We start from the raw sequence: 72,089 nt of genomic DNA, 5'->3' as shown, positions 1-72,089 counted from the left end.
TACCTACTACATGTTCTAGTACCAATGTGTCATACTGGGGGGTTGGGGGGAGAGGGGGCACAGGCAGGGGCAACTCCACTCCCCCTAAAATTCCAACCCACTAACCTTGAGGGTTTACTTTGACTGTTACTTACCATTTACTAAACAGTTATTGATAAGCTATGTCATGATCATGGTTGTGGGTTGTGTGCTGGATTTAAACCAAGCGCCAACCAACAGGGCTGGATGTTGAAGTCAATGTGGAAGAGCCTTAAAGGGACAGGTCACCCCAAAATCAAAAATACATGTTTTTCCTCTAACCCAGCGGTCGGGAACCTATGGCTCGCGAGCCATATATGGCTCTTCCGGTGACGGCATATGGCTCCCAGACAATTTTGAGTTGAAAAAAAAAATCCGTTTGAAACTGATTTTAAAATACTTGTGATATTTCTTAATAATACTGTGTCATTTTAAAGTAAACAGAAATTAGTTTTGAAGATAAATTTCACGGGTCACGGGTCACGTCAGGAACCAATGGCTCGCGAGCATGTCCGGGTCATTGTAAAGGTGAAGAAATCAATTTTATCAGATAGCCAACTAGTTTATCCGCTTCAACCCTTGTAATGGAAAAGATGGCGAAAAGAAAAAAAGACGATGATTACCGTGTATTGCAGGCTGCGTGCACAGAGGAATTTGCATTTGTGGAGAGTGCAGGATCTGCGGTATGTCTAATATGCAATGATAAAATTACATCGATGAAACGGTCAAATATAAAGCGGCACTTCGATACGCACCATGCTTCATTTGCATGGAAATCTCCAGCGGGGGCCAGCAGGAAAAGGGCACGCGAGGAGCTACAGCGGAGAGTGCAGACGAGTCAGCAGCAACTACGTGTGTGGACCAAGCAAGGTGACGGGAATTCCGCTAGCTTTGCGGGTGCTTTGGCAATAGTAAGGAATGGAAAGTCATTCACAGATGGCGAGTATGCCAAAACATTCATGCTTGATGTGGCCAATGAACTGTTTGATGACTTCCCAAATAAAGACAAGATAATATAAACGAATAAAAGACATGCCCCTATCAGCAAGAACTGTGCACGATCGTAGCATCATGATGGCAAATCAAGTCGAGGAAACACAAATTAAGGACATAAACGCCGGGACATACTTTTCTCTCGCGTTAGATGAGTCAACAGACGTTAGCCATCTATCTCAGTGCAGTATCATTGCCAGGTGTGCTGCAGGTGACACACTGCGTGAGGAAAGCTTGGCTGTTTTGCCAATGAAAGGGACAACAAGAGGAGAGGATTTATTCGCGTCTTTCATGGAGTTTGCTAAAGAAAAAAAACTACCGATGGATAAACTTATTTCTGTCTGTACTGATGGTGCACCCTGTATGTTGGGGAAGAACAAAGGATTTGTAGCGCTTCTCCGTGAACATGAAAAGAGAGCCATCCTAAGTTTTCATTGCATCCTGCACCAGGAGGCGCTTTGCGCTCAGACGTGTGGCCAGGAGCTTGGCGAGGTGATGTCGCTGGTCATTCGAGTGGTCAACTTTATTGTTGCCCGAGCTTTAAATGATCGCCAGTTTAAAGCTCTGTTAGAAGAAGTTGGGAATCATTATCCCGGTCTGCTTTTACACAGCAACGTGCGTTGGTTGTCAAGGGGGAAGGTGCTCAGCCGTTTTGCAGCTTGCCTGAGTGAAATCCGGACTTTTCTTGAAATGAAAGGCATCAAGCATCCTGAGCTAGACAACACTGACTGGCTCCTCCAGTTTCACTATCTCGTGGACATAACTGGCCATCTGAACCAGCTCAATGTGAAAATGCAAGGTATTGGAAACACAATCTCATCCCTTCAACAAGCAGTGTTTGCATTTGAAAGCAAGCTGGAAGTCTTTCTCAGGGACATTGAAACAGGTCGTCTTTTGCACTTTGAAAGACTGCAACAATTTAGAGATGCATGCTTAGCAAGTGACTCCACTCAACATCTGGATCTCCAGCAACTAGCTGGCTTTACGTCCAATCTCCTGCAGTCATTTAAAGCACGTTTTGGAGAATTTCGTGCGCGCACTGGTCTTTTCAACTTCATCACTCATCCACATGAGTGTGCAGTGGACAAAATCGACCTGACATGCATCCCCGGGGTCTCTATCCGAGACTTTGAGCTGGAAGTTGCTGACCTGAAGGCATCAGACATGTGGATGAGTAAGTTCAAGTCACTTAATGGAGAGTTGGAAAGTCTTGCGCGACAGCGAGCAGAGCTGGCGAGGGAACACAAGTGGACAGAAATGAAAAATCTTCAACCTGAAGACCAGCTGATTCTTAAAACTTGGAACGAGCTTCCTGTGACATACCGCACAATGCAGCGTGTGAGTATTGCCGTATTGACCATGTTTGGCTCTACATATGCATGTGAGCAGTCATTCTCGCATATGAGGAACATTAAGACCAACCTACGCTCACGTTTAACTGATGGAAGCCTCAACGCCTGCATGAAGCTCAACCTCACCACGTATGAACCAGACTACAAGGCCATCAGCAAAACCATGCAGCACCAGAAGTCGCATTAAAAGTAAGACATATTTAATTTATTATACGTTAAAAATACTATATGGCTCTCAATGAAATATATTTAGAAATATTTGGCTTTTATGGCTCTCCCAGTCAAAAAGGTTCCTGACCCCTGCTCTAACCTGTAGAACTGTTTATCCATCCAGATTATTTTGGTGTGAGTTGCCGAGTTTTGGAGATATCGGCATTCACGGACCTTGTTGTGAGCAGTTTCATGTAGGTGTAGTTTGGTCTAAGAAAATAGTTCCTTCATGAAACTGCTCACAAGGTCTGTGGATGATCTTGAGTTAACCAGGTTATGATTTCTGGAAAGAGACATTGCTGTTGAGGTTTTCAAATGTATTTTTTGGTGCTTTGAGCAACACAAATCGAGTGCCATGCAGTTCCATTGTATTCAAGAGAAGAAAGGCATCTTTATGTCTGATATTGCCAAAATTCAGCAACTCACACCTAAACGATCTAGATGGATAAATAGCTCTATCGGTAAGAGGAAAAACGTGTATTTTTGATTTAGGGGCGAACTGTCCCTTTAAGTTGCAGTTCTACCGTGGCCACTAGGGGGTTGGCTCAAAAAAATGGCCGACTCAAATATGTCAATAAAAAAAAATCTAAGTCAATTAAGGAATTCCAAACTTCTACCTACAAATATAAGTCAATAAATTTTGATCCTAATTGACAGGTCTGTCAGCCTGTCTGCCATCGGCTCACCCCAACTTGGCACATGGTCCACCCTGTTACCCAAATTTAGGTTCTCTGGCTCCAACAGCTGACAAGATGGCGGTGAGCATGAAACCAAACTTTAGGCTTCAAAAGGCCCCTTGAAAAACCTATGGGTGACATCACAGGTGCTACATCCCTCTTTTTTATATAGTCTATTATTTAAACCCACACTGTTTTTTATTAGAACATGGTATCGCTATATTATCCTAAATTCCTAATTAAGTGCTTTGAATAAATTTCCTTAAACAGGTTACCAACTAACACAGGATGTCAAATCACAAGAATGAATAAACAAGTCACTTCATTTCAACAAGTGCGGCTTTGATTTGCTTGTTTTGATTGCACTGCTGTTTCCATTTTAGACTTGGCAGGGGTTCAGCAGCATATAGAGCGAGACTGTCACCATGATCTCCCATAGTCCAAAAAAGAGTATAGCACTGAATTCCTTCAGCTTAAAAATAAGCTATTTTTCTCGGCCATGACAGCTCTGTCTGTGTTATTGAACATTCTCTGCTATCTCCATGAATAAGAGATAAGAGGTTGGAAAGTTTTGCCAGTACCTAAGACTGCTTGAATATAAAGTTCAGTGTGATATATAGTGTGTGCATACATTGAAGGAGTTTTTCAAGTTGGTCAAGTCTTTATTGTTGATGGCTACTTTCCCCTCGCAGTGTCAAACTCACGACATTTGTAGTAGAGCAGTTTATAATGTCGTGATGAGTCAGACCAAGGCTGCAAGATAAACATGCGTAAGTACTGAATATTGTTTCCCTTCACGCTCAACACAATGACTTGTTGTAACCAATTATGGTTTTAGAAACTGTTTTCCCCCAACATTATCAGCAAGGCCCTTTCAAAACTCCACCAACCACTTTAAAATGCATGTTAGAAGTGTGTGTGTGTGTGTGTGTGTGTGTGGGGGGGGGGGTTTCCCTGCTTTTCTCTCCAGTTGTATCCGGCCTATTACCCCACTCTTCCGAGCTGTCCTGGTCACTGCTCCATCCCCTCTGCCGATCCAAGGAGGGTTGCAGACTACTACATGCCTCCTCTGATGTATGAGGAGTTGCCAGCTGCTTCTTTTCACCTGACAGTGAGGAGTTTCACTAGGGGGATGTAGCGCATGGAAGGATCATGCTATTCCCCCCAGTTCCCCCTCCCCCCCGAACAGATGCCCCGACCAACCAGAGCAGGTGTTAGTGCAGCGACCAGGACACACCCACATCCGGCTTCCCACCCGCAGACAGCCAATTGTGTCTGTAGGGATGCCCGACGAAGCCAGAGGTAACATGGAGATTTGAACCGGCGATCCCCATGTTGGTAGGCAATGGAATAGACCACTATGCTACCCAGATGCCTGAAATTTCATTTTTACAAATCGAATGCAGTGAGGTATGCTAGGATATACTGTACATGCTGGAATTCAACTTGATCGTTGACTCGTGTGTAATGACTACAGAAAGACTTAATCTTCTATTACCTAGAGATACTTCATTGAGATCTTATGTTTTACCTGATGATATTAAAATGAAATTTTAAAAAAAGCAAGCGAAAACAACTACATTCATTTTGATGTAAGAATTTGGTTAGCTCTCTAGGTGAACTAGCAAACATGCAAGCGGAATCATAGAAAAATAATTTTAAAAAAAGACTGCAATGCTTGTTAGGATAATAATATATGCATCCTCGTAAATGTTTAGCTATGGGTATGAAATAATGTTCATATGAAACTATGTCAATTTCAAAACAGATACCCTCCATTAAGGATGCAAAGTGTGAATACTGCAAGGCAATGTACTTGAATCACTGTTTCAATGTGGAGAAAGTAATTTGATGTCTATCCTTTGGCAAGGTTTGTCATCTCGTCAGACATTAGCAACCATATCCAAATACAGTCACAGGTGGCTGGCGTGACAGAGGAAGATGCAGAGGACAGGAAGAGATGGAAATGGATGATCCGTTGTGGCGTCCCCTAACGGGAGCAGCCAAAAGTAGTAGTAGTACTAGTAGTATCTCTCATTAAATCAGTAAGGCTTCTTTCTTCCCTGTTACCAGTTGATTGACACTGAATGGGTTGAAAATGAGAGGTGGGTGTCCTGGTTCCCTCTCTGCACGACAACAGCCCCGAGTTAATGCTTGGCACATGGAGGAGTCTGATCTTGGCTCTGTCTCAGAGGTCATACCTTCTGTCAGTTTCGGCCAGCCAGTTATTCAGTCAGTCAGACTATCTGTTCCTACACACACATGCCCCCCCCATCCACGGTCCCACACCCCAATCCACATCCCTAATGTCTGCCCTGTGCACTCAGGTGCACAAACATCAGCGTAATGAACTCCTAGGTAGACTTTGCCACTTCACTGGCTTCTCACAAGACAAAATGCCAAAACAAATCTTGTCATAATTAGGCGTAATCCAGCTCATTACCGTCTGCTTAATTATCCTATTAATAACACTTCCTGGGAGAGCTTGTTTGTGGCAGCAGCAGTGCGCTCGGGCAAATGTTTGTTCCTAAATGAGCAAACACAGGGAACACAACAGCATTGTTCAAACACGGGGGCTTTGACAATAGGAAAAAAAAAACAGGGCCAGGATTAATAGCCAAGCACAGGGCTTATCTCCTCTCTGAGGCCTTGCTTTGTAACAAGGGCTTTTAAATACAGGTAATAGCCCAGTCCAAGGGTTCAATTGAGACCAGGTATGTGTGCAACAGTGAGAAATGAAATTTCTTTCCTTTTAAAAAGCTGACGCAGAACTTTTCAGGTAAATCCACTATTGTTCTCACATTCTGGGGTTTTGTTTACTTATTGTTAGTTTTTTTCCAGTTCTGATGCCATTTTTTTCAAAGGTCTCCAATGCAGTTCTTGACCTCTGGTGGCACTATAGAGCACGTTGAAAATAGTGGGTCCTCATGTTGATTGTATCACGTTATCCTGCAGGCGTGAGAGGACACACATGCACACCATGAGTCACAGCAATGTATAATATTTCACATTTCTGCAGAAATAAAGCACAACATAGCAGAATAACAACAAAAAGATGAAGAAGAAGAAAACAATGTCGGCCGGAGGATGTTTTGTTTGAATTCACTTACAGGACAGAAATTCAAGCACACTGTTTTATTGAATCAGTTTAACTATTTTATCAACTAACTTCTTCATACATAAGTCCAAGTTTTCAAATAAAAAAAACAACTTTTTCCTCTCACGCAATACAGTTCCACTGCAGCTGAATGTAATAACAGAAAAGCTGATTTTGCAGCTAGAAAAGCACTATAAAAAATGCAACTTGATTGATTAATTGATTTTTACAAGGTCTTCATTTCATTTCACCCCTGGCATATTATTATTATAGGTTTGATTAATTCTATATACACTGTTTTTGGACTATTTATTTGTGACTTATTTTATACTTCTCGTCTTGTAGTAAATCAGAATCAGATTTGTTGCCAAGTAAAACATACAATGAATTTTTCCTGGTATGTTGGTACAAGAGGCAAAAATTAACAGTAAAGATAAAGTTAAAAAGAATAATAAATGAAATATCTATACAATATAAATTCAAAGAAAAAGGAAAGTAAGGTGCAATCAACACCGGATCAGAGCTGAACATGAGAAAATGTGGCAGCCCCTGATGCCTGGCACTGGGTTGCAGGAGCTGTATTTGCAAAAAGTTAAATGAAAATTTAAAGAGGTTATTAACAGAATAAGAGTTATTTACAGGGAAGTGCAGGTTTTATGCAGGGTGTTCATATACAGAGAGTACAGTAGGGAAGATAAAACAGGGTGGGTGGCAATGTCAAGATCTGTGTGTGTCTGGGGGCTTGTTAGAAAGGCCTACTGCTGTAGGGAAGAAGCTGTTCTTGTGGCACAAGGTTCTGGCTTTTATAGACCTTAGCATCTTGCCAGAGGGGAGTGTTTTGAAGAGACCATGGCCTGGGTGGGAAGGGTTGGCCATGATCTTTCCTGCTCGCTTCAGTGTACTGGAAGCGTACAGGTCATGAAGGGATGGCAGGTTGCAGCCAATTACCCTCTCAGCAGAGCGAATGATACGCTGCAGTCTGCCCTTGTCCTTGGCAGTGGCAGCAGCATACCAGATAGTGATGGAACAGGTGAGGATGGACTCAATGATGGCAGTGTAAAAATGCACCATCATTGGTTTTGGCAGGTTGATTTTTTTTCAGCTGCTGTAGGAAGTACATTCTCTTCTGTGCCTTCTTGGTGAGGGAGCTAATGTTCAGCTCCCACTTGAGGTCCTGGGTGATAATGGTGACCAGGGAGCGGAAGCATTCCACAGTGTTGACTGGGGAGCCACACATGGTTATGGGGATGGATGGGGCTGGGTACTTTCTGACGTCTGCACCCATCTCCACTTTCTGTAGAGCATTGTGCTCCAAGTTGTTTTGGCTGCACCAGGACACCAGATGGTCAATATCCCTCCTGTAGGCAGATTCATCCCCGCCAGAGATGAGCCTAATAAGGGTGGTGTCATCAGCCAACTTCAGGAGCTTGACTGACTGCTGACTGGAGGTGCAGCTGTTTGTATACAGGGAGAATAGTAGAGGGGGAAGGACACAGCCTTGTGGGGAACCGGTGCTGATGGTCTGGTAGTTAGAGATGTGTTTCCCCAGCTTCACATGCTTCTTCCTGTCAGATAGGTAGTTGGTGATCCACCTGCAGGTGGAGACAGGTAAGTGCAGCTGGGAGAGCTTGTCCTACAGCAGTTCCAAACAGAATCCTGGCATAGGTTCCTGCAGAGTCCAGGTGCTGAAGGATGAAGTGGAACGCCATGGTTACTGCATCCTCCACAGACCTGTTGGCTCTGTAGGTGAACTGCAGGGAGTCTAGATGTGGGTCAGTGGTAGTTTTAAGGTGGCGCAGAACAAGGTGCTAAAAAGACTTGATTAAAAAAAAAGGGACAGGGTGAAGGGTCTGTAGCTATTAAGTCCTGTGGTCCTTGGATTTTTGGGGACAGGGATGATGGTGGAGATCTTGAAGCAAGAAGGTTTGATTATAATCAAAGTCAATTGGAGGAAGCAAAGAAACTGCAATGAAAGCAGAGAAATCAAAGCTTGGTTGTAATATAGAACGAAGAAAACAAAAGAACAAATAAAGAGATCGCATAAACATTGAGACTCTACCTAAGTGGAGAAAGATGCAGTTTGAGAAGGGATTTTTTACCAACACAGAGGGGTGAGCATAGCTGAATGACGTTTTTTTTGCATCTGGAGGATTCCCAGCTGCATAATTAGCTGAATGTCAACTGCAGCTGTCAAGGTTGCTAGGCAACAGGAGCAGCATCTTGTTACGCGAGGGGAAGGGTGCTAACAGCTAGTGCAAGATTGTGTTAATCCTGTTTATCCTGCTATGCTAACCTAACATCAGAGTGTACCAAGACCAGCCTGGCATGTTTTTGACCTTTACATGGGTTTTAACCTGTAGATGTCAGCAAACTCACTAAAATGGTCGAGGGTTTAGTTAGTCTTTAATGGTTTAATTGTCATTGGAGCTAGCACCAACTTTGTATGTGCAAATTTATGCAATATGTCATTTGGTGTTATCGAATCAGTTGAGTGGCACGGTGGTGCAGTGGTTAGCGTGGTCACCTCACAACAAGAAGGTCCTGGGTTTGAGCCCTGTGGTAGTCCAACCTTGGTGCGTCATCCTGGGTCATCCTCTGTGTGGAGTTTGCATGTTCTCCCTGTGTCTGCGTGGGTTTCCTCTGGAGGGTCCAGTTTCCTCCCACAGTCCAAAGACATGTAAGTCAGGTGAATTGGCTGTACTAAATTGTCCCTAAGTATGAATGTGTGTGTGTGTGTGTGTGTGTGTGTGTGTGAGTGAAGAGGGGGAGGGGGAGGGGGGGCCTGTGATGGCCTAGCAGCCTGTCCAAGGTGTCTCTCCGCCTGCTGCCAATGACTGCTGGGATAGGCTCCAGCATCCCCGTGACCCTGAGAGCAGGATAAGCAGTTCAGATAATGGATGGCTGGATGGACGAATCAATTGAACAACAGATAAAGTCTGTTATTTATGGAAAGTCTTCATTATCTAACAATTGAAGAAGGTATATTGGATAGGTAGCACTATTTTCACATTAGTAAATAGTGTTGTTTTTTTCAGAGTCATTCAAGCACAACTGATGTGGTCTTTGAACTGGAAGGGGTTAATGGTTCTCTTTGTTTAGCTCTAATAAACAAACCCTTACAAGGGCAAATTTAAGGTACAGTCATTATTAAGATGACATTAGGCAGGGTTTGCTCTAAAATATAATGCGATAGACAACTCCTTCCTTCCTCCTCTTTTCTGTTTTTCCTTCTCTCTCCATTCTCATCCATGGTTAAAGTCAAGGTTGGTTCCTATTCTCCAGAGGTCTTTCTACAAGCAGGGATTAGAAGCGTTCTCTCTCTCTCTCTCTTTCCCTCTCTCACAATTTCTCTCTCATTCTTTCCACCTCTTCCTCTCTCATTAGCTCTGTCTATGTCTTTCTACCTTTTCCAATCAGCACCCCCCCCTCCCGCCTTCAACTGTGTTTTTTTTTCCTATCTCACTCGGATGTGGGTCAGCGGTTTGTGTACAAACAGTATCAATGAGGCAAGACATACGGCTAGAGGGAAAACAACAACTGCCAGTTGCTGTACAGCACATGTGGATAAAGCAACCCAGACCACATCCTACGTAGACAGGCAGGACAGGTTTGGTGTCTGCTCTGAAAGTCCATGTTAAAATGAAAGAATGCTTGGTGAGTACAGATAAGGGAGTCGAGACATAGATGGGCAGTATATTTTGGAACAGGCATGCTGACACGCGGGCTAAAACATCTACTCACATGCATATGCATACACATAGTATGCATATGTACACGATGCTGCAGGCTTATACAGTCAAAGTCACAATGGGTTTTACATGTACAGAAGTGTTACTTACTGTCTGTAGGTCTGCAGAACTTTCTCATCTTTCTCTCTAACATCATCTTCAGGGTCACGCCTCAGGCATCATCCTTGTCTGTGTGAAAAAGCATCGTTTGGCCTCGGGGACCAGAGAGCACAGACAAACCCGTGGCCCTACACACTGTCTTGTGTCTGCGTACATAATTACTCTTACGGCATAAATATTTCAGTCCACTTTTCTGTGCCGTGCAACCTGCACTCTGTGCAGTCTAAAATATCAATATGAAATATCAAACTTCCAGCATATGTCCTGCATGTTACGTTTGCTTTGCTGGAAACTTTTCTCCCTTAAATAGTGTATAGCACATCTGACTTTTTAAACTATAGGAGGTATTCTTTAATATTATTTGCCTCACGTTTGCTTTCTCATGTAAACAGAATAGGCAAACTATGCCAGAATTTTGTGTTGGTAAGACTGCCTTTATCTTTTCTTTCTCTGATATTTGGAAAGAGAGACATAAAGTATATAAGAGGAAAGAGTGAGAGAGGAGAGGAAACAACCCAATGGATGGAACAAAAGTGTGTGAGGGGAATGGCAGAGGTAGCGTATCAAAGGCATAAAGAGAATGAGTTATCAAGGCAAAATAGATCAATAGATTCTCCCCATGAAAAAAAAAATAACAGCAGACATTGAAACCCTATTATGGGGAAAAGTGAATAATTGATGGCATCTCTTTTTCACTCTAATTCAATGTTTCGAGTCTGTGTCAGATGGGATTACAAGCGAGTTAGATCATGGAACTGTATTAATGATTTATGTGTGAGCTGGAGTGCTGCTTGCTTACAAAAGGAGTAAATAATCTGCTTGCTGCGACTGTCACGTACTCTACAGGTTGTGTTTGTTGGCTGAATATGTATGTGGATGGGGGAAGACGTTGCACCAAAGACAAAGGAAGGTAAACAACAAGATGTAGTGTCTCTCACTTGGAGTTACTACACAAGGAGTTGTAGTCATGAACACCAAACATGGTGCTCAGTAATGGCTGACATCTCATTTATGGACCCACATGTAGCCCTGATGGCCAATGCTTTAATACTGCCACAAACTTCCCCTAACCCTGAACCTAACCCTGACCCACCTACTGTCTATCACCCCCTGCATGTCTCAGCAAAGATCCAATATGATAAGAGGTCTTGACGTGACAAAAAATCACAAAATAGTCTAATACTATTAAGTATAACTGAACTGAGGAAATTTTGAAGAAATTTCAACTATGTATGGCACTACAGCCACTACACAATAAATGCATGGTAGCAACAACCAAAGTGGGAATAAAGATGGCCCTTGTGAATAAAAGAATGAAAGAAAGAGGATGCATAAATGCAAAAATACTGACAGACTCTTTTCTTGGTATGACAGATGGGTAGAGACACACATGTACAGTCGACTGGACTAGCACTACTGGAGCATTTCAGACAGGTGCGACTTGGCCGGCTCTGCTGGAGTGGCAAGGTGCTCAGGGGAGGACACATCATGGAGAGGATGCCTGGTACCTCAGCCTCAAGGGGACCGGTTCTCTTTGAGTTGAACTGGGATGAGGACAGCGTCTTCACAGACAATCAGAACTACTGGTACTAGGAAAGACGTTTGCAGTGAGATTGTGAGTCCACTTGCAAATCCCCCCCCCCCCCAAAAAAAATCCTTGGTTGTGGACAGGACAATAAAAGCTTTGCCTGGCGAGGAACGCTGACATTACACACACACACACACACACACACACACATGCACAAACTTTTTTTACTGTGGAGATTTTCCTCCTCTGAATCGAGGGTCTAGCACAGGGGCCATGTCGTCCATGTTCCGTTTTCATCTGTTGGAGAACATAACGTGATCGTAAAGATCTCTTGCACTGAGTTGTAATGTAGAGCTATACAAATAAAATTGGACTTGACTTAAAGCACACACACACACACACACACACACACACACACACACACACACACACACACACACACACACACAAAGCTTGTGTCACTGCAGAAAAGTTCCATAATTAGTAATCATAATAGTGCAGCTAACTGAGTCCACTGGGTGACAATAATACATACAGTTATGGATGGACCCACCCAAGCAAAGCAAACAGTCACTGAGAGCTAATACTAGTAGCAAGACAATGCACATAATGACACGTAGTGCTTGACTGTACTGAGACGTGAGCTGGATAAAGCCAAGTAGTGAGCAGGCAGGAGCTAAGAGTTATGTAGCTATAGTAAATACTGGACTGAGAGGGATGAGGGCAAAATAGCCACCTGCATTTTGTTAGAGCAAGGAATGCATATAGCCTTTATAGGACGAGATTAGAAAGATTTATGCGCATGGTGCAAGAGTTTGTTTTAGGCTTTTTGGTATTTTGCCCATTTCTTCAATTTATTTCATCTTTTTTTGATCCTGTCAGTGAGGAGTTGAAAGGGAAGCTTTAAAGAGGTAAAGTGAGTGTTAAGGACTAGTCCATGGAAGTGAGAGGTCACTTGGTTTTGGGTTTGAAACAGTGCCTAACCCCATGTATGAGGGTCACACTTCCTCTGTATTCAATTTTCACTCTGTATAGAAAGACATAAAACATTAGTGGCCCCCTTTACTTGGCAACTGAGATATTCCTACATATTCTTAGATACTCTCTCACTTCATATCTGTCCACCGCACCTTTACTGCCTTTTGCTGATGATATTTTTGCACCTCGAAAGTTGTATTTTATCATTAGCTGTATTGCATTTTATATCTTATACTGCTTATATTTTGCACTTGTATTGTTAAGAGATAAGATATATACTTTATTAATCCCCGTAGTGAAATTCATCCTCTGCATTTAACCCATCCTATTGCATAGGAGCAGTGAGTAGCTGCAGCACCCAGGGACCAACTTCAGTTCTTATTTCCATTGCCTTGCTCAGGGACACAGACAGGAGTATTAACCCTAACATGCATGTCTTTTTGATGGTAGGAGGAAACTGAAGCACCCAGCAGACACGGGGAGAACAAGGGCCAAGGTGCTGCCAGAGTTAAGACTGTACTTTTTATTGCTGATATTTTATATTTATCACATCTCTTTTATGGATGCACCATTTTGAGGTTGACACAACTGCAATTTCGTTGGGTTTGCACCATGACAATAAAGTTCTTGAATCTTAAATCTTGAAGTGTTTATAGATACACCCACTGCAAGTTTAATGACATGTCTTAATACGCTGTCTTTATGTCTGTGTTATTGTTGTGCATCCCATCAGAACCAAATTCCTTGTATGTACAAATGTTCTGATTCTGATTCTTCAAGTTTCTAGTTTCTAGTTTATTTCATTTATGCAGCACTTTTAAAACAAAAACAAGCTTCATGCCAAAGTGCTTCAAAAACAGAACAAATGAACAAACAGAATAATAAGGAGAATAAAATAGAATAGCTGCCAATGGCATCTAATTATCCTAGTACATACAGGCACTACAAAGAGATGAGGTAAAAACCGAGTTTAGCAGGGGTAAAAAAACAACAAAACAAAACAAAAACAGTAGAAACAATTAAAAGATGAAAACAGGTTAAGAAAAGTTAAAAGCCAAGGAATAAAAATGGGTCTTAATAGACTCGGCCTGTCTGATGGTCTCTGACAGGTTATTCCAGAGAAAGCTCTATCTCCCTCCTTTATTAGCCGTGAATGGGGGATGAACAACAGTCTGCAGTGGGAGGACCTAAGGGACCTGATGGTGTTGCAGGGAGTGAGAAGCTCAGAGATATAGGGAGGGGCAAGACCATGGAGAGATTTTGAAATTGATTCTGAGATGAATGGGGGGCCGGTGAAGGGATGCAAGAACAGGGGTGATGTGATCTTGTGCTTTGGATCTTGTTAGTAAACTGGGCGGCAGCATTTTGAACTAATTGTAGACAGGCAGTCTGAGGAATGCCAAGGTAGAGTTAGAGTAATCCAGCCTGGATGAAATCAGTGCATGGATGACACTTTCTTGGTTGAAGAGTGGTAGGAAATGTCTGATTTTGGAAATATTTCTAAGTTGGAAAAAGCTGGACCTTACAATGGAATTTTCTTGCTTATCAAATTTTAAGTTGCTGTCAAATATCACACCCAGATTCTTGGCATATGGTTTGAAATAGATGGAAAGATGGTTGAGGTTCTTGGCAAGCAGTAAAAAACAAGGCATGTTAGAATGTGTTTCTACTAATATCCATATTACTATTATTATTGCTGTAATTGGCTGAAAGACTTTATTCACTCTCAAATAGAAATTTGGAATTTCTTTCTTTTTTTTTGCCCCCCCCCCTTTTCTCCCCAATTGTATCTGGCCAATTACCCCACTCTTCCGAGCTGTCCCGGTTGTTGCTCCACCCCCTCTGGCGATCCGGGGAGGGCTGCAGACTACCACAGCCTCCTCTGATACATGTGGAGTTGCCAGCCGCTTCTTTTCACCTGACAGTGAGGAGTTTCACCAGCGGGGATGTAGCACATGGGAGGATAACGCTATTCCCCCCAGTTCCCCCTCCCCCCTGAACAGGCACCCAGACTGACCAGAGGAGGCGCTAGTGCAGCGACCAGGACACATTCCCACATCTGGCTTCCCGCCGACAGACACGGGGAATTGTGTCTGTAGGGATGCCCGACCAAGCCAGGGGTAACATAGGGATTCAAACCGGTGATCCCTGTGTTCGTAGGTAATGGAATAGACCGCTACGCCACCCGGACGCCCTGAAGGAACAAGTTTTGACATTTCATTTTAACAATTCATATAGCGATAATAAATTATTGATGAACCACCACTAAGGCTGAGGTGGACCTAAAAAAATATATATTCAGTTTAAATCTGACAGGGACAAAAGGACATCATGGCTTGTTGAATGATGTTTTGCCGTTAAAGTTTAGAGAAAAGAAGGCCCATAGATTTAAGAAGCACTGTTAACACATCATCAATGGAGCTGTATAGGAGCAAAGCGTCCAGTGTAGAAAAAAAAAATTAAAGAAAATCCAAGATTTTTTTAGTCAGATTGTATTCCCCCTTGCAACATGTTTTCGGGACAAAAGATGTTGCCGTTTTTTGGAAGCTGTTGTCCCAAATGTCCTGGCGTGACTTGCACCTCGATTGCTTGTACTCCCTCACATTTCCCATTACAACTCATATCGTGTGTTTTTAGACTCCATCCTGCGCTGTACTTTCCTGCTACACTTTCATGGCAGCGTGGAGTTCCTGAACCACGCAGAAGTGTTAGGGTTGATGAAGAGGCATGGGCCCATCTCCCCCCTCCAAACAAATAGTTAGGTCCCACAATGCACTGGGCCTTGTCGGCAGGAAGCAGATGGGTTGGCTGCCCCTACCGGATAGCAGCCGCCCAATAGTGGCACCGGTTGTTGATTTTGATGAGCTATGCACATATGTGAAACAAGAACATCTGGTCTGACCATGTGGCAACTCCATTTGTCCAAAGGCCCCTCCAAGCAACCCCCCCCCCACACACACACACACAAACAAAAATCTTCCGCTACCAGCTGCATTCACACAAATGAATGATGCATGTTGTTGGTGGTGGTGGAGGTGGAGGTGGGAAGGCAGGTGGAGGGGGGAGGGGGCATCCCCACTGCCCCTCAACAGAGCCCCCTCATTTCCCTCATCCTTTTCTGTGACTTTGATTAAAAATCCCTCCATCCTCCCAAACTGCTCATGAATATGCAGGAGGGTAATAAGCCCTGGCTCAAAGCAACTGATTTGTCAATTGTCTGCATTTCATCAAGATTGAGTAACACCTCAAGGGTGCTATAATCGAAAGCCGTAAAAAGAAGAGGGAGGAAAGCGCCTGTTCGCCATTAGATTGCTGCGTTATCTTAATCATTAGGCTCTTCGGGAGTTTAATTAACAACCTGACAAGGGTTGGGTAGAGAATTTGGAGTTGATTGGTTGTCGGAGGTGTTGAGCGTATAAACTGAATGCTAAGTCAGAGGGGGAAATTCTTGGGAGAGAGAGAAAAGAGGCTGATTCACATTCAAAATCCAACTCAGCTGCATCCATTAGACTGTTTTAATTAAGCATAATTAGAGATGTGATTACAGTGATAGGCTTGATAACTGACATTAAATCATTCTTCCATAAATGTTATGTTGAAAATGATGAAAGGGAAAAAACAACACATGAACGAAGAGAGGGGGAACGTGCCTGTGTGTTAGAGAGAAAAATTGAAAGAGAAAAGGGAAAGGGAGGGCTGGCAGAATGCCACCAATTAGTTGGATGTGCTCAATTGCAGGAATCCTCTGGTGTCATGATTCATGCTGACAGGTGTTCAGGGTGAGTTATTTGTGTTTAGGGGAGAGAGTACACACACGAACACTCACTCATGCATACACACACACACACAGACACACACACACGCACACATCCTGCTCGTCCCATAACCCAACTCGGGTATAAATCCAGCATGTTTATTGCCCTGGTCAGCAGGAGAAGATGAGATCGGGCACTCCTTTTCCCCTCCTCTTTCCCCCCTCCCTCCTCCCCCTCCCATGCTCCGCTGACTGGTTGACTGGGTCATTTTTAAATACCTTGTAAATTTGTCAGCAATATTAAGTGCCCATTACGGGGCACCAAGCTGACGGAGGGAGCAGGAGAGAGATGCTCACATAGCAGACTCTGCCTGGCACTGCTCCCACATCTATCCAGCTTAATGGTGCCCGCCTATCATTGCACAGGGGGCGCTTCAACCATGATGTATTGAAAGCATGGCTTGGCACTGGCATAGAATGGGAGATTAGCCATGCCAAAGTGCTTTGAGCTGACCTGGCTTGGACTGTGTGCTCTGCAGCTGCCATAGTGCACAGGCATGGTGATCCATTCCCTCCGCTAGGCAGTCTACCACTGGGATATTACTGGAGATGACAAATGTTGACGACTGCTGATGTTGAGGCTCTGATCCAGACACATACTCTATGTTTACAAAATGCAGGTTATAAGGAGAAAACATTGCCTTTTACATTTTGTCAGCATTACCTCACTTTGAATTTGTTGTAATAAAAAAGTAGAAAACCAGCCTCAGTCAATACAACATTAGAATGGCCATCATTCAGCTGTGCACTGAACATGTCTTAACTCAGCCCCATATCTACACAACGGATGTCCATAAATCTTTAACCTTGTTCAGAGTCCAGCCTCGCACTGCAGTGATGGACACGATTTAAAGTCTCTCTCCCAGATCGATGCAGCAGGCAGAGATAACAACCCACCCAACCAGAAGGATCCTGGGAAAAAGAGACGAGGGGTCCTCATGTTGTTCAATCAGTTATCTGACCTTGATCTGTGTCACAAAAACTAAGGCTAGTTGCACCCGTTGATACAAGATGGACACAGTCAGCAAATGTGAAAATGATATAATCAGTTCGAAGGACGTTGTATTTTGATTTTTTGAAAAGATGGTGTCATACAGTTCATGGTGTAACATGGGATTTAAATGCATGTCATGCCTGCAGCAGTTGTACATTAATGCACAACTTTGTATGTGCTTAACTAAAAGGCATCGCTAACGCTAAGCCATGCTTTCCACACATATCCGTTCTAACAATTCTTATATATATATATATATATAATATATATATATATATATATATATATATATATATATATATATAAATACAGATGCAGGAAAAAAACTTTTAATACATAGCAGTACAAGCTTGTTTCGTGCGTCGCACACTCATCAGCTGCTAATTAACATTATTGATATATATATTTAATTATATATAAGAGGGGCCGTACAAGCCATAATTCATTCTGGCCATCTCCTACACATACATTCTCCTTTCACATATATTTTAATCTCTCTCTCTCTCTCTCTCTCTCTCTCTCTCTCTCTCTCTCTCTCTCTCACACACACACACACACCACACACACATACACACATGGCTTGTACGGCTCGTCAATAAAGCTACACGGGAAGCTTTATTGACAGCTGATGATCGCTTATGGCATGAAACAGGCTTGTACTGTCTATTAAAGAATTTACTTGAATCACTGGATTATTTTGCCCCTTATTTGTTGAGCACGTTCCCTACTGTTGAGTGTTTCTTTTAACGAAGTTTTTATATTATGTACGTATATATATATAGACACATACATACACACATACATACACACATTGGCAGCTGTTGAGTGCGTGATGCACGAAACAAGCTTGTACTGCTTTGTATTAAAAGTTTTTTCCTACATCTATCTTGATATATATATACATATATATATATAAATAAAACTTTCTCCATCCATCTCACATCCACACATCTCTTCCCTCCAGCTGTTATAATGAAGTTGTGGGGAGCAGCGTTCTCCCTATGGTGGGACTGCTTGTGAAAGAGAGCCCTCAGAGCCATGGCAGCGCAGGGCTCTCTCTCCCTCCTGCTAATGAGCTGAGCTTTCAGCTCGCCCACTAATTAGTTCATCTATAACTCTAAGCACTCAATTGCTCTGCACCACCACCACTACCACCACCACCACAGAGAGCTGAGAAAGGCGATAAGACTGACAAATGCCTTGGCACTACGTTCAAAAACTCTCTCTATCTCGCCCTCCCTCATGTATACACACACTCGCAGAAACACACACAGTCACATAAGCATGCAAACTCACACACAAGGTTGCAAAGCTTTAACATGCACATATACATGCGTATGCACACACACACACACACACACACACACACACACACACACACACACACACACATACACAACTTTAAGCTGGGAGACAAAAAAAGACTTTTTTTTTTTCGTAAACTTCCCACGCTCAAACATGCTGTTCAGGCAAAACACATTGGTCTTCAGTTTCACTGGCTTTCTCTCGTGTTTTTCAATCTCATGCTCTCCTACCTAGTAAGACAACTTGCAGGCTCTCAAACACATGTCCAGACACACTGAGCTGCAGCATTATCAGTTGGTAATGGCATGACACACATTCTCTCATATCTCCTATCGCTCTTATAAAAATTCTTCTGATAATAACAGTCCACTATAACATGTATTATGCAAGTTAAGAATAATAAAATCTTAATGAAAGTTAACGATTGTAAAAAAATTCTTTAATGATTACACGAATGTGTAAAGGATAACTTGTTATTGTAGAAATTGGTCATTCACTCATTTATATGATAGAATGAAAAATATAAGGGGACTGTTTTCCAATTGAAATAGTACATATTTAAAAACTTTTTTTATTTAGAGAAACTATTCCAACAACTAATTTGCCACTACCCAAAACTCACTACTTTTGTTGTGCATATGTTCTTAGACCTTCATTTTAGGCTCTCCATCCTCTTGGTCAACTACACCCATAATATCATCATCATCATTCACATTGCCACATGGGATGCAAAATATTTTAGAGGCAGACACATGCATCTCTGCACACAAAGAAGCCGTTTGTTATCTCTGAACTCCTCCTGACCAGCTGGAGAGAGTTGGTTGAGACTGTTCTGTCTTAGTAGAGACTAATGTGCCTCTGACTGGGTGAACAAATTTTAACTTTTTTTTTCCCTCATGACTATTTCCCAATCCTGACACTGTTTGCATCAGAGACTCTTTTTGCTTTTAGCGCATTGACGGTGTACAGTGGAAGCTATGGCTGAAGAGATAGGATAATGAAGAGGAAGTTGAACAGTATAGATACATACGTATGTCTCTCTGGATCAGGGTCAGCAAGCAGCGCAGAGGAGCATTTCCTTTGTTTTCATCTTTAATAATCTGTTTTGACCAATTACTTTTTTATTTCTTTATTCTATAAAATACTGGTCAGTAGAACCTCCCAGCAGAATTTCTCCCTCTTGGGCATCTACTAGAAGTTAACATTTATAAGGCTATCAATAAGTACCAGTTTAGTTCAGGTCCGCTATCATTAATCCAGCCTCCTATTTATTTATTTTTTACATTTTTTTCTTTGCTGCCTCTTGCGGCACCCTATTCATTTTCATGCCATCCCAATGCCATATCAGTTTAGCACAAATCATCATATCAGCTGGACTTCATATCATGTGTTCTAATCTCCCTTGCTTGAGATTTGTCTCTTATTGACAGGTATTTTTCTCCCATCTGAGATCATGTGTGTGTTAATGGATTAAGGAACATCTCCACAGTAAGTCCTGTTTGAAATTAAGTGGTTGGAGTTGGCCTGATATGCATCTAGTAAACACGCTGCAGAATCAGAGACAGCTTAAATTATAGTGGAGACAGTGCACGCTATCAGTTTAGAATAGGTCACTTTGAAATGCAAAGATGACAGCACTGACAATGCAAGACCAGATGGAGGCATGCTGTCAGCAAAACTAGCCAAATTGAAGCACCCTTGTCTGCATATCGTAAAGAAAATCTGCCAGTCACATTCATATTCTGTTATTTACGACAGATCACATGCACATTTCAATGATTCAGGAAGTGGTAAATAGTGTATGTATACAAACATCTGTAATGTGAAAATAAGACCTTTTTTGGGAAAAGCATCCTTGTGCCAAAGTCGTCAGTCCATGTTGTGTACTAAATATGTGTTAAGTGCTTCTAAATATGAAATGCAAACAATAATATGTGTCTCGGGAACTTGAGAAATAGACAACTTCCCATGGTCAAAGATAGGGGGCTAGTCTTGTTGGTCATGAACTCACTGCCCAGCAGCGTTTCCCAGAAGGCCCGCGTGAAACAACTTCTCCAAGACAGGCTTTACTCAGTGGTAGGCCAGTGGTAGGGTGACTGACTGAGTGAGCACCATCAGTATCTGGCACTCTCACTTTATGATAGTGTTACCGTTATGTTATCTTATCCTATTATCATCATCATTAATTGAATTAATCATCATTCATCATCGTTATCATGGCATGGCACACACACTACCTCCCTGCGCCCTCCCTGAGAGTCCTCTTTCCCTGCATGCTACTCCATGCTTACCGCTTCAACTACACTCTCCTCCTGCTCACTCTGTTCCTCAGCTTCCCTGTCACATGCTTGCTCCTCTGCCTGCTCCTCTGCCTGCTCCTCTGCCTGGCAGTGGCCATGGCCAGCCACCTCTCCTCCTTCCACCTGTTGCATCATAATCGTGGGTACTGCTGTCACTGTAGATGTTGAAGCTACTGCTGGAGCTCCTACAGCAGAATGTCTTGATGCATGCTTAATGCATGCTCAATGTCGAAACCGGTGATCAGTTTCATATTATTATTATTATTATTATGTTTTCTTTTATTATTAATGTACATTTTCCCTTCCCAAATAAACGTTTAACATTAAAATAGAAAAAAATATGCCAAAGTCACCTTCTTTCATCCACAGATGTTTTGCTCTGAGCCATGGCATCTGAGGTGAGGAACAGAGAGGACGGGGGGTGATTGGGCCAGTATAGTGTCATTATAGAAAATGAACCAATGGGCTGCTGCCCCTACTTTATGGGCTGGTCATTAGCGATAATCTTTTTTTTTAATATTAAAAATTTAAATTATATCGGCCCCAAGGTGTGTTGGCACACCAGGAAAATGCCCGATTACCAGTCCAGCCATGTCTATGGTTGAGTCCGATGGGGCAGCGATAGTGTCAAAACCAAAACATTAAGAATTTGGATGTGAATGTTGAAAGTAAACTAGAAGTTGATCATATTTTGGCGGCACGAGGGGGACCTACACAATATTAGGCAGGTGATTTTAATGTTTTGGCTGATCGGTGTATATTTTTATACATATATTGTTCAGTAAACCCATTCTTTTTGACACTGTCAACCCTGGCCTCTGTGGTTTCCTAAACACCCCCTTAAGATGCCTGATCCCATCTACCTTTGGTTAATTTTGAAGAACTCCCATATACCTTTGAACATATGTGATGGCACTTACAGCAAGCCAAACTCACTGTCAGGAAGGTGATTTTTTTTAAGCTATGAGTAAAGAAATTTGTTTAAAATGTTCTTGCAAGGATAAAGAATGTTTTTGAAGTACACCAACATTAATGCCTCCAAATCTGTGATTATTGCTCACAATTTTTGATCTCTGCAAGTAAGTAAATCTGATAGATTAGATCCTATGTAATAATGGCATTCAGAATAGAACATATTTAGTAACATTTAGAATAGAACCGAGACCCTGTGATGTATTGCTTAAATTGCTGTCCCTGTCAGATTTCTACTGTAGTTTCTTTACAAAATTAACCATATTATAACCTCTGGTTTACCTCCCTCCTACACATACCATCCATCCGTTATCCAAACTGCTTATCCTACCCAGGGTCACTGGAGCCTATCCCAGCAGTCATTGGGCGACAGGCAGGGAGAAAACCCTGGACAGGCCACCAGTCCATAACAGGGCTGACACACAGACACAGACACACACACACACACACACACACACACACACACACACACACACACACACACACACACCTAGGGACAATTTAGTATGACCGATTCACCTGACTTACATGTCTTTGGACTGTCGGAGAAATCCAGAGCCCCCAGAGGTAACCCACGCAGACACGGGGAGAACAAGCAAACTCCACACAGAGAACGACTCGGGACGATCCCCAGGGTTGGACTACCCCAGGGCTCGAACCCAGGACCTTCTTGCTGTGAGGCAACTGCGCTAACCACTGAGCCACCGTGCCGCCCATACCATACATACCACATACATACCACCCCACCCATGTGTCCCTACCAACTTTCAAGCCAAACCTATGCCCTTGCTGATGTCTGTTTGCACATGCTCCTCAATGTAGTTAGACCATGACCTATAAAATAAATTGTTGCTCTATCTGATGATAACTAGGGAAACAAAGATAATACAGATACTTTAGTGGACCACTTGTTTCCTATGTAGGTTCGAGGTACACTAAGTCAAATAAAACCAGCGATCAGGGGATCAAAGTAGAAGAGATGTGTTTTTAGCATAATTAAAACAGCAACAAAGTGTATGTCTGCACTAACAACCAACCTACGATGGAAGTCCTATAAACAAATTTGTAGTTTCGTTCCTACATGAACTTCTGCAAAATCAAGAATTTCCCTCCAAAATAGTTCAGTGAGTGGCAGATAAACACACAGAGATTGTGACTGAATGGTTCTTTGGCTCACAAAGTGTTATCAGTCATTTCAGTTCAAAGGTGAATAATCAAATTAATAGGACATATTGCCCTATAAAAGACACAATAAAATGTTTTTGTTTTTTGTTTTTTTTTGTTTTGTTTTTTTTGGGGAGGGGGGTTGATCATATCTGACAACGGACTGTACAGTTGCCTTAAGTGAACTGCATGGCCACATCCTCCTGTCTAGTTTCCTTAAACTTATGCAAATGACTAACAGGTAAACTGGCCACTTCATTTGCACACATCATTACACAGCCCACAACCTGTGTTTTCATTTGAATGTTCACATCAGTAACCCATATTTAAAATCTCTCTCTCTCTCTCTCTCTCTCTCTCTCTTACACACACACACACACACACACAACTGACTTTGTGCTGACATGCAAATCCCAGACGGATTCAGACTTATATCAGTTTAACCACCTACTAGCTTCTCAGCAGCATTCAAATATGAGGGGTAATACAGGGTAATGAACATGACAGCTAGTCCCGCTATCTGTGTCTTCATCTGTTTATTCAGGAAAATCATCTATATCTGTTTTCAGATTTGGATAAAGCTGGAGGTGGGCACAGTAACAAGGCCTATATTTTGTAAATATTGCTTGCCTATCTACAGTTACTGTTGACTGTAATATGTCATAAACATTTAAATTTCTTGTTCGTAATTGCATATGTAAAAATCCTACAATTATTCTACAACTGTTTTAAAAGTTGTCTTGTAACACATTTTAAGTAGTAACTTTTTCTCTTTTTTTTGTGGACTCGCCCCCCCCATTGTACTTGGCCAATTACCGCAGTCTTCTGAGCCATCCCGGTCGCTGCTCCACCCCTTCTCCCAATTCGGGGAGGGCTGCAGGCTACCACATGCCTCCTCTGATACACGTGGAGTCGCCAGCCACTTCTTTTCACCTGACAGTGAGGAGTTTCACCAGGGGGACATAGCGCATGGGAGGATCACGCTAGCCCCCCAGTTCTCCCTCCCCCCCGAACAGGTGCCCTGACTGACCAGAGGAGGCGCTATTGCAGCGACCAGGACACATACCCTCATCTGGCTCCCCACCCACTTCCCACCCGCAGACACGGCCAATTGAGTCGGTAGGGATGCCCGACCAAGCCAAAGGTAACATGGGGAGTCGAACCGACAATCGCCATGTTGGTAGGCAACGGAATAGACCGCCACGCCACCTCTGTAACTTTTGATGAACCATAAAAATCCTGACAATGGGACATTGAAGAATTTGAAAGTTGAAAATTCAAAAGTTACTGTATAAAGGGAAAACATTAGAAATTCAAAAACAATTTTGGAAAAGGCATTAAAACTACTTGGCCATCCGCACCCAATAAGGGTCACTTGTGTCAAAGTCTGCTCTACTCCCAGAAAGCCCACAGCTGCCAAGAGATGAAGTAGGTAATGCTGCAAATGTCACTGGATTAACAATGACTGCTGCTTGCTTGACTGTGCAATGAGTTTTAATTGTCAGAAAAGTGCAAGGACAGATTACAGAAAGAGAGCATGTGTGAGCAAGCTCATCTCAGAGCTGCAGTTCTCATTTGATGTCTGTGAAGGAAACCAAGGTTCTGCAGGCGGCTGCACCACTTGAACTCAAGTTTGATAGTACATTGGCATTTACACTAAACCCTACGCTGAGAGCTGTTAGCTTAAAACTAACGATGAGTAGAATTTTGGTTGCACCACATGCACATAAAAAAAAACATAAGTAGCGTAAAGAAGATAAAAAGAAATCAAAACATTGTCACACAGCGGGATGTATTCACCATGAACAGATAAGGATCACTGTCTGAGAGAAGACGAAAGCTAATAAAGCATTGTCCTGTTAGTGTTTGCAGTTTAGCTAATAGCTAATTCAAGTATGTAGGCTTCATTACAACACGACAGGAAGGAACCTTTTTCATATCTTGATCAGTAGCTAATATTATCAATGAATTGTAAATCTAACTCCTGTACCCTTGTGTATGGCCTTGCTGGCATATTTTCTTGTAAGCCTGACAGTCAGACATGCAAAATAGGCATACTTAATGAGCTTCAGCTATAATAAAGTGGTGGGCTTAAATTGTTCATTTCATGTTTCTTTTTACTATGGACTTGTGCAGACTTGTAAAGAAGGACTTGGGGTCCCATTTTGGTCTTTATCATGTTGCAAAAGATCTATTCTGTGAATTTCAGTATTTCAGCTCATCAAAAACAGAAGCATGAGTATGAATTAAAGTTATCATATTACTCAAAACAGTGTAGTCTGTCATGGAGAATTCGTTGCTGACACAAGCTGCAAAGTATTTTATTGTTTCGTAAGTTTTTCCATCACTCAAACCAGAAAGCCACGTTAACGGATGTTTTATTGTAGATAATACACGATAGGTAGGTGTACATTTTAAATTATAACTTGAAGTCTAGCTTGAAACTAAGTCACTTGGTGCAACCGGATAATTATTGGTATTTTGGAAAATTGAACGTAGGGACAATTTAGGTTCAAGCTAGACCAAATTGAATTCAACTCGAAATTAATTCAACCGGTGCAACTGTCAGCTGGCACTTGTTAACCTTGCTTAGCCTTAGGTTAGACATTGGCCAGCACATGCATACAAGGCACAGAAGAGCATATCAGCTAAAAGGAGGTTTAGAATCCTTCACTTGGTTGGTGAAGTGCACACTAATATTGCTTTGAGGAAATGTATGACCGTGTCCTTTTGCCTGCACTGCCAATAGCAGTTGTAAGCTGTGAACAACAGACAGCTACAACCTGGGTTCACGTGGTCATGGAAAACTTGGAAAAGTCAGTAAATTTGAAAATACAATTTCCAGGCCTTGGAAAAGTTGTTGAAAATTACGATTTTGAAAAAGTTGGGAAAAGTCATGGAAATCTGACCAAAGTAGCATTAATTCTGCTAAAGATTGATTAAACAATAAAAACAAAAGCAACTGTGGGTGTATCCTTTACGGTGGGGCTTTAGTGCATACATGCATACATGCAGTGGTTTGTCTCGGTATGCTTGCATGTGCCTCCGCTGCAGTGCGGGATTTACCTATAGGCTTGGGAGGCTGAAGGCTAAGTCCTCAAAATCTAGGGGGCCTCCGGCAAGGTATATAATATTTTTGACACTGTCATAGGCCTTTCTTACACATGCTGTCATAACGCACTGTAGTCTCTAAACAACCCTTCAGTAATTTTCCTTGCATTCAATTTCAGAATAATACAGCCTTAAGCTGATGACGTGACACTAGCATTGATTTCTATATTGATTTTGTCCTTCCAGCAAAGTAGTGAGATAGATAAGTTGAAAACACAGCTGTGTAAGTATCTGCAGAGGACGTTGCCGTTTTCATAAGTCAGGTTAGTAATAAAACTACGCTGATTTATAGTGTCCTTGTTTACGATAGGAAAAATTGGACTCGTTTTGTAAACGGTTTTTGGAAGCAGATTTGATTCAGATTTTGCAATATAATTGTCAATAAGGAACAATTCTTTAAGAAAACTTGCCCAAATATTATACAGAACATTTTTCATTTTTGGATTTTTTTCTTCACTGAAGTGGACCCATTTTGTCAGAGCACCCCTTCATGTTTCCTTTCTAATAACTGTTGAAGATTAATTTTACTTTTTATTTTCAGATTCTAATCTGAGCATGAGTAAAAGGGTTGAAAGTGGTGCTAGCAAGCGCAAGAGAAAGAGACTTAAAAATGATATGGTAAAGAAGTTAAGACCAATCACTGCTTTCTTGCATCAGCCCTGGCAGAAGCAACAAGTGCCAGTGGTGAAGCAGATATATTGATACTAACACAAGGAAATCAGTGTGGTGGAGCTATCCAACCAACTAATAACATTCAATCAGAAGAAAACCTCCCAAAAAGAGAAACAGCGAAGCAGGACACAGAACAGCAAGCTGATTATGAGGAAGCAGCCATGATGCCGGCTCAAAATGAAAATATAAAACTAATTCAAGAGTCATTTACTGGACAGGGAGAGGCTAAAGAGCTACAAGAAAATAGTGTGGATAGTCAGAATTTTCAGCTCACACCTCGTCAGGTAGGCCAAGTCCAATGTATTCCAGACTTAGATATAGATGATGCCAAACATATATCTACTGTAACAGATGCTGGTTTGTGGACAGAATTATCACATGAGGAAGTATCCTATTGGGTAGAAAGTATCCTATTGGGTAGAGAGGGGCCCCTCTCAAGTTCGGCATCGTTGTGGACCATTTTCAAATTCCACACAAGTGTACAAAAAACAGTCCATGTTTTGCACAAAAGCTCCTTTTCAGCAAAAGTCAATGGGGAAACATATAGCGGAGAGTGGCTTGTGTATTCTCCCTCAAAAGGCCGGCTTTATTGCTTTGTTTGTAAACTCTTTCCAAACCTTGCATCTTCTGCTACAGCTTGAGCTTCTGAAGAGTTTGATGATTGGCAACACTCCTATCTTATCCAAACTCATGAAGACTCAGAGAAGCACAGGAATGCCATGCTGATCCACCTAACATGGAAGAGAGGACGAACGTTAACGTCAAAGCTAGAGGAACAAATAAAAGCAGAACAGCAGTACTGGTGGCATGTCATGGAGAGAATTATCGCTGTAATATGCACTCTTGCAGAACGAGGCTTATCATTCAGAGGAGACACTGAACAATTTGGATCTCCAAATAACAGCAATCATCTTGGTCTTTTAGAACTAGTAGCAAAATTTGATCCATTTTTACTGGCTCATATCAATCGGTATGGAAATTCTGGATCAAGAAATCCCTCTTATTTGTCAAAAACTGTATGTGAGGAAATGATTTGACTCATGGCACAAAAAAAAGACAAAAAAGCTAAGGACACAATTTTGGCTGAGGTGAAAAAAGGATATTTCAGCTTGTCAGTAGATTCCACCCCTGACATTTCACATACTGATCCATCCATCCATTATCGAACCGCTTGTCCTGCTCTCATGGTCTTAAATGGCGACTCCAAAAAGTTTTTTTTCTCCCCAATTGTATCTGGCCAATTACCCCACTCTTCGGAGCCATCCCGTTCACTGTTCCACCCCCTCTTCCAATCCGGGGAGGGCTGCAGACTACCACATGCCTCCTCTGATAGATGTGAAGTCACCAGCCACTTCTTTTCACCTGACAGTGAGGATTTTCGCCAGGGGGACGTTGTGATGGGAGGATCATGCTATTCCCCCCAGTTCCCCCTCCCCCCTGAACATGCACCCCCAACTGACCAGAAGAGGCGCTAGTGCAGCAACCAGGACACATACCCACATCTGGCTTCCCACCGGCAAACATGGCCAATTGTGTCTGTAGAGATGCCCAACCAAGCCGGAGGTAACACGGGGATTCGATCTGGCAATCCCCGTGTTGGTAGGCAACGGAATAGACCTCTACGGTACCTGGACACCCCTCAACAATGTACATTTAATCTGTACCGATGGAGAAGCTGTGGCCACATGCTTAATCCAACACAATCTGTGTGCTGTCACTAGGGAGACACTACACAATATTACTCTTATGATGTGTCACTGTCACCAGTCTGATTAACGGGCCAGTTGCTGCATGAATTTGTCAGGGATTCATCAAAGTAGTTTACTCTTACAAACATAAGTTTATCAAACACCACACATGGTGGGCGGCACGGTGGCCCAGTGGTTAGCGCTGTTGCCTCACAGCAAGAAGGTCCTGGGTTCCAACCCCAGGGTTGTCCAACCTTGGGCGTCATCCCAGGTTGTCCTCTGTGTGGAGTTTGCATCCTCTCCCCATGTCTGCGGTGTGTTTTCTCCAGGTTCTCCGGTTTCCCCCACCATCAAAAAGACATGCATGTTAGGGTTAATACTGCTGTCTGTGCCCTTGACCCAGGCATGGCAAGACAAACTGGAGTTGGTCCCTGGGTGTTGCACAGTGGCTGCCCACTGCTCCTAGCTACACAGCTAGGATAGGTTAAATGCAGAGCGTAATTTCCCCATGGGGATCAATTAAGTATCTCAAATCAAATCTCAAACTACACTGAGTGAAATTTTGATCCAACTATTTACACTGCATCAAAATAAAGTGATTGACCAAAGCTGTTGTTGAAACAAATGTTCTTTTTTAAATGGTAAATAAAGAATAAATAGAACGTGTTTGCTAGAAGATGTTAAAAGCTGAGCTGCAGTGTGGATATGAATTCCCCCTGTGGATTTTCATTGCATCGCTAGTTTATTCCATCACTTGCTGCCTTGCTGATTACATTTTCTTTCCTCTCATTCTCTCCCAATCTTACTGTAGATAGAAAATTCCATAAATTGTATCTGTGTGTGTGTGTGTGTGTGTGTGTGTGTGTGTGTGTGTGTGTGTGTGTGTGTGTGTGTGTGTGTGTGTGCGTGCTCATATGTTTTTGGTGTATGAGGGCTATTTATTATGAGTATTTGTTCATGTGCATATACACACACTTGTCAGCCAGTAGTAGGCTATGGGGGTGTTGCTCATATTCTTAAGCAGAATAGATGTGAAATACACATTACACAACATGTTCCCATTCCAGAATAGTGATCCATCAAACCCTTGCACTAAGCATCTGTACATAAACCTCAATTATGCTAATGCTAATCCCTGGGACATTGATGTGAGTAGGCAAGGAGGCTAACAGCTAAAGGCTTTGATGTGTGCTGCCATTTGGCAGGGCCTCCTAAAAGACTAGCATTGGACCCCAATCTCCACCAGGGCTTAAGGAGTGAAAACCGGTCGGGTCTTGTCTGTTTTCCCACTGATTACAAGGGCTTAGGGGGCTTCTTTTTATTTGCCACTTTGGTATGGACCCAATAAGGGGTGTCAGGTCTCTCCATTGCTGCTTGGCAGTTATTCTGTGCTCAGTTTTTGGCTTTCTTTGTTCCACTTATGCCTACTCTGTGCCAAGCCTCTCCTGTTTTTTGTTTAATTTTTTCCTTCCCCTTTCATTTGGTTACCTTCTACATGCATATATTGATGGCACTTTCTCTTATTATTCAAGATAGAGCAATTAACAGTATGGGACTACACAGTGTCGGCACTATTTAATTAATATGGATTAGTGCTTTCCTGATTTCCGCAAGTGACTATGACTAAGAATCCTAAGGATCTTGATGATGTGTGATAATCCTGATTTACTCCTGCTCTCCTTGCTGAAAAATACCATGGCAAAAGTTGGTGTTATCCTTTTTGTATCATGTATTTAAGCCCCAGTCAAAGAGAAACCTTCTCCAGGGGTAAAAGCAATGGTATAAAGAGAGGAAACCCTGGCACAAAAACATTAAAGACACCAGGCCTCCATTTCCCCAAATCACATTACACATTACCACCTTCTTTGTCCTGTAGCATTATGGGAGAAGGATGATAATATCACTAAGATGCTTTCTGTAAACCCGGCACAGAGCACTAATTCCACTTCTATTGCTTACAAAAGGATGTCGGATTCTTTTTGCAGCAAATAGAAACATTGTTTGCAGTGATTCTGTCCTAATAACGGGGAGTGGTTTTAGTGTTTTGCTAGTACTTTGCCCTTTTTCTCATCTTGTGTTCTAATTTAGCAGGGCTTTTAGGAAAAATCCTACCACAAGGCCACAAGAGAGGGATTAAAGCTTATTTTCAATAAATGAGTCAACACGTGATAAAAAAGGAAAAAAACTGCAGACAGTTTGCGTAACAAAGGAGATTATGAATATTTAAGAAGGATTTGCAAAAATAACTGAGGTTTGTTCTGATTTCAGGGGCATGAACTATAAAACACAGGCGTAACCTCTCAGAAATGAACCAATAGAGACAGAGAACCATGAAGGTCCATACAGGAGGGGGCGTCCGGGTAGCGTAGTGGTCTTTTTTGTTACCTATCAACATGGGGAATCACCGGTTTGAATCCTCGTGTTACCTCCGGCTTGGTTGAGCGTTCCTACAGACACAACTGACTGTGTCTGCGGGTGGGAAGCTGGATGTGGGTATGTGTCCTGGTCTCTGCACTAGCGCCTCCTCTGGTCAGTCAGAGCGCTTGTTTGGGATGGGGGGGCTGGGGGGAATAGCATGATCCTCCCACACGCTATGTCCCCCCGGTGAAACTCCTCACTGTCAGGTGAAAAGAAGCGGCTGGAGACTCCACATGTGTTGGAGGAGACGTGGTAGTCTGCAGCCCTCCCCACATCGGCAGAGGGGGTGGAGCAGCGAGCGGGACGTCTTGGTAGAGTGGGGTAATTGGCTGGATACAACTGGGGAGGACAAGGAGGAAGAAAAAAAAAAGGTCCATACAGGAGAACCTTCCTTGCTTCTTTTTTTTTTTATTCCCAGCAAAGACCTATTGCAGTGGAAGTATGTTAAAGTTTATAATTGCCTTTGAGTTGAAATAACTGCTCGCAAAGGTCCTTAGTCAAGAGGTAATGCATTTTTTATGCATATTCATTTAGGGTTAATAAGCCTAGAGGTCTTTCTACATGGTTGGGGCAAATAAAAGAAACATAATAATGACATTTACCAAGGCATCCAAGATAACAACAGTGAAACATTGTTGTTTATGACGTTTAAAACCATTTTTGTGAAGCTATATAGAAATAATTATCCATTCAATCTTAAAAGGTGTAACAACCCTTGTGGTGAATTTGAACAAGGTGTTAGTTTTGTTTAAAATGTTTTTTTCCCAAGCTGATGTTCACCTTTTTGTGAATGCAAACAGGGTAATTTATGCTTTGTGGCTTTCTGGTATATGGAATAAAGACCACTTTGACACCGGGTTCCTAACAAAAGAGCCACAAACGCATATCTGCATGTGCACATACACACCATTTACACTCATGCCCAAACGCGCATGCACACACACACACACACACACACACACACACACACACACACACACACACACACACACACACAACCTCTTATTCCAGTTCCAGTTCACTGCTCTTACATTTGCTGATTTACATGATCTAAATAGCAGAAGGATTTTTAACAAAAAGCTATAACTCTCATCTTCCTGGGCTCCAGTATATAACCTACAATATAACCTGTGAGGAAGAGCAACAACCGACTGGGGGCTTTGCCAGACATACACTTAGATAGGCCTTCTATCAGGGGTGTAATCTCCAGGTATAATGGCAGATGATTGAATTTTAAGAAACTGCTCAAATTTTAGAACCAGTGCTTACAGCTTTAGTATACTGACCAAAAGTGAGTCCTGTCCCTTCCTACCTTTTTCTCTTGATCTATTTTCCACCTCTCTCCTCAAGGAAAAATATGCCATTTTATGTGTATTTCCTGGAAGTCAAATGTCTTATCTTGGTTGCCATTTTATATTTCAGTCACAGCAGATGGCTTTTTGATCACTCTTGGACCAAACTCCATGACCTCAGTATGCACTTCACTCTGCAATTGGACCCTGGATTTCCTGACCAACGGACGGCACAATCTGTCAGGTCAGATTGCTACACCTCCTCCACCCTGACACTGAACACTGGTGTCCCACAGGGCTGTGTGCTGAGCCCTCTCCTCTACTCCCTTTACACCTATGACTGCATTCCTGTGCATGGTTTCAATACCATAATCAAGTTCGCAGATGACACCACGGTGGTAGGCCTGATCAGCGACAACAACGAATCAGCCAACAGGAAGGGGGTTTAGCACTTGGCTGTGTGGTGTGCCAAAAATAACCTGACCCTCAACACTGGGAAGACCAAGAAGCTCATCATGGACTACAGGAGAGCTAAAGGCTGTGACCACACCCCAATATTTACATCAATGGGACTAAGGTAGAGCATGTGTCCAGCTTCAAGTTCCTGGGTGTCCACATCTCCGAGGACCTCTCTTGGAGTATCAACTCCTCCAACTGGATCAAAAAGGTACAGCAGCATCTTTTCTTCCTGAAGAGACTGAAGAAAGCTCACCTGTCTTCCATGATCCTGGTGAACTTTTACCGCTGTAACATTGAGAGTATCCTTACCAACTGCATCTCAGTGAGGTACAGCAGCTGCTCTGTGTCAGACCGGAAGACCTTGCAACAGGTGGTGAAAACTTCCCAGCACATCATTGGCACCTAGCTCCCCTCCATTGAGGACCTCCAACACACATGTTGTCGGTGGAGGGTACGATGCACCATGAAGGACACCTCTCACCCAAACCACAGTCTGTTTACCATCCTCCCATCCAGAAGGCGCTACAGGAGCCTTCACTTCTGCACCAGCAGACGTTACCCTGCTGAACTGTAGTCCACTGCATTAGCCCCCCACCCCACCCCCTTGGGCTGTTATATTTGTTAGGATTCTTGTTCTTGTTCTTGTTCTTTTTCTGCTCTTAAAGTATCTGAGTCTCAGAGACCGTAACAGCTACAGTTCCCAAACTTGGCATAGGTTGGAAATCGCACCCACTACCCAGACAAAAATAATTCTACCAATTGACCTCACACTTTGTGCTATTGCAACAAAATTTGGTGTACATATGTAGATATGATGTCTGAGTGACCATGACAAATTTGGTGCCATTTGGCCCATAGGTGGCGCTATGTAAATCTGATAACTTTGAATAAAAATTTAAAACCTTTTTATTTCTAGCTGTCATTCTGTGCAGTAAAAGCTCCATTCCAATTCAGAATGTTCCATGTTGCACACTGATCAAACACATATAGGAATGTGTTTGAAACGCATAGTTCAGTGGTGTCCAACTCTGCTCCTGGAGAGCTACCCTCTGCCGGTTTTCGCTCCAACCCTGATTTAACACATCTGATTCAATTAATGAAGGTCTTGGTCAGTAGGTAATTAGTAGAATCAGGTGTGTTAAATTAGGGTTGGAGTGAAAAATGGGAGAATGATTGCTCTCCAGGAGCAGAGTTGGGCACCACTATCATAGTTTATTACTTATGATTTATGGAAACACAAATACCTGCAATAACTTGTTTTTAAACTGAGCATTGTACTTAAAAAATATTTTCATTTGTCTTCTTCTTCCTCTTCTTCTTCTTCTTCTTCCACTCCTCCTGAGATTCATATTTGGCGTTATTCATCTTCGACCCTGCCCATTGCCAGATTTAAATACTGTATACATACTGTACATTATTCATTCCATACTGTATTCATATTCATTGGTATTCCATATTACCTCTTTACACTCATATACACTGCTCAAAAAAATAAAGGGAACACCTAAAAACACAATATAGACCTCGATGAATGAAATATTTCAGCTGAAAATCTTTATTTATTAGACAGAGGAATGTGTTTAGAGCAAAATAACCTAAGAATGATCAATGGAAATCAAAATCATTAGCCCATTAAGGTCTGGATTCAGAATCATACTCAAAATCAAAGTGGAAAATGAGAACATAGGCTGATCCAACTTCTGTGGAAATTCTTCAAGACGATTCAAAATGAGGCTCAGTAGTGTGCGTGGCCTCCACGTGCCTGTATGCACTCCCTACAACGTCTGGGCATGCTCCTGATGAGACGACGGATGGTCTCCTGAGGGATCTCCTCCCAGACCTGGATCAAGGCATCGGTCAACTCCTGGACAGTCTGTGGTGCGACATCGCGTTGGCGGATGGTACGAGACATGATGTCCCAGAGGTGCTCGATTGGATTCAGGTCTTGGGAACGTGCAGGCCAGTCCATAGCATCAATGCCCTCGACATACAGGAACTGCTGACACACTCTGGCCACATGAGGACGAGCATTGTCATGCATGAGCAGGAACCCAGGGCCCACTGCACCAGCATATGGTCTGACAATGGGTCTGAGGATCTCATCCCGGTACCTAATGGCAGTCATGGTACCTCTGGCTAGCACGTAGAGGTCTGTGCGGCCCTCCAAGGATATGCCTCCCCAGACCATCACTGACCCACCGCCAAACCGGTCATGCTGGAGGATGTTGCAGGCAGCAGAACGTTCTCCACAGCGTCTCCAGACTCTCTCACGTCTGTCACATGTGTTCAGTGTGAACCTGCTCTCATCTGTGAAGAGCACAGGGCACCAATGGCGAATCTGCCAACCAAGATGTTCTCTGGCAAAGGTCAATCGGGCTGCACGGTGTTGGGCTGTGAGCACAGGCCCCAATTGTGGATGTCGGGCCCTCATACCATCCTCATGCATTCTGTTTCTCACTGTTTGAGCAGAAACCTGCACATTAGTGGCCTGTTGAAGGTCATTTTGTAGGGCTCCGGCAGTGCTCCTCCTGTTCCTCCTTGCACAAAGGACCAGATAGCGGTCCTGCTGCGGGGTTGTTGTCCTCCTGCGGCCCCCTCCACGTCTCCTGGTGTACTGGCCTGTCTCCTGGTACCTCCTCCATGCTCTGGACACTGTGCTGGGAGACACATCAAATCTTCTTGCCACAGCACGCATTGATGTGCGATCCTGGATGAGCTGCACTACCTGAGCAACTTCTGTAGGTTGCAGATACCGCCTCATGCCACCTCTAGTGGTGAGGGCACTAGCAAAATGAAAAACTAACCAAAGATCGGCCAGAAAAGATGAGGACAGGCAAATGGTCTGTGGCCACCACCTGCAAATCCATTCCTTTTATAGGGGTTGTCTTGCAAATTGTCTAATTTCCACCTGGTGGAAATTAGACAATTTACCAACAGGTGAAATTGATTCACAAATCAGTGTTGCTTCCTAACTGGACAGGTTGATATCTCAAAAGTGTGATTGACTTGGAGCTACATTGCATTGCTTATGTGTTCCCTTTATTTTTTTTGGGGCAGTATACTTAAAACCTTGCACTTTGCTATTTTGCACTTTCTGGTTAGATGCCAACAGCATGGTGGTGCAATGGTTAGCGAGGTTGCCTCACAGCAAGAAGGTTCTGGGTTTGAGCCTCGGGGTAGTCCAACCTTGGGGGTTGTCCCAGGTCATCCTCTGTGTGGAGTTTGCATGTTCTCCCTGTGTCTGCATGGGTTTTCTCTGGGAGCTCTAGTTTCCTCCCACAGTCCAAAGACATGTAGGTTGGGGGGGAGCCCTGTGTGATGGCCTGGCGGCCTGTCCAGGGTGTCTCCCTGCCTGCCCCCCAGTGACTGCTGGGATAGGCTCCAGCATCCCCGCGACCCTGAGAGCAGGATAAGTATTTCGGATAATTGATGGATGGATGCCAAACTGTATTTCATTGTCTTAGTACTTGTACTCTGTGCAGTGACAATAAATTCGACTCTAATCTAATCTTTTGAAATATTTTAAGCATATAACACCCTGGATTTTGGAGTGATATAAAGCTATATCACCTCAAAATGCACAATGAATATTTTGTACGTCCTTTTTTTTAAGTTTGTTTGTTGTTATTATGGCTTCTGTTATACTTACATATGTAGCACCAGAGAGCCTACAACTACATTTTGTTGTGCAATCTTATATTGTATAATGGCAATAAAGGTGACATTGACTTTGACCTTTGCCTATAAGGTATTAAGTGGTAGTGTGCATTCTTGTGTCAATATGTGATGTATGTGCAAGCATTTATCACTTATATATTTTTATCTTGTCTTAATTTACCCAGGAAAAGTCCCCTCGGCACACATGCTCTTTTCCAACCCTGCGTCAATTTCACACAGAGAAAGTTACTCCTGGCAGCCCCTGCTGTAGTACTACAATCTTCTGTTTACCATTAAAACCAATCGTGGGGTTAATATGCCTTGCTCAAGGGTACAGTGGCAGTAAGATAGTTGCAAAGGAGGTGGAGAGGGTTTTTCATGTGTCTTCCCCTCCCAGATTATTCCAGCCAATTCAGGGATGTCAAATGGGCGACTTTGCAGTCACAGATCCATTTTCTTCAGGCAGGGCTTGATGACACATCTTAGAGCATCAAGACATGCACAATATCTCTCTTCATCAATGGCAGCATGTTAACTAAATGACTAATTGATTGCCTGACTAATTGGCTGATTGACTGTCTGTCTGAGTGTCGGTATGATTGAATGTCTTGATTGGTTGACTGTCTGAATGCTTGCCTTGCTGACTGATTTGTTGACAATTATCCTCAGTGACAGTATCACATTTATCTAATTAATCAGACACATATGCTGCAACAGCAAGTCGTTAGCGAGGAAAAGACACTAACATGAGGGCTGATGTTGTAGATGTGTGTAGGACAAACGGATTTGAGTCACTGTGACATACAAACTGATGCCAATGTATTTCAATAGCAAACTTGTCCTTTATGCTTTTAGTTTTTTTGGCAGCTCTTTTGAAGACAGGTGTCAAGAAAACAAGGCAACGGCCTCAAGCGCTTGATTTCTTCCATTCTTATGTGGGAGGTTTCCTGCTCAGCAAGACTGAGAAACTTAGTCACATAGTTACTGTTGGCCCAGCAAAGCAGTCACTCAGTTCAGCCGGTCGGCAAAACAAGGCAAGTGGCAGGCAGCCCTGACATCATCACCCCTCAGCTGACACAAACCTGCCTTGATAGACACTTTCAAGCCTCCATCTCTCTCTCTCTCTCTCTCTCTCTTGTTCTCTGTCTGTCTTCCGTATCTGAACTGCCCACTCACATTTTCTTTCGCTTACGTCGGCCTCTTGTTATTTTTCTGTCTTTTATATCTCTCTTCAAGCCTTTCAAATCTGACACATCTGTCTCATCTCTTCATCTTCTCCCTTGTTTCCTGTAACTAGCCTTTCCCACTCTGCTTCGTATCACATCAGCCAGTAGTGCCTGCAATAAGAGGGAAAGACAGTGTGTGTGTGTGTGTGTGTGTGTGTGTGTGTGTGTCTAGTGGGTCTTGCGTAGCAATCCCAGCAGCAGCAAGCTGTCATTAGAGTAAGCAGAAGAGGACCCTTGTGGCTTGGTTCCATCAAATTGTAATCCTCAGCACAGTATTACCATGGCAGGGTCACCTCTTCACCACTGCTCTAGGGCAATGACATGGGGAGCACACACACACACACACACACACACACTCTCTCTCTCTCTTTCTCTCTCTCTCTCTCTCTCTCTCTCTCTCTCTCTCTCTCTCTCTCTCTCTCTCTCTCTCTCTCTCTCTCTCTCTCTCTCTCTCTCTCTCTCTGCTTGCCACTATTTTCAGTTACTATTGATGTGGTATTGTTTTCCTTGACATTTCTCCATATTACCTGGCAAGTACCTCTGATGAATCCATCCGAACAGGCCAGGTCACGACTGTTGTTATGAATAATTTACCATGGGTCTCTTTCTCCCTCTTATCCCTAATTCCTGTCATCCTCCAAGCCTCATGGGGTATTGGTTGGCTAGGGGGAGAGATAGGGGGAGGGGGGGGGTCCTGTGTTGTTCAATCTGACAGACATCATTATGAAACCCTGAAGAGTGGCATGATAAGGAGGGTTGTGTGTGCGCATCTCTCAATTTGTGTTTTCATGTGTGTCTTTGTATTGTGGCCTTGTGGAGGCAATGTAATTGTCTATTATTTTCACAGTTAATGTGATTCCGTTGTTGCCAATCAGGCATTCAAGTATTATAGGCCTACTAATTACAAAACAAAAAAAAGAAACTGAATTTTCTTTGGTGTCCTTGTTGTAGCAACCCGAGTGGGACCGAACCACATGATTTGATATATTTTGCACGTCTTTAGCTCGAAAATAGGCATCTCAAACTATGTCAACTTTGCATTAAAAATATCATAATTGACTGAATGACACTCAGTGACAACAGTCATAAACATTCATAAAGACTCCTTCATGTTCATGACAGGTGTCGTGTCATGGTTATGACTGTCACGTCAGTCTTATGCATGCACAACCCTTCAAATCAAGTGTTACACATTTTTCAATACAGTAGACAGCATGAATGAACATGAATTATTGTTGGTGGAATAATGTACATATATTCTATGTAACATAAGCAGATCCTGCATCCTCGTGTAAATGGACATCTGTTTTCTTCCATTTGTATAACTTTATTATTTTAGTCTGCAACTGTTCAGGGAGGGTGGACAGATGATATTTTGTAGCAATGCCTTTGTTCAGTTGTTGTTAATGTCTGAGCATTTGCTGCACAGCCACAGAGTTGTACTGTTGGCCACTCCGCCAGTGCAATTGGGAGCGAAGTGCCTTGCTCAAGCCCTCTTCGAAAGCAATTGCTGAGGCGTGGGAGACTGTGTGTGTGTCCCTCATTTTCCTTCAGAAGAGGAACCAAGTGTGCACGCAACTAGAAAAAAAATATTTAGGCGTAAGACAAAAAAATGGCTAAACATAGTACAAAAGAGTGAGGTCTGCAGACTCATGCTCCCAATAATTATTCTATTTCTCTCAACTCAGTGAGTTTATTTATTTCTCTTAACTCCCAAGTTAAGAGAAATAAAATGATCATAGGGAGCATTTCAGAAAAAAGAAAAAGAGTGGCATGGTGGCCCAGTGGTTAGTGCTGTCGCCTCACAGCAAGAAGGTCTTGGGATTGAACCCCAGGGTAGTCCAACCTTGGGGGTCATCCCAGGTCATCCTCTGTGCGGAGTTTGCATGTTCTCCCTGTGTCTGCGGTGGGTTTCCTCCGGGTGCTCCGGTTTCCTTCCACCTTCAAAAAGACATGCATGTTAGGGTTTATACTGCTGTCTGTGCCCCTGACCGAGGCAATGGAAAGACAAACTGGAGTTGGTCCCCGGGTGCTGCATGGCAGCTGCCCACTGCTCCTAGCTACACAGCTAGGCTGGGTTAAATGCAGAGGAAGAATTGTCACATGGGGATTGATAAAAGTAGCAATAAAAATTTTTTAAAAAAGTGTGCAGACTTCACCCTTCTTCCTTGTCAGATTTTCCCAGCTGGTCCGTCAGCCTTTTGGTCACAATTTACAAAAAGAAACATGTCTTTTACAACATCACAAGACATTTAAATTTGCATTTCCACATATTAATTTAGGATTAGAGAAACATTTTAACTTACTGTTTGTTGTTTTTTCTGTGCTTTAATAGTCATTTGTGTAAAGACGGTTAAGGACTGGTGACTCGACAGTCTACAGTGACATTCGGCGGTTGCAGTTTTTTTTCTCAGACTGAAATATTTACTCATTTCAAGACCTCGGGTCACTGCTTTAGGCATTATGTTGTTGCAATCCCACTGAAATTGGAGCTGTCACGCTGAAACTAAAGCACTCAGGGACAAGGTACGCTGTGAGATGCATATTTGAGAGCGGGGGGGGGTGGCGGGGGAGAGACAGAATGCTTGTTTCCGTGTGTGCGGTCTCGGCTGGCAGGGTGCGTTTCATCATGTCATTAGCAGTCTAGCAAGCTGAAATGACTTTTTCTGCACCTGGGAGCATAGCCGTTTCAGATCAATGCTTGTGGCAGTTCTTAAATCAATGAGCGATGCTTTAACTGTGGGACTCATCTGCAAAGCAGGCTCCTGGGAGATGAGAAGAGGAGAGAGAGAGAGAGAGAGAGATAGTCATAGAATGAGGAAAGAGGACAAATAGAAAAGGGGGGAAGAGATAGAACACAAATTGTAGAGTCGGGAAGGAAAAAGGATAATGAAAAAAGAGATACAGAGACCTGGGTGAGAGAGAAAGAGGATGCATTAAAGGGGGTGGCTGTGTGTGCCTGTGTGTAGGAGAGCGAGTGTGACAAAGACTCAACCATAAGCATCGACCTCTATAATTGCCTTGTTCCACAGCCCAATTCAAATAGCCTGGCACTGAAATAAACGCCTGTTTGATGAGGCAGGTGAATCTCTGTGACCTGGCAAACCTCCATTATTCTCTCTCCCTATTTCTCCATCTCTCTGACATGCAAGTGCAAGTAAGTGTGTGTGCATATTGGGAGAGTGTGTGTGTGTGTGTGGGGGGGGGTAATGCGCAGGAGGTGGAGCGTGAAAAAGGTTAGGGAGAGAAATTGCATCACCAGAGAGTGGATCGATGAGAGCGGGGCCTAGCTCCCAAGGCCAGATGTATTCACCTGGGTAATGATAGTTATCTGGGCCGACAGGGTGAGTGGCTGTCTCTGTGTGTGAGTGTGTGTTGTGTGTACAGTAGTTTTGTGTGTGTGGTTACGGAGACACATGGAGCACTGTGGAGGCAAAATTTCTGGCTGACTGGCGGTCTGGTTGGGGTGGCTCACTGATTTATTGGCTGGTGATTTCATGAGTCTCTTTCTCACACACACACACAAACACACACACACACACACACTTTCTCCTTGTGTTCATCTTTCTTTGGCTCATGCAGCCTTTTTCTTTCCTGCCATTTCCATACTTTGTCTTTCCTCTCATTCATTTTCTCTCTTACGCCCCCCCCCACATCATTTCCCCCAACAGGGCTGAAAAAGTTCCCTTTATTAATTCATAAAAACATATTACACAAATGATTGACTCTGATATGCAATGGCGCTTGAGCCAATCCCAGTGGACACACAAACACATACACGCAAACACACACTTCCACAGTGTGCCTGTTGCCCCTCGCCCCCACGCTCCCTCTGGCTGTCACGCATCTCTCTTCTTTTAGCAGGCGTATGGAGGGGGGCGGGGGGATGGGGGGGAGGCCAGACCAGGATGTGTTGTGATGTGTTAATAGCCAGAGCTGCGGCTCGCCTTGGGCTGGATGGGGAAGCTTACACAAACATTCCGTTTTGCCTCTTTTCCCCCTTTTTCTCTCCTTCTTTCTTATCTCTCTTCTGTCCCTCACTCTCACTCTTGTTTTGTTTTTTTATCTCTCTCCCTCTCTCTCATTTCTTTCCTCCAATCATCTCAGACTATGTGTCATGAAGACAGCCGTTTTTCCAGCCATTTTTGCTTGACATTCATCTAGGCCACCCTGTGAGTAGGAATGTGTGTGTGTGTGTGTGTGTGTGTGTGTGTGTGTGTGTGTGTGTGTGTGTGTGTGTGTGTGTGTGTGTGTGTGTGTGCTTCTTTATCTGACTGTGTGAGTGTGTACGTGTGTGTGATTCAATTCATCTGTTCAAAGAGGGGCAAAGGGGGTGACACATGATTGCTCTTATCGAGACTTGCCAGACGTGAACCACAGATTTTAGGGGATCCCTCTTTCACACACACACACACACACACACACACACACACACACACACACACACACACACACACACACACACACACACACACCTGTACACACACACACAGCATAGCAGTCATTTTGTGCATACACAAACACACATATGTGCATACAAGCAAACTTCTTTCTTCTTCTAATGCTCCATCTCCCCCAACCTCTCTCTCTCTCTCTCTCTCTCTCTCTCTCTCTCTCTCTCTCTCTCTCTCTCTCTCTCTCTCTCTCTCTCTCTCTCTCTCTCTCTCTCTCTCTCTCTCTCTCTCTCTCTTAAAATTGGCGGGAAGTGTGAAGAAGGAATGTATGCTCAGATATGGATTGCTGGGATTGAATTAAAAACATTAGCTTTGGGGCATATGGCTGAATCCTGATGATGAGGCCATCAGGGAAAATGGATAAAAAATGGGTTTTTGCTGCCAGTGCCTTGAAAATCCCTGACTAATGGAATGAGAGAAGGCAGAGAAAGATTGGGGAAGGGGGATGTCACACATTTGAGAGAGTGGCTGGATGGTTAGAAAGAGATGGCATTGTGTGGTTTTGTGTGTATGTGCCAATGTGCCTCCATGCACAAGGTCTGCATAGGCGTATGCGTGCATGAGCCTGTTCATTCCTGTCTGTTTATGTGAAAGGAAATAATAATAATAATAATAAAGAATGAAACAAATGCAGCCCAGCATAAAGGACTCGAATGAAACAATATTACAAGCAGCTCCAGAATTAATATGCCTTTAGCTTGGCTAACAGTGCAAAGGGAGCAGAGAGATTATTTCCAAATAGCGCCTGCGCACACACACCACACACACACACACACACACACACACACACACACACACACACACACACACACACACACTTGTGCTTTGACACAGCAGCTGTATACACACCTGCACAAGTTTCCTGGCAATATTATCAGAATTCCTCTGATTCAGCAGAGGCAGGTTAGGCCACAACCTTAGCTCACTTTGGGACTTCTAGTATTTTGCCCATATGCCCATAATATGTGTTTCTCATGCCGGTACTTTTTCATGCCCGTTGCCCACCACACTTTATCCCACATGATCTCTTGAGAGTTTCTGTTGACTCAGGCATCCAAGCATGGAATTGGCGGAAGCGTCATTACAACTGGGCTGAGGTGAGCCCTGGCACCTTTTGTCTGCTAAATAAGTTAGATTTAGCCATTGGCATTTAAGGTCCTACTAACAGTGCTCGATTTCCGCCTGTGAAATGGTGCCCTGGTTGAAAAGGTAAGGATGGGACTCGGCAGGTGGCATCAAGCCCTGCTCTCTCCTCTATTGATGGTGGACATGTGATTTGTCCACTTGGCCAAGCTCTGATTGGCATGACCACCCAAGCATTAGAGACTCAAGATTCAATATTCCTTTATTTGTCATTTTTGTTTACTTGTATACACAAAAACGAAGTGTTATTCCTCCCAGTCCAAAACAGCACAAACAAGTAGCGAGTATGTCTAGAATAAAAACAGAATGAGAAAAGATAGATTAGAAGGAAAAAACAATCAGCAGCACCCGAGTTACAATAAATATAAATATCAGCATCAGAAGAAAATATTCTGTTAAATATCCATTGTTCAAGTTGTCCAGTCTCGCAGGTCCAGGACTGATATGTACAGTAAGAGTTCAGTGTTAAAATGACTAGTGCTTGGGTATTAGAGGGTAAGTGAGGGGAGTGGGCATACTCATGGGGGGGCACAATATGTTCATGATCCTGACTGCGTGGAGAAAGAAACTTGTTTTTCATCCTACTTGTTCGGGTTGTCATCATCATCATCATCATCATCATCATCATCATCATCATCATCAGTTCTGTAACCTATGGAGGTCGTAGGAGCACGGCTGGTGCCTCAACAGTTTGAGTCATCATTGTGTTTCAGTAGGGGGAGTACCTGGTGGTCCCTATCTCCTCTCCAGGTATGGATGGCAATTGGTTCACAGAGGAACTCATCCGCCCTTTGACAGGTTTCATTTTTAGTCCTCCTGGGTATCCCACACACCCTCCTCACAACAACCCAAGGATTGAAGTGGGGGTGCCGGTTTTAGTCGCTGATGACCTGACGGTTGCAGTTTAACGTCATACCCAGGGACACGTTCGGGTTGTGGCAGGAGGGAAAACAGGTGGTAGGACAGGTGATTGGGGACTCCAGTGATGCTAGAGACTCTGCTAATGCAGCGTTGGTTGTAAGTCTGCTGCAGGGAGGGAGAGGAGGGAGCCAATGATTTTCCCCGCTGTCTTCATTATCCTGTTTAGTTGGTGCCAGTTCGGTCACTTTGCAGTTACTGAATACTCATGGTCCTCCTGATGCAGTAGGTCAGAATACTCTTTTGATGGGCTCATAAAGGTGATGAGATGGGTGGGAGGCGCTGTTGGAACTTCTACCAATGGCTGTGGTGTTGATTGATGGGGTCAGGTGTTCAGCCAGAAAACACCCCCAGGAACTTTGTGCAGCTGACCCTCTCCACAGTCCTACCTACCATCAATGCTTAGCAGAGGGTGATGATGCAAGTGGGCCCCTCCTGAAGTCAATCATCATCTCCTTGGATTTATTGACATTGAGGACAAGATTGTGTTTCCTACACCATGCTGTCAGCTGCTCCACCTCCATCTTTTATGCAGTTTAATCTCCATTACTGATGAGACCCACCACCGTGGTAATCAATTGGCAAACTTAATGATGTGGTTTGAATTGAAGGTGGCAGTGCAGTCATGCATTAGCAGGGTGAACAGCAGGGGGCTCAGGACACAGCCCTGTGGGGAGCCTGTACTCACTAAGGTGGGTTTCGATGTGTGGTTACTAACCTTAACTGTCTGCTGCCTCATTTTTAGGAACTCAAGGGCTCAGTTGCAACTGCCCATGTCAATGTCCAGTAGCTTCTGCACCAGCTTTTGAGGTATGATGTATTAAATTCCATGCTGAAGTCAGTGAAGAGAACTCTGGCATAGGTGTTCTTATCTTCCAGGTGGTTCAGGATAAGGTGGGGTGTGGTGGATATTGCATTCTCAATGGATCGGCTGGGTCAATATGTAAACTGAAGGGGTCCAAGTTAGCAGGGAGGTGGGCTTTGATGTGCTGCATGATGAGCCGCACTAATAATTGTGTTACAGTGGGTGTTAGGGCCATGGGATGGAAGTCACTCATACAGGCAGGGTTAGACTTCTTGTGTACAGGAATGATACTGGCGCTCTTGAGGCAGGTGGGTACTACTGCTTGACTGAGTGAGATGTTAAAAAATGTCTGACTCAAAGGGGTAAACACAGGTCCTCTCTAATACATGACACAAGCACTGGGAGCCTAAATACAGTGTTTATCTCTGTTTGATGCCTTGTCTTAATCTCTATCTTTATCCCTATTGTAATACATTTTGGTCAGCCTTCTGATGAACAAAGGCCAGATGGTTAACTGGAAGCAAAAAGCCCCGAGTTCCCATTCAGTGAGATGTGAGAGGGAGATGTGGGTGCTCCCTTGTTAATATCCTGGTTTCCTCTACAACCATTGTGGTTAGATTCTCTCTAAGAGGTGGGCAGTCCTACCCCCTCATCTCCTTGGGCTGAATAGAGGCATCTGACATCAATTGACACAGGATTTAAATGTGCAATCAGGCTTTCTTAAGATACGAACAAAATTAATAAATGAATGTTATCTGTGGGTAGCAGAGCAGGTGTCTTTGCCAGGCCCTTTTTTCTTCCCTTACTACTTCTTTTTATGCAAATGACAGAGGAGACAAGAACAGGGCTCTCGGTTTGAATGGGATTTTGACATGGATGATGGTGTCCTTTGTGTGTGTGTATGTGTGTGTGCGCGCATGTGTGTGTCTGTGTATGTGTGTGTGTATTTTTGCATCATATATACATTTCCTTGCTACAAGTTTTATTTTGGTAGTATTGTGGTTTGCGTAGCTGAAGCATGTTGCTGATGATGAATGTATGTTTGTGTCTGTATCTTATTTAGGGGATGCATTGAGCATGTGAAAATATGTGTGTGTGTGGGGGGGCACACGCACACGCATAAGTGCCACACGTGTACGTGTGTGTTCTGTGTGTGGTATTTACGTTTGCCGTGTTTGGTGTACATGACTAAATGTGAAGTTATGTGTGTTTGCACCAGGGAATTGTAAAAAAAAAAGAAAGAAAAAAAAAAGCAACCATTCAGTTCTGTTGGACTTCTGCATTGTTGTGGTGGAGTACCAATTGAAGGAGTAGGGAGCAGACATTTTGAACTGCTGCTATAGGGCTTTTTTTTTTTTTTTTGCTCATGTATTTATGGGTATATGTTGCAAAAGCAGAATCCATAGAGAGACAGATGTCTGTTTTCCCCAGAAAGTTGCCGAATATTGCTGGCCTTTGAATATGTCCACATTTTTAACGTTCTCATGGAAAAATACCGAAACCCATGCAACATCATAAGTGTCCATGAGTGGAGAGTAGATTTGATCTACAATGACATTCAAGCACGATAATTAAACATCTCAATTTATCTCTTGTGATAAGATCAGAAGCGTTTTTGCTCCTTGCCACAGGGTTAGTAAAGTCATTTTCTCATAATCACTTCCTGGTTTCTGTCAAACTGTAGCTTATGACGTCATTCACGCTATTGACATCTCGGCATCACGGGTTATGATAACATTTTCACAGTTTTTTTTAATCTCTTATCAAGGCTACAGAAACATGATGCCCAGGACCAAATCTAGCCATCACAAACAGAGATTAGGACCCATCACTGATGTCAAAAGCAGATTAATTTACATGTTATAAGATTTTGAATTGGACTTTCGAGCAATAAGAATTCTTTTTGTCACTACATCGCCCCTAGTGGCTGTTTTCTTTTTTGCCCCCCCCCCCCCCCCCGAGAATCTTTGGTCTTGGTCTCCTGGTGTGCACGTACTGGATCGCTAAAGAGAAAACGGGTTTGTATCCATTTGTGAGCTTAAGGTTTGATATTCCTAGTGAGGCTTAATACGGGAGGCACATTTTGCCAATTATGTCTGAATTGTAAATTAGACAGAGTGAATGAAAGAGGAAAAAAAAACGGGGGGGGGCAGGGGGGCAAGCAAGAAAGAGAGAAAGAAAATGAAATACAGGTGGCCAGTGTGTCTCTCCCCTTCCCACTCTCCCAATATTGGTCTCGCACAGCAACAAAGAGATAGCAATCAGCAGGAGATGCGTATTGAAGATGAAAGCAGGGAGAGAGGAGCAGGAGAGAGCGAGAAAGGAAAGCCTCTTAGGGCACCTCCATCAGCCTGTCGTTAGGAGGGTAATGAACCCAGCGCCACTGCTGCTAAGCAACAATGACACACACATGCACATACACCACGTGCATCCACTTTCCACGCTCAATGCATGTGCGCGCGCGCACACACACACACACACACACACACACAACAAAAAGCTTTTAAGTGTCCAAATTCGACCTCTCAGACTATGAACAAACCCTGTCTTTCCAATTACAGGTGTTTTTTATGCACAAAAACCATGATGCATGCACTTCCTGGGAACAAAGAGAGAAGATCATTTGTCTTACCTTTACTTATACTCTATATTTCCCTCAGGCTCTGCGCCTTATGTGTACTTCTACACACATTCTCATGACATGGATGACACTTGGATATACAGCATAAACTGTAACAGGGGATTAGATTTGGTTGTGAATTACATTTTCAGAGGTAACACAAAATAAGCACTGCATTGTTGACTGAGCCTATTATTTTTTTATGAATATTTCAGCTGGTGTGCCCAAAATGTTCGAAATATCGCCACATTTGTGATGAGATTACTTGTGTTTGTATTTTTAGCACTGGGTTGCATATATAGTGTTAGGAGCGTCCATATGCAGCCAGCTCTGACTGACTACAACGACTTCTCGTTCTCTTTCTTGGCAAATTTATACAGTGAAGCCCAACGAATTCAAGCCGTCATTTTAGTTCAAAAATAGTTCATAATGGGCGTCCGGGCAGCGTAGCGGCCTATTTCATTGCCTACCAACACGGGGATCACTGGTTCGAATCCCCGTGTTACCTCTGGCTTGGTTGGGCATCCCTACAGACACATTTGGTTGTGTCTGTGGGTGGGAAGCCAGATGTGGGTATGTGTCCTGGTCGCTGCACTAGCGCCTCCTCTGGTCAGTCGAGGTGTCTGTTCGGGGGGGGGGGTCGCGTGATCCTCACACGCGCTACATCCCCCTGGTGAAACTCCTTACTGTCAGGTGAAAAGAAGCTGCTGGCGACTCCACATATATCAGAGGAGGCATGTGGTAGTCTGCAGCCCTCCCTGAATCGGCGGGACGGCTCGGAAGAGTGGAGTTATTGGCCGAGTACAATTGGGGAGAAAAAGGGGGGAAACCCCCCCCCCCAAGAAAAAGTTCAAAATTCCAAAGTATTCCTTCAACGTTGGCTCTTTCAATATTTCCTGTTGTCGCTGCCCAATTGCAGCAGTGGCAGTCCTCAAACAAGCATGTTGGATAATTTGCTCCGCTTTTCCTTTTACATAGTTATTCATTCATTGCCTTCAGAATCACAAGCATTTCTACTTGCCATCCTGTCTAAAAACTGTTTGGTGTTTTGAGACTCCCTGAATCCAGAGTGGATTCATGGGCTGAGTTGTCAAATAATTGGGTGAAAATCTAGGTGTGTAATGTTGCGCCATTAAGGATAATCAGATAGCAGCTCGTGACAGCTTCTCCAGTCATAGCCATGCCCTTATCATGACGGCTGCTCAATAATCCAGCTGAGGAAACACCAGGAAGTTGAACCGGTTCATCTGAACACAACGTTTATTGGGAGAAACTGCAGGTATCCCCAGGTGTCCTCGTTGTTTCAGAAATGTACTAACTATAGCTGGGATTATTATTAGTTTTTCTATGAAAATAGCAACGTCTGTTCAGCTGCTAAACAAATAATTATTTCTCGAAAATACGTTCTCCAACTTTGCCATGAAATGCGTGTTGTAATGTGGAAACATACATACAAGGAGTCCCATTTAATCACTACAACACAGCTGATGAAAACATCGGTAACGCAGTCATTTGCTCACAGCTATTTTCATTTAATTTCTCTGCAACATTTCAAAGGTTACATTTCATTTGCTTTAGTTTGTTGGAAACCTTTGTTTCTGTTTGTCTCTGTCTCTCTGTGGTTTAGAGAAGTATGAGGACAACTTGCTTGCAACACACACACACACACACACACACACACACACACACACACACACACACACACACACACACACACACACACACACACACATACACATAGGAACATGAACAGACATATATAGGGACAAATGTTGGAATTTAGATACTTTTATTGACACACATTCAAGAAACATACAATGACTCGCAGATGAATTTAGACACTTAGACACGCTGGAAAGACAGACTGATGCGGTCACCTCAGATGGGCTCTTCCTGTCACAGTGGGATTGTAACCCATGAGCTTCCCACCTCAACCTGAGCTTCCTTTCTCTATGTACCTGTAACGAAGGTGAGCTTTGTGTTTGTACATGAACGTGTTTCTTTCTGTGTGTGTGTGTGTTTGTGTGTTTGCATGTGTACATTAGTTTGCATGTCTGTGTGCATATGTGTGTGTGTGTGTGTGTGTGTGTGTGTGTGTGTGTGTGTGTGTGTGTGTGTGTGTGTGTGTGTGTGTGTGCGTGCGTGTGTATGTAAACAGAACAAGTGGGGTGTGAAAAACAGGTGAGAAGGAGATAGAGGAAGTGTGTGTATGTGTGTGTCAAGAGTGAGACAGAAAGGATAGATAGGAGAGAGAGAGAGAGAGAGAGAGAGAGAGAGAGAGAGAGAGAGAGAGAGAGAGAGAGAGAGAGAGAGAGAGAGAGAGAGAGAGAGAGATTTGTTCTGCCTCAATGCACATCAATCTGTTTGACTTGAGCCCCAGATTGTATGGACGGTGTGAGACCTTCATCCATCAGCACATTAGAGAGAGGACACAGAAGGCTGTTCTCCAATCAAGTGTTTGCATGTAGGTGTGTATAAGGGTGTGTGGAAAGGGAGGACACCAGATGGCTAACTAGCATGCTGGTTGCAGCAGACAGATAGGGATCCCAGTGGGGGTCTGACCTTTGCCCTCTAAGTGTTGGAGGTGTTGACTGCAGGAGGAGCAGGGTTAAGGATGGCCAGATGTGTTGGCTTATGAGCAGAGATATAAAAATATGGTCCAAAAAAGTAAAAGTCCTAACTGTGTATTTGATTCATCCATGTACTAAACCAGCTGACCTCACCTTCTAGTTTTCCCTAATCCGCTTGTTAATGCATGCATGGATGAAGTAAAAACATGGTTAGGGTTTTTACCCCCTGGACCAGGATTTTACAGCTCTGCTTATATGAGCTTCTGACAAGGACAACTGACACATACTGTACCATTAGTATATTTTCCTCTTGTTGCTTATTTCCAATACCATTTAGTCACATAAAGGATTAAATAGAACTGGCGATTTGTTCAAATCTGTTCATAACATCTCCATAAGTGTCTCCCATGGTGCTTGGCCAGATGTATCCGAGCATATGTGCTCCAGTTCACATGGTGTCTTACTGACAAGTAGCAGCGAGCCTATCTGAGCCTTAAAGGAGGAAACTCAAATGAATTATCCATGTAAATGGCTGGTTTAGTGCTCCTCAGAGGACTAGCTGCAGAGTTCTTCAGACGGCATTTCAGCAGTTGATACTAGAGGATCTGAAAACGTAAAAAAAAAAAGATTTGTTTCCGTTGCCTACCAACACGGGGATCGCCAGTTCGAATCCCCGTGTTACCTCCGGCTTGGTCGGGTATCCCTACAAACACAATTGGCTGTGTCTGCGGGTGGGAAGCCGGATGTGGGGGGGGGGACTGGGGGGAATAGCGTGATCTTCCCATGCGCTTCGTCCCCCTGGTGAAACTCCTCACTGTCAGGTGAAAAGAGGCGGCTGGCGACTCCACATGTACCGGAGATGCATGTGGTAGTCTGCAGCCCTTCCCGGCTCGGAGTCGCCAGCCACTTTTTTTCACCTGACAGTGAGGAGTTTCGCCAGGGGGACGTAGTGCGTGGGAGGATCACGCTATTCCCCCCATTTCCCCATACTCCCTGAACAGGTGCCCCGACTGACCAGATGAAGCGCGAGCGCAGCACCCAGGACACATACCCACATCCGGCCCCCCACCCGCAGACACAGCCAATTGTCTGTAGGGATGCCCGAACAAGCCAGAGGTAACACAGGGATTCAAACCAGAGATCCCATGTTGGTAGGCAACAGAATAGACTGCTACGCTACCTGGATGCAATAATTGAAATGTTATTAGTTTGATAATACAGACAGAGAATTATCCTGTAATTTTATGTTTTTTTTGTTAATTTTTAGATATTATTTTTTAGTTTCGACTTAACCTGTTATGTCATATTCTTTAGCTTTTTTGAGGTTGAACTGATGACTAAGCATTTCATTGCCAGCAATGCCTGCCACGCTGGACAAATAACACAACTTTAGATGTGGGGAAACTGCTATAAGACAAAAAAACAAAACAAAAAAACTGACATGCCCACCGACCAACAGCAGACACATAAATTAACATCAGACCCATTACAGTGACTAGCGCACAAAAAAACAAAAAAAAAACAACACAACCACAAATCACTTACAACCATTACAACACAATGATATAATGCCTTTGAAGTTCATTTTACCTCAATTTCTCAAATAAGCATGAGTAAGGTGAGTCACACTTACAGCCTCCTGCTCAGCTCGCAGCGTGCCGAGCTGGAGTGCATGGTCTACGATCAGTCCATCAGTGTGAATGACTTGAGTTGAATCACATGTCATTAGCCAGCCAATGGCCTGGACAGATTATGGGGACTTGGTGAGAGGACCCTCTCATAAACTACATGACATGAATACAGATAGAGGAGACATGGGACTTACCTGGTTCATCTATACATTTAGTTTTGAAGTATTCTGAAGTTGCAAATATTGTGATGTCTGGTAGATCAGGTTACAGCTACCGGTTTCAAAGCAAATAATTTGACACACACTGTAGATCAGTGCTGATTTCAACCTGCAGTAAAGATGGAAGAAAAAACGTCATGTCCATATCGCCACGATCTGTTGTGGCATTCATTTACCAAACTACTTATTAGGTAAAATGCACTTTTTTCAATGTACATTAGTATAAATCATAGGCACAGTGGTTTCTACTCTAACCAGAGTAGAAAAAGAAGTGGGAGGCCGCGTTGCACAACTGAGCAAGAAGATAAGTACATTAGAGTCTCTAGTTTGAGAAACAGACGCCTCACAGGTCCCCAACTGGCATCTTCATTAAATAGTACCTGTTAGAGCCTGTTTGTGCTGTCCTCTGAAGGGAGTAGTACACACCGGTGTAGGAAATCTTCAATTTCTTAGCAATTTCTCGCATGGAATAGCCTTCATTTCTAAGAACAAGAATAGACTGTCAAGTTTCAGATGAAAATTCTCTTTTTCTGGCCATTTTGAGCATTTAATTGACCCCACAAATGTGATGCTCCAGAAACTCAATCTGCTCAAAGAAGTGCCCATCCAACCAATCCAACTTGTGGGAGCTGCTTCTGGAAGCGTGGGGTGCAATTTCTCCAGATTACCTCAACAAATTAACAGCTAGAATGCCAAAGGTCTGCAATGCTGTAATTGCTGCAAATGGAGGATTCTTTGACGAAAGCAAAGTTTGATGTAAAAAAAATCTTATTTCAAATACAAATCATTATTTCTAACCTTGTCAATGTCTTGACTCTATTTTCTATTCATTTCACAACATATGGTGGTAAATAAGTGTGACTTTTCATGGAAAACACGAAATTGTTTGGGTGATCCCAAACTTTTGAACGGTAGTGTATATATATAATATTTCACCAGTCGTCACCAACAAGCGTCCTGAGGATGTGGGGTGAGCTGTCATAGTGAGTCAGACATCACCCAAACACACGTGTGGACACACGTACACACACAAGAACCCACATGCATCCCCAACACACACACACACACACACACACACACACACACACACACACACACACACACACACACACAGCTTGATGTCTGTCACCTTCCCTGGAGAGATCAGGCAGCCATACACATGGCTCAGTGCCCCTGAAATCTTCATCCAGAGACAACCTAGTCTAGTGTGTGTGTGTGTGTGTGTGTGTGTGTGTGTGTGTGTGTGTGTGTGTGTGTGTGTGTGTGCGTGTGCGTGTGTGCGTGTGCGTGCGTGCATGTCATTGTGTGCCTGTATGCGTGTGTGCTTGCTTGCATGTGTGTTTGTGTCAGCCCAGGCATCAGTCCTAAAGCTCTCCTACTTCACCAGCAACTTGGGGCCTTTTTAAACCTCTATATCACAAAGCTTGCTATGATTCCATCCCATTTTACAGCTGCATGTGAACTAGATGTCAAATAGTGCTTTCATTTTCACTCTCCCATCTCTTTCACTCAAAGTGCTGATCAAAGGCGTAGGTGATATCAGCAGCCACCCAGGGCAGCAACTGGCTGGGGGCGACAACAGAACGATGTTTTATGATCATTTTTAGCCTATATTTTACAAAGTAATATACTTTGTGCCATTGTGCTGCCCATCACCCCACTCCATCTGGCGGGTGGAGCGGGCCGGGGGATGGATGGTGAGCCAGGCTCTGTACAGTTAGATTAGACTGTCCAGCATGAAGGCAGGTGAACTAACCAAATCAAGCCCCTCTCTCCATATAAACAAACCAGAGTTTGTGTATAATTTCACCTCATTAACTGATTAAATATTCCAAGACTGTCAGAGAGGCAGATTAACTTGTTGAGCAGTTCATAATGAAGCATTTCAAGTGATCAAATGCACAGTATTGAAAAAAAAAACAGAGAATGTGTTTCATTCATTAAGTTACAGTTTTGTCATTTTTGATAAAGCGCAACATTAGAAAACTTGCAAACAAGTATTTCCATGTTGATGTTATATTCATGTCTACCACTCTGTTGAAATTCCTATTAGAACAGAGAAAGTTATCTACAGACGCAATTGGCCGTGTCTGCGGGTGGGAAGCCGGATGTGGGTATGTGTCCTGGTCACTGCACTAGTGCCTGACTGCACAAGGGTAAATCGGGGCACCTGTTCGGGGGGGAGGGGGAACTGGGGGTAATAGCGTGATCCTCCCACGCACTACGTCCCCCTGGCGAAACTCCTCACAGTCAGGCGAAAAGAAGCGGCTGGCAACTCCACATGTATCGGAGGAGGCATGTGGTAGTCTGCAGCTCTCCCTGGATCGGCAGAGGGGGTGCAGCAGCGACTGAGATGGCTCAGAAAATAGTTATTGGCCAAGTGCAATTGGTTGGGGAGAAAAAGGGGGGGGTACAGAAAGTTATGGCTGCAGGAACAGGTAATAGTTATTAACAGTCACTGTGATTATTAGGAGTAAAGCCTGGTTAAAATTCTGCCGTTATTCCCATGTAATCATAATGGCATGTGGTAACTAGAAGGTATTGTTGAAGCATCTGTGTTATCATGTGGGATCTTAAATTGATTTGTGCTGCTGGGGTGGCATCAAGAGACGTCGCCCAGGATCACCTCAGTTCACACTTACACACACACACACACACACACACACACACACACACACACACACACACACACACAGTGTTGATAAATAATCACCAGCCAATAGTGGGGCAATACATCATTAACAGAGCAGTGTGGCGTCATGGAAATTTTATGTCTATCGCATCCTTTAGTGCATTGGCCTAAGAGTAGAGATAGGCTTGGATATCTATGACAGCTGGCTCCAATACAAGGCCTGATTAAGAGGGCAAATGGTTTTTTTTAGTCCTGTCATTGGTGTTATTCACCAGAAGACATAGTAGAAGAACATATTCTTCGCATTATCACACCCTATCATTTGCACCTTGTTCCTTGCTGACTCAAGTCATGAAGTTGTTTTACAGATCAAGTGACCCCTGACAGCACATATAATGCAAGGATCCATCCTTTTTTCCTTCATTCCTTCCTCTCCTCTCCCCTCACCCATCTTGAACCTCGGGCATTTGACCTGCAGCACTACTTAAAGAAAAGATCAGGGATACACATATAACATAGTGTGAGTAGGTGATTATTGTGTGTACTAAATTTCAGCTGTATCTGTTATGAGCTCCGACACTGAGGTTCTCACAGCTTTGTCTCTGTTATCTACAGATTACTGCACCGCCATGATTCTCTAGACTCGTCTACATGTCCAGATGGGGTCATTCGAGGGAGGCAGTTTGTGATCAGACTCTGGCGCTGATTGTAGGTGACAGGAACACTGCTGGCCAGGGGGGCATGGGAACAGTGGCGTGGTAAATGGGGAAAGGTCATCACCATGCTGCTCTGAGCAGCATCACGATGAGACGGTGATAAAAGAGCCAGTGAGCATTACAAGGAGACAGGCACTGTGATTCTGTTTTTAAACATCGTTTTGGTCATATGTCAGTGAAGATATCAGTCTTAAGTAATACAAAATACAGCGCTGATGAAAATAGCCTACTACCACGGCTATTTTTAAGCACTGATATATTTAGTCTATTTGTTGATTAGGTTGGCTAGTTATGTCCCTTAGTTAACGAATCAGTCACCCAATCGGTAAAAAGGCAAATCGACGGTTGTTCTTTTTAAGGAAGTTGCAAAGTTTTTTTTAAACTTTATTTATAGGTTTTTTTTTTCCCCCAGAAAATACACACACAAAAATCAAAACATACAACCCCCCCTGCCCCCTCCCTTGGACACAAAAAAACCAACAACACACAAGTCAGAGAAAAAAGAAAAGAAAAACAAACAAACAAAATAATTAACTAAAAATGTAAAAAAAAATTGAAACAAACAAAGAGGCTTTGTTTGTTACAATTGGAACCACTCAATAGTCAGACAGTACATATTAGTACATATTATGCACACAAACATGCACACATATACAGGCACAGAAATATATACAGTATATGCACTTATTTATACACAAATAAAGAGATACCCATATACCCACACATCTCAATACACATATTTGAGTATAGGAAGACAGGCTCATCAACAATAACACATGGATAAGGCACTTATTCCAGCTAAATTATCCTGAATTATTAAAGCATCACCAATTCTTAGTCCTAATACTTAGAATAAAAGGGTAGTTGCTGTAATTGGGGAGAAAGAGATCTATTCTGGTATTTCTAAAAAAAGATCGCGCAAGAGTGAATTCTATAAAGGGAGACCAGACATCTATAAATTTCTGACCGGACTTACATCTGTTGTATCTGAGTTTTTCTAATGGAATTAAATCCAACTTGTGAATGACGGGGGCTTATCAGAGTTCCAATTGCGAAGAATAAGTCTCCAGGCTTGAAGCAAGGCAAATGCTATAGTTAGCTTGGGGTGTAGTGATGTCTACGCCCTCATTGGGAACTCCAAAAATGGCCGTGATTGGGCTGGGGTTCAGTTGTTTTACAACAAATAGGTGAGAAAGCTTCGAAAGTACAACCCCAAAATGTAGTCAAAAATGGGCATTCCCAAAACATGTGCCCAACTGTGGCTGGGTTCAGGTGGCACCTAATACAAGTAGGATCGATATTGGGACAGAATTTGGACAGTTTCTCTCTTGTGTAATGTAAATGATGTAACACTTTGAATTGAATAAGGCGATGCCTAAGGCAGAGAGAGGTGGTGTGAATGTGCTGTAAGGAATGTTTCCATATCTCTTCAGTGAGCTCGATGTTTAAATCCTGTTCCCAGGCTGATTTTGTTTTGTCCAAGGAAGGTGAGCCAATAGCTTGGATAATCTTACATATTTTAGAAACATTTCCCTTGATATCCGGGTCCCAGTCCAATATGATGTCTAATATGGTCTTTTCCTGCAGGGCAGGAAACGAGTCGTGTTCTTTGGCAAAGCTGCGGGCCTGGAGGTATATAAAAAAGTGTGTCTTCGGTATATTATGGTCCTTTTGGAGAATTTCAAATGAAGCAAAAATGCCATCTACAAACAGGTCACTAAAAAAGTTCAAACCGTTGTTATGCCACATTTGAAATGCTGCATCAGTCTGGGAAGGAGGAAAAAGATGGTTATGTGTCAAGGGCATATGGCCGCATGTACTATTGAAATTAAAGTGTTTTCTGAATTGATGCCAAATTCTAAGAGAGCTTTTTATCACAGGATTATTGACCTGTTTAATAGCTCCCCTGGGTAGTGCAAAACTCAGTATGGATACTGGAGAGACTTTGGGATTAGAACGGTTCTCCATAAAGACCCAGGTAGGGCCACTTTTATTCTCAAACACTACAATCCAGTAAGTTAATTTAACTATGTTGGCTGACCAGTAATAAAACATAAAATTAGGCAGTCCCAGGCCTCCCATTAACCTAGGCATCTCCAAAATGGTTCTTTTTGATCGGGGCCTGGATCTATTCCAAACAAATGAAGAAGAGATGTGACTGTCAAGGTCACAAAACATCGATTTAGGTAAGAAGAAAGGAATCATTTAGAACAGATACAGGACATGAGGCAGCACTGTCATTTTAATTGTATTAAGCCTGCCTGCCAAGGAAACCGGTAGTGAGGCCTGTTTTACAAAATCTAGTTTTGTACGGTTTAGTAAGTTTTTAAAGTTATAGCCATATAGATCGTTATAAGATTGCGTAACAGCAATTCCTAGATAGGTAAATGAATGGTGTTCCAGCTTAAATGGAAAGTTATTGTAGTTAAGATCTGATGCTGTTTGGTTAATAGGAAAAAGCAGACTTTTAGAGAAGTTTAATTTATAGCCCCGTAGTCTTCCGAAGTGGTGAAACATAGCTATAAGCCGAGGTAGGGATTCTACTGGATCAGATATGTAGAGAAGGAGGTCATCTGCATAAAGTGAAACTTTATGGGTAGAGCCCCCCTCACGATGCCAGCTATCTTTTCTTCTGCTCTAAGGGCTTAATAGCAATATTAAATAAATATAGAGCTAGGCCGCAGCCTTGTCTAACACCTCGATGGAGAAGAAAATAGTCTGAACATATAGAATTGGTTCGCACTGACGCCTTTGGGGTTGCATAAAGTAGTCTGATCCATGTAATGAATACTGGGCCAAATCCAAATCTTTCCAGAACAGCCAGAAGGTACTTCCATTCGATCCGATCAAAAGCTTTCTCAGCATGTAGGGAGAGTACAGCTTCTGCTTGCTTGGTTGAATGAGAAGAATAGAGCACATTAAACAGTCTATGAATGTTGTAGAAGCATTGCCTACCCGGTATAAAACCTGTTTGGTCAGGTGCAGTGATGGTAGAAATCATAGTTTCAATGTGTTGGGAGAGGATCTTGGTGAGAATTTTTTTAGTCAGAACACAGAATGCTTACAGGCCGATAGGCACCACAGTCTAATGGGTTGCTGCCTTTTTTGATAGAACTGAAATTATTGCCTGTGTCAACGTTTCAGGTAGCTTTTGTTCCAGTAGTGTTTCTTGGTATACGGAGCATAAGATGGGAGATAATTTTGAAGAGAAAAAATTATAAAATTCTATGGGGAACCCATCTGGCCCTGCTGCTTTGCCGCTTCGCATCGAGTTAATAGCTTGAGTGATTTCTTGATATGTAGCTTCAAGGCTGCTTTGGGCTTCTGGGTCCACCATTGGAATGTTTATTTTGTCAAGGGAAGCATTAACCTTGGAAGTATCCACAATGGCCTCTGTTGCATAGAGATTACAATACAATTCTTTGAAACGGTCATTAATAGTTTTGGGATGTATGGACGTCACGCCAGGTGCCACATGTATCTCTGGAATAGCTCTGTTAGCCTCCGCTTGTTTAAGCTAATGGGATAGCAGTCTACCTGTTTTGTCGCCATGTTCATAAAATGTTTGTCTTGATTTAAATACAAGGTGTTCAGTATGTCTGATAGACAAGTTGTCAAATTCAGTCTGTAGCAGTAGTCGTTCCTTATATAATTCAGATTTGGGGTCAGTAGCAAATCTCTTGTCTATATATCTGTTATCTGAGTAGACAGTTCTGAAAGACGTTTTGTGCGTTGTTGCTTCTCAAAAGCCAAATAAGATAATTTGTCCTCTAAGGTAGGCTTTGAGGAATTCCCAAATTATTGTGTATGACATATCATCGAGTTAATGTCTAGATAGGTATCAATTTGCTCATTTATAAACTTGATGAATTTATCACTGGACAGCAACAATGGATCTAGTTGCCAAGTGCGCTGCGGTGCGGCGCTATTGGGGAAACGCATATCTAACTGAACCGGGCTGTGGTCAGAGATAACAATGCTGTGGTACTGGCAATTTGTGACTAATGGGAGAGAACCGTTATCGAGCAAGAAAAAAAATCGATTCGTGAATATGAGTGGTGAACTCCTGGTTCTGTAGAGAACCTAGGTTCTATGAGCTACGGAGTAGTGCTATATTTACATATTGCCCTCTGACCTTGCCTCTGGCGATGCTAGGCTCTGAAATTCACCGCTCATGCGACAGCATCCCCTAAGCCCCGCCCACAACTGCACTTGACATGCGTCACCACATCACTCGTCAGTTCGACCCACCAAAGCCTCCTTCAAGGGACCTCAGCAGGCGAGCAGGAAAATATAGCACTACTCCGTAGCTCATAGAACCTAGGTTCTCTACAGAACCAGGAGTTCTATTATCGCTACTCCGTAGTGCTATATTTACATATTGCCCCAACTACGGAGTAGCGGCGGACTAATGCCCCTCGCCTGCCACCCGCGCTGAGGACAATAAGGGGAACAACACCTCACACCCAGTACTCAAATCCCCCCTTTGGCCGGCTAGTATATCACAGAGGGGAGGCTCGCATAAGGGGGCGGGAAAAAAGAGAAAAGGGAACGTAACCGTTCCAACTTTCCATATACATATACACATAGGCTATAGCCTATATATAATATTCTTTTTTTTTCATTTTATTTTAAATGAACTATGTACAAACGTCCGCGCTCCCGACAGGAGACACTTGCGTATGGCCGGAGCGCATTACGCATCAGTGCGCCTCGCTGTGCCAAGCACAGCACCGGTCACTGTCATAGCAGACTGGTCAGTTAAGTAATGATTAATGAACGAATGTGGCGAAGACCACATCACCGTTGACATAATAGACTCCATCGCCACACCAGCATAGAGAGCCACCGAAGCGGCTGTGCCCCTCGTAGAGTGCACTTTAAACCTGGGTACTTCTCTACCAGCCCCCACATAGGCTTGGGAGATCCCGGAGCAAATCCAATGAGAAAGCCTCTGGCTAGACAGCGCCTCTCCTTTCCTGCCCGTCGCCCCGTAGCAGACAAGGACCTGTTCAGTCTTTCTGAAAGGACCAGTGCACTCCAGGTAAACCCGTAGCGCACGAACCGGGCAGAGGAGATGGAGCCTCCTCTCCTCCTCCGAAGAGGGAGAGGGATAAAAGGCCAACAACACCAATGGCACCCGCTGGTAACGCGCGGTAGACTATCACCTTTGAACTGTCCACGGCAAATTCGATGCCCTCCGTGGAGAGCGCGCACAGTTCGCTGACCCTACCCAAAGACACCAGGGCCAGCAGGAGCGCCACCTTGGCCAACAGCCACGTAACGTCAGCCGATTCCAAAGGCTCGAATGGCGCAGAACACAACGCCGACAGAACCAGGGATAAATCCCAAGTGGCCGTGCGGTCGTTCCGAACACCCTGCCTGTTCCTCACCCCCTTGAGGAATGCCACCATACGGGGGTGAGAGAAGACAGTGTCGCCACCCAGCCTAGGCATAAAGGTTGAGATCGCTGCCAAGTACCCCTTGATCGTTTCGTAGGCTAAATTGTCAGTCTTTGTATTCCAAGAACCCCGCAACATGGGCCAAGGATGCAGACAGAGGTTCCACGCCCTCTCCCACACACCACCTAGCAAAAACTCTCCACTTGGAGTCGTATTGCGCCGATGTGCTCGGAGCACACGCGGCTTGTATAGTGGCCACCGTGGCCTCATCAAAGCCCTCCTCTCTCAGCCTGGCCCTCTCAGAAGCCAGGCCGCCAGTTGGAACCCCGCTAGAAGGGGCTCCTGTTGGATAATCCCGTCTGCCTGTGTCACAGCGTCCAGCCACATCGGGAGGAGGAACTGTGGCGCGCGCACCATGGAAACCATGTTCGGAAACCACGGCGCGCCTGGGTTGTTGGGAGCCACCAGGATCACCGACGTGCCCGTGCATCTGATCCGTTCCACCACCGCCGGAATCAGACCCAGAGGGGGAAAAGCATAGAGCAGCTCGCGTGGCCACGGCTCGATGCCCAGCGCATTCACCCCCATAGGCGGGTTGTCGCTCGGGCAGAGCGAATACCATCGTGCGCATTTGGCGTTCCTCTTGGACGCAAACAAGTCCACCTGCGCCACTCCGAACCTCGCCCAGATCATCTCCACGATAAGAGGATTGAGGGACCAGTTGTCCCAGCTGGGCCCGCCACGCGACATGTCCGCTGCCTCGTTCTGGCTGCCAGGCACATGAACTGCCCGAATGGACTGCGCGTTCTGATGCACCCAACTCCACAGGTCGTAGGCTAACACACGGCACGCAGCCGACCGCGTCCCACCCTGCCTGTTGATATACGCCACCGTAGTGGTACTGCCCGACCTGACCAGAATGTGTCGATGTCGTAGGAGAGGAGTGAAATGACGCACCGCCAACAGCACTGCCTCCAGCTCCAGCGCGTTGATGTGCGCATTGTGACTCACGGGCCATACTCCTCTGATTGTGCCGTGGCCACAGATCACACCCCAACCTCCCAGGGATGCGTCCGTGAATAGAATCACCTCCTCCGATCTGGGTCCGAGGGGAACCCCAACCCTGGATCTGCAGGCCTCTGCCCAGTGATCCAGGTCCAAGCTCACCCCCTCCAGGACCACTAACCTGTGCTGTTGGCGCAGCCGGCAGAACTGGCCCTCTCGAATAAGCCAACACTGGAGTCTCCTCATAAAAAGCAGACCCAGGGGCACCACCTGGTGAGCAGAGGACATGATGCCCAGGAGCCGACGCAGTTGACCTACTGTCACCGACCGGCCCGGGGCAAAAACTGGCAAGAAGGTCCTCTAACCCCTGCCACCGCTCCTCCGAGACGGAAGCCAGCATCCTCCCTGAGTCCAACGCTAATCCCAGATAGGTGGTTTCGCGTGACGGCCAGGGAGTGCTCTTCTTCCAGTTTACCGTGAGACCCAGGTCTGACAGGTGCGAGACCAGGCGACTCGTGCGTTCCATAGCCAGCCGGTGATCTGGGGCTATCAGAAGAGATCGTCCAAGTAGTAGGCTATAACGTAACCCTGAGCGAATAGCGGAGTGAGAGCCGCCTTGACGCACATCGAAAAGACCCGTGAGGCCAAACTGTAGCCGAACGGGAGGACTTTGTACTCGTAACACGTTCCCTGAAACGCTTTCCAGTGGCGACCCACTATCGGGACATGGAAATATGCGTCCTTGAGGTCCACAGATGTGAACCAGGCTCCGCTTGATATCATGGCTAGGAGCTGGGGGACCGTCAGCATGTGGAATGATTCTTTGTGCACCCAAGTATTGAACCATTTCAGATCTAGAATCGGCCGCATGCCCCCCGATTTCTTGGGCACGAGGAAATATCTCGAATAAACCCTATTTCCTCTGTGCCTCTCTCCACCACCTGTATCGCGTCTTTGGACAGCATCTCCAATATTTCCTGCCAAAACACCTCTGCTTCGGCAGGTGAATGGATCAGCGTCTGACGTATGCCCGTGTAAGGGGGAGGACCCTGCTCGAACTGAATCTCGTGCCCATGCCTGACCATCCGGAGGATCCAGTCTGGTACACCCGGCAGCGCCTGCCAGCGTGCGTAATGGGGAGACAGAGGGCACATGACGCGTTGTGTCTGGCTGTCGAGAAATAGGCTGTATCGCTGCCATTCCGGTCCAACCTCCGAGCTCTCCACGGAAGTGTTGAGAGGCTCCCATGGCGGACTGCGTCCCATATGGGGAGCGAATATGTGCAGGATTTTGCCCAACAGAAGGTGGGAGCGCAGAAAAATCAGCATCAGCATGCGCGCGCCCAGCACCCTCTCCGACTGGCCACAGACAGCGAGTCATGCACCCCGGTAACCCTGCTTTACGCACGGGAAAACCCAGCGCGTAACTCTGGACGCCTGTCTGATGGGATAAATTAATTTCATTCCCATCTGACAGCTCATTATTATCCGAGACAGGCATAGATACAGAGTTCAACAACCCATAACCTTGTGTACGGTTTGAAACAGAACTGATCTCAGCAGTATAATTCACATAGCCTACACCCTGTGAAGCTAGTGAACCCGTTGCCATATCTGGAACATCTTCGTTTCTTCTGACTTGCTTGCAGAGTCCGGTGGCATGTGACACAACATTACTCACTACACCATGTGCGTGTGGAATAAAAGTAGCATCGACATCACCAACATTATATGACAGACCACCCACCGTAGAATAATCTACATACGAGGAACACGAAGGATAAAATGCAGAACTCAAATCTTTATTCGTCCACATGTTCCCCTCATTGCATGGTAAAACCTTGCCACCAGTGGCCATAACATCAATACCTGCAATGTTCAAACAGGGGGTGTGGGGGTCTGTCGCGCACCGTCTGCGGTGGCGCGGATCTCCCGAGCTGGCACCCCTGGTCTGGTGCTCGTACTTCCGCTTCACGTCAGGCTGAGGACCACCCGCGCCGCCTCCGCCAGCGTGGTGGGACTGACTGTGAGCCCCAGGGGCTGGCGCGGGGCCAGCCAACTGGCTCTTGTTGTAGTTCTTGCGGCGCTTCGAGGCTCGACCTTGCCCCCCTTGCGGCTGGGGCTTCGAAGAGCCTTGAGCGCGTGCCAGAGGCTGCGCGGGACCCTTCTCTTTGAAGGTCTTAGCCAGCAGCTCCGCGTTGGCCAGGTCGTGACGGATCTTTTCCAGTGCTGGCTCAGCCACACCGAAAAGGCCGTCCGTGTTGATGGGGAGCTTGCGGATCATCTTAACGACCCCGTCCTCCAAGCGGCAGTCCTTCGTCCAGAACTCGCGCCTCAGCAGGACTGAGGAGGACAGAGCCGCACCCAGGTTCACCGCGGCATCACGGAGGAACGTGCCGATGATCTGAGAAGCCCTCCAAGCCTCGTCCAGGCGTGAGGCATCGGTGTCGTCATCCCCCTGGCTCTCACTGTCCACCGCCCGCGCCAGATGACCAGCTGCTAGACCAGCTGTGGAGATGGCCGCTGCGGAGCAGAGAACACTGAACCAAATTTGGCGCGCGTGGTCATCCATGGACGCTATGTCTGGCGAGGGATGTTTGATCTTCATCGCCGCCTCCTTGCTCTCCGGTTCGCGTAGCTTACCAGGGTAGAGCCAGGGAAAAAGAAATTTCTCCACAGTGGGGGGCGGCATAGAAGCAGGAGACCAGCCGGCAACCGTCAGGTGGTTCTTGGTGTTCACTTTAACAGTGGAGCGCACCTTTTCTGGTTCCGGCCATGTGGCTTTGATGGACTCCGGATGGGGGGGAAGGGCGGAATGTGCTTTGGGTCTTTGCGCACCTCCACCGAGGCAGAGCACGCCTGATCCATTCCGGGCGTCACCGAGGCATGGACTGGACCCTTGTGGTCCCCATCGAAGCCAAGGCCCTCTCGAGGAAAAAAGGGAAAAAGTCGTCGAACTTTGCCTCCTCCTCGGACCCTTCCTCAGGGACTTGGTAGGAGCAAGATCCGCCATCTTGAGTAGCAGCCTGCGGAACCGCCGGTGGGCACATGTGGTCCTGGCTCCCAGGGAGCACAGCAGAAACCAACGAGCCCGGCCGGGGAGGGATCTCGATCACACCGGCACCAACCTGAGTGGAAAAGGCGTGTGGAACCCAGCTCGTCCGTCGACTGAGCGGCCATGAAGCGCACACCATGCATGGTGGCGCCTCTAGGCTAGCTGCAGTCTCCCGAACATGAGCCATGCTAGGATGGTCGCTGCAAAAAGGATGGAAATCGCCAGCGTCCTTCTTCCTGTGGCAACAACTATAAAACTCGGCGAAAAGAACATCGACGTCGACGTTAACACCAGCCATAGTGACGGAGAAAACCGCACTATTGTCAAAATAGAGAAAATAGCTAAGCTAGCTAGCAATGAAGAAAAAACCCGCAACAGAGCTCAGCGCGACACGTCTTCCCTTGAAGGAGGCTCTAGTCGAACTGACGAGTGATGTGGTGACGCATGTCAAGTGCAGTTGTGGGCGGGGCTTAGGGGATGCTGTCGCATGAGCTGTGAATTTCAGAGCCTAGCATCGCCAGAGGCGAGGTCAGAGGGCAATATGTAAATATAGCACTACGGAGTAGCGATAATAGAACTGCTCTAATTACTGCCATTTCACTCTCTAAGACCGCCCTTACCTCCGTTTTCATCATGGCAACGAAGTCCACACGCAATGAGGAAAGCAGCTCACGTTTGGAGTCTTCTGCATGAGCCCCGGCGGGGTCTTCAGCATCGCGGTCTCCTTTCTCACTCGAGGTTGAGGCTGCCACGGCTGAAATAGGCCTCGGCGTACTGCGTCGGTCTTACGGCCTTTAGCGGTCCTGTGTGCCATGATACAGCGTGGATGTTAATCTAACAGCTTAATAATGCTGTGTCACCGGGTAAAATGCGAATAAAGTGCCTTTGACTTCGTTATTTGATTGTTTGTTCTGCAGAGCTAAACGATACACGTCCTATTCCATAGCTTGCTCCACAGCGCCCCCCTAAGTTGCAAAGTTTTTAATATGGACATGACACTGATGAAAATGTTTTATTCTTCTTTTATTGAGTCTGTCCTTTCTTTTTCTACGATTTGCTGGTTTTGGGGTATTAGTCTTAAAAATAGGTACAAACTGGAAACAATTGTCAAGCTATGCCATAAGGTTACTGGTGCTACCCTTAATGACCTTCAGCACCTGTATGAGTTATGAAGTGAGGGTCACCTCAAGGGCACAGGATTGTTTTGTATCCTCGCCATCCTTTACATGTTGAGTTCCAGATGCGGCCATCAGAGTGACGGTTTAGTCTACCCAAAGGTAGCCCTGATAGATACAAATTGTCCTTCGTTCCATCTGCTATTGGTTTTTCAAACAAACTATAACCCCGGATGTCGTCCATCCATTATCCAAACCACTCATCCTACTCTCAGGGTCATGGGGATGCTGGAGCCTACCCCAGCAGTCATTGGGCGGCAGGCAGAGAGACACCCTGGACAGGCCACCCGTCCATCACAGGGCGCCCACACACACACACACACACATACACACACACACACACACACACACACACACACACACACACACACACACACACACACACACACACACACATTCACACCTAGAGACAATTTAGTATGGCCGATTCACCTGACCCTCATGTCTTTGGATTGTGGGAGGAAACCGGAGCATCTGGAGGAAACCCACGCAGACACGGGGAGAACATGCAAACTCCAGACAGAGGATGACCCAGGATGACCCCCAAGGTTGCACTACCCTGGGGCTCGAACCCAGGACCCGTTTGCTGTGAGGCGACTGTGCTAACCACTGCGCCACTGTGCTGCCCAACACATATTCAGAAAAAGAAAAAAAAGTCTCAACAGTGATCAATGGCGTATCAAAAAATGTGTTGGCTGATAGGTTTCTAAGTCAGTTCACTCACAAAAACTTCAAATTCAGCATCAAAAACAAAGACATTATCCAGAAGAATTAAACAACACTGACTTTGATAAACTGATACTATCTAACATCTACTAACCGTTACTAACTGCGGATGTCACCGTGTCTCTTTCTTTTTCCCATGATTCACAGTGACAGTTTGGGAGATATGGATTTTGTGCTGTGTTTGTGTATGATGTATTGATGTATATTTGTGTTGGACTATTGTCTGAAGCAAATCATCCCCGGAGACGTTAAAGTTTTACTCTACTCTACACCAGTCACACAGTACACATTGCATTACGTGATAGAAGTACTCATGCAAGTGCAGTAACAGAATACTAATAAGTCAACAAAGAGAGTTAAATCTCCATCCATGGTACAAGTAATCAAAAGACAAACAGGGTCATGGTCATCAGATTGCACACATAATCCATAGTTGGCACTGGTGAGTTGTGGCTATTACAGATAATTTCAGCGTGGTTGTATGGTACTGCAGAGATGTGTCAGCATCTCAAACCTTTATCTGCAATACAATTAGAATTGAAGTTTATTTAGTAACAATTAAAATTAATGGTTTCAAAAATTGAGTCCAACATTTTTTTTCTATGCATGTTTTCTTCATAATAATTTCACGTCTTGGTTAGTCGTTAGTGTCTTTGATGGATATTTTCAGCTGAAACGTTATCTTTATTTTGAAATAACTGCTTAATGAATGTTCCAATTTCTTTTTATAATAGTGTGATAAAATTTCAGGTTTACACAGTGATATCTTCACTTAGGTCCATGGTATGACAAGCTAATATTGATCTGGTTGAAAAGAAAAGGACAAGGCATGGATAAATGTATTGGTCTGAGCTGATCTTACATTCATCCTGTTTATATCGACACATGAAGGGCATATTGTGTTCTTGCCCCCCCCCTTTCCCCCAGTTGTATCTGGCCAATTACCCCACTCTTCAGAGCCTTCTCGGTTGTTGCTCCACCCCCTCTGCTTATCCGGGGAGGGCTGCAGACTACCACATGCCTCCTCCGATACATGTGGAGTCGCCAGCCGCTTTTCACCTGACAGTGAGGAGTTTCACCAGGGGGACGTAGTGCATGGGAGGATAACGCTATTCCCCCCAGTTCCCCCTCCCCCCTGAACAGGCACCCGACTGACCAGAGGAGGAGCTAGTGCAGCAACCAGGACATATACCCACATTCGGCTTCCCACCCGCAGACACGGCCAATTATTTCTGTAGGGACACCCAACCAAACCGGAGGTAACACAGGGATTCGAACCGCCTTCCCTGTGTTGGTAGGCAATGGATTAGACCACTACGCTACCCGGATGCTTTCTTTTTCTTTTCATTAATTCGAATTATTACAAAAAATAAAATTCTCACAAGACCTGCCCGCATCTACCGTTAATTTTTCCACAACTTGCTTTCCCACCATAGCTTATTATGGTTGATCTACCCATGACTCTATCTTTTGCTTTCACCAGTCATACTCCAACTCTCAGTTGTTTACAGCTTTTATGCATACCATGGAGTACCATCCACCAATGTACAAGATATCTTCTTGCATTTTCTTTTTCACTTCCAGGGACATTCCTATTCTTCTACATTGTTTTCTTTCTATGGAGCCACTTCTCTCCGAACACTTCTCTTTCTATGACTGCTCTGCTCTGCTCTCTTTGTCTCGCCATTCTGCAGCCACCTCCTTATATCTTCTCTTGAGCATGAGTGGGAGCAGAGGTTTGAAGGAGGGAGTGATTGGAATTCATTATGGTCAAATGATTGCAAACTCTGGAAGCCAAGAGGCTTTTCTAATCACAGTTGAATGGGCTGGAGAGTTAATGCGGGCAGGCTGTGGAGTGGAGGAGTGAGGTGGCAGGGAGAACTCCACCACCGCTGTGGAGCTCTCTAGGGCTCTTCACCCGCCTCGAATACTGGGATTGTTCTGACGCTGAATGAATATATGAGACATTGCAATTTCACTGACTTGAAAGACTCCAAAAACCAGATAGACTCATGGCTAAGGAAAGAAAAAAGGGTAAAATTTTTCTGAAAAGCTTTATTCATTTGTTGCCTTTGCCCTGCTTTAACTATTGTAAAAATCGAAAACGCCCTTTATGTGTTTGTGAAATTAAATATACATTTTTCTCCGTATATTTTGTGGATTTTCTGTTTTTGCCTAGTATTTTTAACGGTGATATTATATTACCACATCAGCGTATTGTGCAGTATGTTGCAGTATCACTAGACGCGCTGTGTAACTTTTTGAGACTGAAACAAAGAAAAAGTAGACTAACTGACACTGATAATTGGGGTATCTGTCCAGATGTGGAATGACTGCTGCCTTCTTATATTTTGCTAGTCCTGGAATGACTTGCCCAGCTTCTTAATATCCTCCTCTCCTGCTTCTCAAATCCTGTTTGGGTCTGTTTGCTCCTCCTCTACCCGTCTGGGCATGTTGGCACCCACAACAAAGGAGCTGAATAGTTGGCTTGCAGTGGGCATCCGAGGGCTTGGGATCAGAGGAGGGGAGATCACTCGTCCTGCCATCCACTTGGCGCAGGCATTTGGGGCCGACTCAGTACAGATTAGCCTGCGGTGCTAACCTGTTCGTCTGTAGACCCTTGGCGTAACATTTCAATGCCTGGGAGTCTCCCCATAGACTTTAAAGACATATGTGCATATGGCAGATCAAATTAAAACGCTGACACTGCGATGGATTCATCTTTTGGCACCATTTTCCAAAGCGCCACCTGGCCAGTGCCGCATGCCTGTGCGCATCACAGGGTCTTCTTTGGAGATAAACTGCTTGTGTTGGCTAGGGAAACTTTATAATGCTTGCACCCAATACCATATGTCCCTGTTAGCTTGAAGAAGGCATCCATAATAATGTGCATACTATGCCAGTATGCACATTGCACATATTTTGACCACATTTTACCATAAAGTTTCTCATTCCGAGTCTGTGAATTGATGTGTTGGATGTTTCTAGACCGATTCACATATGAAGTACAATACTGTTATTGAGCACAGTTATGTGACTCATACCACTAGAAAAATCCCATAATTGATGATACCATGGCCTCATATTATCACTAGTCTAGCCCCACTACCATTGCAAAGGAGAGCAAAACACTTCAAAGAGCTTCAGCAGTCCTGACAAAGTAGATCCAATCTGACACAAGAGGGGGCAAAGAGAAACTGGTGATGGTGAACCTTTTCTGAAGTGTTCAAAAGAGGCCCTCGAGGTTCTCCCAGCATGCTGTATTACTCCTAGTTGGACATGAAGAGTGACACCAAAGTGTTCTTAGATGTTCATTATGCATTAGGCTAGGTTAAGATTCTATGCAGCTACATACACGCATACATGCACACACACGCACACACACACACGCACATACAGACATGCCCACGCCTCTCACCACTTTTATTCCAATCCACTTCAACATGACTTCAAAATAGCAGGGTCTTGCAGATAGGTTATTACTTGTTAAATACCACATGAACAGCAAATAAAAAAGCCCTGAGAAGTAACCCAGGGCTCTGATTTGGCAGGGCAGGCAGCGTAGTAAGTGTAAATCTAAACGGTGTTAAACTGGGCTGCAAATATACAGGTCCCCTGTTGCTAATGAGACGATTTAGCTAGAGGAGGCCAGGCATAGCTGGAAAGCCTCTGACTGGTTGCGCTGCTAAGAGGCATTTATTGAAGCTGGCGGATCTTATTTTCACACTCTGAGCAAACCTGACTCCTGTTGTGAGTGCATGGGGGGTGTGATACTTATGTGCCAGCTGCAAATCACTCTTGATGGACACAAGCAGATTTTTGGGAGGCCAGAGGGATCTAGGGTGTGTATGGATGGATCGGTGTGTAGGTGGGGGGTGGATTTTTGATTAGCACCTCAGTGCCCACGGCACTAAATTAAGTAAAAAAGTGTATGTATTTCTCTTTTATTGTGTGTGTGTGTGTGTGTGTGTGTGGTGAGTGGGGGTTGGGGTTACTGTGTTGATGTCATCCCGCTGAGTATGCAGAGTGCACTTGACAGGTAAGGAACCAGAGAGCCCTTTGGTATTATTTGTTAAAGGGGGCCATAATTAACCGTCCTTTAATTAGTGAGAGGAAAGGTGGCAGCTGTCCAGAATATGCACAACCTTGCCTGCTGATTTAATCAGAGCAGCAAAGTGTGGATATTAATGGCCATGCACACCAGCCAAGGAGACCTCACAGCACCAATTCTCCAAATTCAGCTCTGTCTCTGGCAACAATGTCAGCATTTTTATACAGAGTTGGTTTGCGATACATTTGGTACATAGTCTGTCTCTTTTAAAGGTGTGCAAAGTAGGTATGAAGGTGAATGTAATAAATCACATCTGTCTTTGGCTGGCGGTGGAACCTGAACACTACCTATATATAGAAGTGCAAATGCCTTGCATCAGTCTGCCTCGAAACATCTGACAACGCAAATCTAATCTAAGCAAACATGCCACAGTTATGTCGCGCCTCATTTTAGGTTTGTACCAGGGGGGCCTTCAGCTGGGGTAACCACGCAATGAGCCCCGGGCCCCCCTTTGCCTCTCAGGAGGGGAATGAAAGGAAGAGGAAGAGCATAAGGAGGAGGGATATGTGGGTGCTTGGGTGCTAAAACTTGGATTGCCAATGGAGAACGCTTGTTGCTCTCAGCGGGGCTTGTTGTCACCTCAATCACCCATCTGCATGCCAACCACACCACCCCCACCCCAGCTGCATCCTCCCTCAAGCACCACCAGTGCTCCTGTATGCCCCTACTCACCCGCATGACACCAGACACCCCCTGGAGCAGCTGGAGCTAGTGACACTTGTCAGCATGGAGATAGTATGTCCACTATGTCTGATTCCGGACCAGCTAGTTTCTTTCTCTCTCTCTCTCTCTCTCTCTCTCTCTCTCTCTCTCTCTCTCTCTCTCTCTCTCTCTCTCTCTCTCTCTCTCTCTCACTCACTCAGGCACACTCCTGCACAAACCCATAATGTACATGCACACTGCCATGTTTGCACAAATCTTCACAAAAGCTCTTTCTTTCCTCTTTCACTAACACATGCACACACACACACACACACACACACACACTCTCTCTCTCTCTCTCTCTCGCTCTCTCTCTTCCTCTCTCTCTTCCTGACAGTCCACTTCAGCTGATTATTTCAGGAGGGTACCATGAGTAAGAAGAGAGTGCCACTAAGCTGACAAACATGTACACAGACATGCACACACACAGGGAG

The sequence above is a fragment of the Lampris incognitus genome, chromosome 4, assembly GCF_029633865.1.
Source record: "Lampris incognitus isolate fLamInc1 chromosome 4, fLamInc1.hap2, whole genome shotgun sequence".
NCBI classification, from domain to species: Eukaryota; Metazoa; Chordata; class Actinopteri; order Lampriformes; family Lampridae; genus Lampris; species Lampris incognitus.
The sequence above is the reverse complement of the archived record's forward strand: the minus strand, read 5'-3'. Positions refer to the sequence as shown.